The sequence below is a fragment of the Theropithecus gelada genome, chromosome 14 (assembly GCF_003255815.1).
Source record: "Theropithecus gelada isolate Dixy chromosome 14, Tgel_1.0, whole genome shotgun sequence".
Taxonomy (NCBI): Eukaryota; Metazoa; Chordata; class Mammalia; order Primates; family Cercopithecidae; genus Theropithecus; species Theropithecus gelada.
The window spans coordinates 85439663-85511751 of NC_037682.1; the positions used below are offsets into that span (position 1 = coordinate 85439663).

General features: G+C 45.5%; 1 long non-coding RNA gene across 1 annotated transcript; it reads right to left on the bottom strand.

Moving 5' to 3' along the window:
* Positions 1 to 380: 380 nt before the first annotated feature.
* On the bottom strand, positions 381 to 22233 carry LOC112606539. Its single transcript, XR_003115649.1, has 2 exons — positions 22162 to 22233; positions 381 to 1158 (listed from the first exon to the last, which is right to left on the bottom strand). It is a non-coding gene; the product is annotated as an uncharacterized LOC112606539 (long non-coding RNA).
* Between the last annotated feature and the right edge of the window lie 49856 nt (positions 22234 to 72089).

Below are 72089 nucleotides of genomic sequence, written 5' to 3' on the forward strand. Positions count from 1 at the left end.
GAATGCCAACAATTTGCATCCTTTCAGCTAAGAACAAAACCAAGCCTGACCTTTACTTCCAGGACCACTCCGCATTGCTGTTTGCACAAACATACCAAGTTAAAGTAGGAAAACCTAACTGGTGTAAAAAGCATCTGTGGTCACAGTCTAATTAGAACTCTCACTTTCTAAAGCAAGCCAATTAATGCACCCTTTCTGTCCCTCTCCATCTTAAAATTGTCAGTCAAAAAGCATAATTTTACTCAGAAATGATGAGCAGAGGGAGTGCTGGGGAAGGTGGAGAGAGCCACAGGAGAAAGGGAAGGGGAGGGAAGAGGGGCAGACCCCTGGGCAGGGGGAGACTCACAGACAGCAACTGGCAAAACATGATAAGCATCCAGTTTAAGGCTATTATCTCCTTTATTCAAAAAATAAATATTTCACTTTGATTCAACATATTTCAAATCACATTAAGCACAGAGAAGAAATACAGTCCCTTTGGAGATTGTGACACATGTTGGAAAGAGGCATGATCCAAACAATGGGAATGAGGTGAGTGCGGATTCCAGCTGCTTCCCGACCCGGAGGTTCCGCACCTCTTCAGGTGGAGCTACTTATTGATTTTTAGGAGAGAAAAAGAAACACACACGCGCGCGCGCGCTTTGAAGTCTGAAAGGCACATGAAGTGGACCATAAGGTGTATGGCACATTCACTGATAAAACATCCCCTATTCCCTCCCAAGAAAAGCGGAGATACTTTAATCAAGTCAAAGACCAGAGAAGACAGGGTGCTCCAGCTTACAGCTCAGCAACATGAACATCTCTGAATATGAAAGCCATTTTTTGTTTGCGTCCCCCTCCCGCGCCTCCTCTCCCTGCCGATGGGGTCCGCGGCTGGCTGCGGGGCTCACTCGGTGATGGTGGGGCGCGTGGCCACGTACACAAACACCACGATCAAGAGCACGACCACGGCCAGCGTGGGCAGCACCACTGTGGTGATCTGCTGCCGGGCCTCCTGCATGGCTTGCTTCCGCTCCTTCTTGTCCTTGGAGGTCTCCTTCTTGGGCTTCCCTTTGAGCTGCCGCATCTTTCCTAGAGGAAGCTAGGAGGGTGTGTCCAGAGGGATTCCAGGAAGGGCCACACTCTTCCTGTCAAGGCTGGAACCTCCTGTAGAAAGAACTGTGATGGTCAAGAATAAACCAAGTGGAAGAAAAAATAAATCATAAAGGCAAATACACAACTAGGAAAAACACCTGCAACTTACATGACAAAGGGCTAAGAGGCCACACCGGTCTCTAAGTTCCCTTGGGATCAGCGCTCTAAGCAGTGGGCACTGGGTCACCGGTGTGCTGTGAGAGGGGCCTTTGCTCCAGCACCAGCTGGACAAACCCCTGGGTACCAGACAAATAATACTGTGTTCTGTACGTGCCATGAGGTGAAAGGATTGGGAAGTACCAACTACGCTGCCTCCACTCAGAGGAGTGGCTGTCCCTTTCATGGCTCTAGCTACTTGCTCTCCTGCTCTAAGTTCCATGATCTCCCCAGCCCATCTCCAGCATGGAACTGCAGGCAGTCTGCAGTCTCCAGGCACGTGGCCCCCTTCCTGCCCAAGCCAGGCCAGCCTCATTAAGGCTGCAGAGAGCCCACAGGCACCAACTTCTCTCATCTCTTTGTTGGTTCCTTGGCCCATTCATTCAAACCTTCCTGAGCACCTACCGTGTGCCAAGCATTGCTCAAGGAGCTGAGGATAGAGATGAAGGACTCAGTTGTGTCCCCACAGAGGTTACAGTCTGGGAGGCATGATGGAAACCTGGGTCACAATAATAATGAAGGGAGATGGCTGAGCCCACAGTCCTGCCACCCACTAAAGCTGGGATTCTCCTGTGAATTCTGTGGCCCGTGGAGGGTCCTAACAGGTGAAGTAGAACTTTCAGGGGCCTGAGGAATGAATACAAATGTTTGGCTAACTACAGAGGAACATCTCTATAATAGTCAGCTTCTTAGCTTTAAGCAGATGAAAAAGACTTTGGCTGATTTAAATTGAGGAGTTTACTTAAAGGCCTTTGGCATCTCATTGATTCCCAGAAAAGCCAGAGAACCAGGCTCAGAAAATGGGCAGGACATTATGCTGTGCTGCTATAAGTGGATCCCAACTCACACTCCCAATGTGAGGATGCCAGAGCCTGCATCACCACCTGTCAGCACTCGACACGGGCACTGGAGCAGGAGGTGCCCAGCCACCATGACCACCCCCAAAAACTAGACGTGGCTGCTGGCACGGTCTCCAGATGAACTCCCCACCCCCCAGCTTTCTGCATCACCAGCTCTCATGCATGTGTGACTAGACAAGCCCAGGTCCATACGCCCACAGCCTAGCCTTCCAATTTGTACAGTGGGAAGAGTACTTTCCAAACACAGTGAAGGAGTGGGGTTAGGAATCAGGCAGGGATATATCAAAGGCAGATGTCCATTACAATATCCTGGGCGAGTAGCACGGAGTGAGGGGTTCTTGGAAGCAGAAGAGCGCTGTACACCAATGTTCCTCTAGCAGAGGGACCTATGCTCTATACTGTCTGCCCTGTTTTGTCCCAGGGTAGTGGGTGGCCTGTCATCATCTTGAGGAGGAAGATGACATCTCCATCTAAGTGACCGAGGTGGCAGAATGTGGACTCAGAGTTGGGAAAGGTCTTATTGATACCATCCTGTTTTTTTTTTTTATGAGGGATCCTTAATCTCTTACCATTCCTCTCATTCCATTTAGATCCCAAAATCTTTGTTGTATCATTCAAAATCAGGCAGAGTTTCCTAAGGTATGAGATGACAAATATTATTGTGCTAGGATGGCATAATGCCAATCAAGAGCAAACATTAAGGTTCAGGAAATATTAAGGGAAGTGCCATTTGGGCAAATGTATAATTTCCTTCATGAAATTAGGAACAGAGAGAGGGAAAAAAACAAAAACAAAAAACAAAAACAAAAACAAAAAACCTACTATTACTTTCTTAAGGCCTGAAAGGTACAGGAACCCCTGGCTTTACCAATTCTCCTTTTCAGGTCTTCCAAAGGACTTCCAGACTGACTTGCCTTCAAATCCAGGACGTATCACTTACAGGCTAAATGGCTTTGAGCAAGTCACTTAACTCCACTAGGCCTCCATGCCATCATCTGAACAATGAGAACAGCTTGTTTTAAAGGATGACTGTGAGAATCTGGAAAGCAAATGCATCTGTACGCAGAGCTCTGCCCACCCACAGGGACGCGGTACAGGTGGGCTGAGACATCTCCACCCATACCCGTGGGCGGCCCAGGGACGGGTGCACTGAGCTCCTCTAAGCCAGACTGCAGCCTTGAGTGGTGCCCACCTTCGCGGGACCGTGGTGAGGATGGAATAGGAAGCTGTATAACTCAGGGCTCGGCACAGAGCGGGCACTGAATTCATGCTAGCCGACATACCGACACCTGGAACGCACCCCAACGGCCCTGTGTCAGACAGACAGCATTTATTATCCCCACCACGGAAGGCAGGAAACCAAGGAGCAAAGAGGAAAAACGCCAACAGTCACCCAGTTTGTAAATATCCCATGGCTTCTAACAGCAATGGACAGCATTCCTGTTCAAAGCTGCAAACGGCAGCCCATTCCCTCTGATACGGCCTCAAAAAAATTATTTAAAATGAAACAAGCCATCAGCAGCACTCTGATTCATGGCCATTTCCTTGTGAAGATAATGGCCTGTCAGAGCCCGCTGCTGTCTCTCCCAAATTCCTCACAGGACTGGCAGGTGGCACCCCGGGCCTGGGGCTAGCCGAGCCCTGGCTGTCTGGCTAGCAGTGCTGGGCCTGACTTCCCTCCTGCACTTCAGGCTGCTGTCTGCATCCGCCCCCATAAGTGCAGCTGACATTCAAAGGCCCCAGCCTCCACGATGACCAGTCCTCAACATTTGTAAGATGCATTCAGAAGTTCTTGGAGGCATGGAAAAAAGCCTCAAGCTACTGGGGCCGGGGCGGTCTGGTCAGGATTTAAAAGGCAAACATGCCCATCTGAATCCTGCGTACTTCATCAGGCTTCAGGAGAAGCAGCGTCTCTGCTCTCACTCACCTGTGACCTGGGGCAGCAAGGGAAAGCATCTCTGAGATAACAACTGGGGAGGGGACCCTTTGGTGAAAAGGGACCAGCCAGGAAAAAAGCTGGGAAGAGCACCAGGCAGAGGGCAGAGTGGCCTGAGCCAGGCAGGGCATGGCTTACCGAGGAGTGAGAGGAACAAGGTGGCAAGGTGGCGAGGGCAGGACGGGACTCCAGGGAGGGGAGGGGAGGGGAGGGAGAAGCAGAGGTACTGCAGGCCATGGCAAGATTATTCCAAGAACAGCAGCAGGCGCTGAAGGGCTTTCCAGCAGGGAGGCGCAGGTGCTGAAAAGCTCCCTCTGGCTGGTCAGTGGGGAGTGGATTGTGAGGGAACGCAAAGGGAGGCTCTGAAGCAGTCTAGGGGCTGGGGGGCTGGTGGTGGCTTGGACACGGGGTGGGTCAGCGGTGACAAAGAGGAGGATGGAGTTATGTTCTGAAGGTATAAGGGACAGGCCCCAGTGACTGACTGGACATGGCAAATAAGGGAAAGGGGGACACAAGAATAAATCCAAGGTCTGGAGCCTGAACCACCGCATGGGTGGCATGGGTGGTGATTCTGTCTCCTGAGAAGCAAGAAGGGGCATGGGGAGGAGTGGGCACTGGGGAAGGGTGGGCTCAAGAAGCGCATTGAGTGCTTTGTGGGTACCTCTCTGCGTGTGAGGATGCTTCTTAGAGATCGTCGTGGAATATCAAGGAGACAATAGGATAAATGAGTCAGGAGCTGGGTCTGGGCTGAGGATCTGTATTTGGAAGTCATCAACTATTGGATTAAGAGAGATCATGTCCAAGGCAGGCAGAGAAAGGGCCCAGGACTGAGCCCCAAGGCACCCTGACAGCTATAGGGTAGGAAGTGGAAGAGCGGGCAGGAAGGGGAAGAGCAAGGGGGTACTCAGAGAACAGGAGTGAGGAAAAAGAGAACGTGCCATTGTGGGAACCAAGACAGTCAAGAAGGTCAACTGTCAGAAGACAGAGGCACTTGTGCCAGAACATAAGCAAACACACTGCTTCCTTGCTCGGGAACATTTGGCCAAGGAAAAACTGTCAGTGGCACGTGCTCAGTGCAGAGCTGGCTGACACTCTGCTGCAAGCCCCCCTGTCTTCCGGTAGCTTGTGATGACGGGTCTGCATGCCAGCGCGCCAAACAGCACCAGGGCCGCCAACTGCTTCAAAGTTCTGTGGGAAGAGTGTGTGTGGCCAAAAGGGTTTTTCTTTAAATAATAAGAGAAACCAGAGAATGATGTTTGAGGGATCTAATAGAATGGGAGAAAACCCTGACACTGAAAAAAGAAGAGGTCTCTGTAGGAGCAAGACGGGAAGCCGAATGGACAGACCTGCCTTTGAGAGGCAAAGGACCCTTCGAACTCAACAAGAGGAGGGTAGGGAGATGGCACCGGGGGTGGGGTGGCTCCGTACTGTGAGGTTGGGGGACTAAAGGCTTCTGTTTATTTTCAATGAAATCGGAGGTTTCAGCTTAAAGTCTGGGAAGTTGGGAGGCAGGCTCGGGGAAAGAGAAATCAAGAAGTAATCACCTTTGGAGGGTGAAAAGGCCACCACAGAACACTGTCCATGCCTGCCTGCCTCCCTCTGGGCTGAGGACTGCCTCACCATGGCTCTGGGCCCAGGGGCTACACTGGGCAGCCTCCTGGGCCAGGGCTGGCTCAATCACATCTGCTAGGACCTCTGAAATGTAGGCTTGCCTAGAGGAGAAGCTGGGACAATTGGCCTCTACTTCAAGAATCTAAGAGACATGAAGGGACACTGAAGTTAGACAATCACATAGATGTAGTCACCAGGGAAGGCAGGCAGGAGAGAGGCCTGGGGGTGGAGGGAGCACTCCTGAGAGGCCACAAGAGAAGTCCAGTCCCCTGGGAGGCCAGCTCTACACAGGCTTCTGTCCTCAGGGTACTCCGATGTGTCTCTGTATGTGATGAAGACCTCTTTCAACTTTGACTGGCTCCAAGGGTCTCTGTCCATTACACTGGAAAGAGCTCTGCCTAAAATGACTGCTCCAGTTTCACAATGAGGAATCCAAGGCCCTGCCACTGACACAAAAGAAAGGACTGGCAGAGTCAAAGGTCAAACCCACATCTGTGACTCTGAAGCCTGGACAGTCCCCACCTTCCTGGGTGCACCGCACTTGTCTTCCCGCCCTTCACCCACTTTGTGCCCCCATCATGGTTCAGCAGCCCCTTGCAGAGAGAAATAAATGAAGCTCACATCTCAGCCTGCTCAGCCTGGCTTCTGCCCAGCAAGCAGCTCAGGCAGGATGGAAGCTGCAACCTCCAGCTTCTCAAATGCCAGTGCCCCACGGCCTCTAGCTTCCCTAACCAGGGAAACGGAAACTTCACAAACGCCTGAGTTCTACTGATTCTAATGAAACTCCACCTGCTACACCCCTACCCCCCCCACCAGCACACACCCACGGCAACCGGTCGGTATGGGGACATTCCAAATGGTCCCCAGGATGTGTGGGCAGGAGACCAGAGGCAGAGAGGAGGAAAGCGGGGACGCATTCTTCAGCACAGAACTGTTTGTGATTTTTTTTCTGTGATTGTAACTTTCCCATCTTTTCCTACTTCTGTGTATGTAGATATGCATGTATGCACACATGCTAACTTCTTATATGCACTTTTCTCCGATTTGGAGATTATAATGTACACAGAGTGTTAGATCCTATTAGGGAAAGGTAGGAACACAGGTTCGAAATCAGGTTTGTGCCTTAGCTCTGCCTCATCGGGTTAAACGATCTTGGACAAGGGACTAAATCTCTCATGTCCCGACTCTCCTCCTCTGTAAAATGGGTGAGAAACCTGTTTTGTAGACATCGAAAAATTAGAAATAATGTATTATCTGAAGTATGTAGTGGATGAACAGGCCATACCAGAGGCTCAATAAATGGTACACAGTAACTTGCTGTCCAGTGAGGTCTGTCCCTTGGAGATGTACATGAATCTGGGAAACACCAGGGAATTCTACTTTTTTTTTTTTTTTTTTTTGCACCATAAAACCCATGGATGACAAAATTCCCCAGGTTTTCTCTTTTCCCTGAGTTGCCAAGTAGCTGTTGGGCAGGTCTGTTTAAAGGTTTGATGGGAGAAGGCTGGTTCAGGCTCTCAGGGGAAGGTCTAGGACAAGGAAGATCACTTTCAACTCTCATCACCCCAGACCCGCTAACCCTGTGCGGCCAATACAGCAGCCACCGGCAATGTGTTGAACATCAGCCATATGGCTGTGGTCCAAATTCAGCTGTGCTGTGGTATAAAATACACACAAGATTTTGAAGGCTTAGTACCAAAAGAAAGAATGCCAAATAGCTCATTAAAAGTTATTTATGCTGATTACATGTTGAAATAATGTTTTGAATATACTGGGTTAAATGAAATCTATTATTAAAATCGATTCCACCTGTTTTCTTTTTTCTGTTTTAATGTGGCTACTAGAAAAGTTTTAAATTCCATGAATAGCTAGCATTATACTTTTATCGGACAGCTTGCCCCATGCAGTCAGGGGCTCACCCTGCCCTCCTGTAAGCCTTCCACATCATAGGCTCAGCCCACAAGGCTGAGAACTCCCTAAGCCTTCACAGCCCAGCCCCATTCACTCTTTCCAGCCTCTCTACACCCAAATGACCCACTATTACCACCACACCTGAGCCTCCCTGTGGGCTCTCAGCTCCACGCCTTTGCTGATGGAACATCTCTGCTGGAATGCCCTTTTCCCTCGCACTGTCACCTGCCTGTGCAGTCTCTCATCTTTAGACAACCATCACACATGGCCTTCGCCAGCTCCCCCACGCAGAAACAACAGCTTCCTCCTCGGTGCTATCTATCTCAGGACTTGGTTTATACCTTTACTGCAGCACTGACTGGCAGCTACTGCCTAGCTGGCTGGGCCTCTGACGTCTCCACTTCTTGGGGGACTGCAAATGTGCCTTGCTGGTAAGAATATTCTCCTGGGCTGGCATGATGCCTTTTATATAACAGGTGCTCAACAAACATCTGCTGGACTGAATATCAAAGCTGGAATATTTTAAGACAAGCAGTTCATCTTAGGCAACTAACCATTGAGTTAGAATAGAAAATTCTGTAATAATAAACTAGCTAGCTGCCATTTATAAATACTTATTTCATTCCCACCACAATCATACAAGATTGGTATTTTTACCCCCATTTAAATGATGAAACTGAGATTCAGTAAAGTATGCTGTTACCCAACATCAAAGACTGCTGGGAACAAGCACAATCTCAACTCCACTATAAAACCTGCAATAAGTACTCGTTAAGTATTTAATGAATGACCTGCTGAATGAGGATTTGAACTCAGACCTGATTCCAAAGTCCACCCATTTGTGTGACCCCACAGTGCCTTCCAACGCCCCCACAAATAAGAACAGCAGTTACTGCTTCCTGATTGCTCAATACCTATCAAGCGACTGCACTAAAGTCCTCCACAAACACGCAAGCCTCACAGCAGACTTCATCCCCATTTTGCAGACAAGGGAACTGAGGCTTAGAGCAGGCCCCAGGGAGTTAGAAAGTCAATAGTGCAGCTGGGATTCCAATCAAGCTTTTTCTGGCTCAGAAACTATGTTCCTCCCACTCCACGCAGCTGCTTCTGCAGGGGACGCCAGGCTATCCCCTACAAGGCATGTGGACCAATGGGACACAGATCAAGAGTCTATGCCTGGTTCCTGCTTGTCAGCTCTGGAAGCTGAGGACACAGGGAGGGTTGTGAGAGGAACACAGGCCCTCCGGGTGTGTCTCATTTGGCAGCAGGTAAAGTCTGTTGCTTACAATCAGGCTAACCCTGATGCCTGGAAGGTGCCGCTACATGCCGGCTGGGCAGTCGTTCTGGGTTAAAAGATGCACCACATCCTGCTTGAGTTTTCAGTGTGGGCCAGGCTGCTCTAAAGGCCCCCAGGAAAAGTGCAACTCTCTCCACCCACCCCCACACTGCCCAGGGTCAACAGCATGGAGGGAGCCAAGGATGTCACAGGCTGTTGAAGGGGTGCCTGCCGAGAATAGCTTGACCAGATCTGGAGTCCATGCTAAGTCCTTGTACAATTACATCCCACTGTACAACCCACGTGAGAACAGTAACCAGGCCCAGACATCCAACCACTAGACATTCTCAATGCTGTTCTCCTTTTCTAAAGTGTCAAAGCTCTCCTGTCTTCAGAAAAAACAGTTTACGGTGCTCCCTAAGAAGTGGCTGCATGTTTCTCCCACTTCAAAATCAGGAACACAAATGAATAAACAACACAAGAAGGGGATAGATGGGGAAAGCTTCACATCTCTTCCTGTAGCTGTGTCATTATTACAACATGAGGCATTAGAAGGGCCAAACTGCTCTATGCTTTATGCTATAAGCCCAGGGAAGCTGCCCTGGGTTCAGGGAGACATAAATTCTGCACTTGAGAGCAGCAGCTCTGCAGTTCATCAAGTGCGCTTGCTTCATTTTATGTCCCTGGTATTTAGCCATAATGGGCCTGTGATCACTTCACTCCAGGCAGCTGCAGAGTGGGGGTAGGGGACAGACAGGCTGCCAGGAGAATTGTGCAAGATGGGACTCCTGACACCCGCAAAGCACCTGCTGATAACATAAGTGTCTGCCCCAGGAACATATACATGAACCAATAATGACAGCCACACAGGTGCCAGCTCCACTGCTCCCTGCTGCCGACAGGCCACAGGGGTCAGGAAAGCTCTTGACCTGAAGGCCAGTGGGTGTATGAGGGGAGGAGGGACCACAATAGTTACAGACAGATAAAAGATACACAAACACACACACACACACACACACACACACACACACACACACACACTTCTCACACCAACGGCAGAAAAAAGAAGAAAATGTTATTTGGCAGCAGTGGCAGCAGCAGTGGCTACTCCCAAATAAAAATCCAGAAACACAAAAGAATCTCTGAGTGGGCTGCCGAATGACAGAGACATGAAAGCTAGCGTTCTCAATAAATTAGATAAGTTACATTTTTTTGGCACAGTTGGATTAATAAAGTGCTTTTCTGTGCATTATTCATTTCATCCTCGAAGTAACTATGTTATGTATTATTGTCCTTAGTTAATAAGAAAAAGCAGCACATGGTAAGTTAAGTGCATGTCAGGGTTTCAGTCCCATCCTGGCAATTCTAGGGTCTGTGATCCTGGGCAAGTAACTTAACTTCTTAAGACCCTCAATTACTATATTGTCAAAGATAAAAGTACCTAGCATTCAAATATTTTTAAAGCATACCCTGTATGTCAGGGGACAATGTTGAGGATGCAGCTATGAACAAAACAAGCAAAAATGTTGCCTTCAGGTAATGAAGCTGTCTTCATTCACAGGGAATGTGGAGAGACAGACAACTAACAAATGGATAGAGCATGTGTCAGATGATGCTGTGTGCTGCTGGAGGCGCAGAGGCTGCAAATTTAGAGTAACTGAGCAGGGAAGGCTTCATGAGAAAGTGACACTGGGCCAGAGACTTGAAGGGATCTGTGCAGATTCCTGGGAAGATCTTCCAGGCAGGGCAGGATCCATGCACAGACCCTCAGGCGGGGCATCACTTGCACATCTGAGAAGCACACAGGGGCCACAAGTCCGGAGAAAGCAAAGGGAGAGCTGAGGGGTCAGAGAGGGAGCAGCAGAGGGCGAGATGGGGCCACAGGAGGGTGCTGCTTACATTTTAAAAGAACTCTGTGGCCGGGCGCGGTGGCTCAAGCCTGTAATCCCAGCACTTTGGGAGGCCGAGACGGGCGGATCACGAGGTCAGGAGATCGAGACCATCCTGGCTAACACGGTGAAACCCCGTCTCTACTAAGAAATACAAAAAACTAGCCGGGCGAGGTGGCGGGCGCCTGTAGTCCCAGCTACTCGGGAGGCTGAGGCCGGAGAATGGCTTGAACCCGGGAGGCGGAGCTTGCAGTGAGCTGAGATCCGGCCACTGCACTCTAGCCTGGGCTACAGAGCGAGACTCCGTCTCAAAAAAAAAAAGAACTCTGTGGACAACTGACTGCAGTCAATGAAAGGGCTAAGGCAAGGAAATCAGTGAAGATGCTAATGAATTATTCAGGTAAAACCTGATGGTACAGGATAAGGGTAGATGGTACAGGATAGGGGTAGATGGTACAGGATAGGGGTAGATGGTACAGGATAGGATGGTACAGGATAGAGGTAGATGTGGTGCAAAGTGGTCTGCACTTCGAAGGCAGAGCCACACAATTTACCGAGACTGGAAATGGAGTGTGAAAAAAAGCAAACAGACTGAAGGTTCTCGGGCCTGCGCAACTGGAAGAATGGAATTGCCATTGAGGGAGGTGGGAAGTTGCAAGGCGGGTGTGAGGTGGGTGGGGAGAGCTGGAGTTTGACAATCTATCAGCCATCCCTAGTAGAGGCACGAAAAGGCAGCTGGAGGCATGGGCCTGCAGTGCAGGGAGAACGGGCTGGCCACAGGACCCTGGGAGCCGTGGGCCCTTAAAGCCGGAAGCAGAGTGTGCGCAGAGCAGGGAACTAAGCCCTGGAGCAATCCAAAGTCTAGACCTTGGGGGAGTTGAAGAGGAAGCAGGAAAAGACTGAAAAGGGAGTGAAGAAGAAAACCAGGAAGAAGATGGTGGCTTGGAAGGCAAATGAAGAAGGTGTCCTGAGGAAGGGGGAGCTGGTCATCTGGTCTGGCCACATGCAGGTCCTCCATGGCTTGCAGAGCAGTTTTGGTGAAGAGGTCAGGGGCAAGATCGGAGTAAGTCTGAGGGAGGGTGGCAGCAGGCAGACGGAAGGCGGAGAGGGCAACTCTTCTCCAGACTGCAGTAAACAAGAGCACCGGGAAGACTCGGAGGCAGTGCCGGCCTGAAATCCTAGTTCTGCCGTTTATTGGCCCTGCAACCTCAGCCAGGTTACTTAATCTTTCTGTGCCTCAGATTTCTCACCTGAAAAATGGGGCTAATCATTGGACATAGAAAACTGATATACAAGAATAGTGACTGGTACATAGTAGGTATAATATAAGCATTAGCTGTCATCATCATCATCATAAGGAATAATGACAAAATAATTATGCAGGAAAAATAATTCCTGGAAGAAGAGCATCCGCTTAGGAGGCAGGGAAAGGAGGGAGATGTTGGCAGTCTGAAGAGAAAGAAGCCACAAACAGCTGTCGCAGGAGGCAATGACTGAATGGGAGTGGCGTGCACCCGCCACCGCCTCGGGGCCCACTGCAGTCGCGGGCCACACAGCTTGAAGCAGGCAAGTCAGGATGGCACCAACCGCGCAGGTGTAGGCACAGAAAAAGTAGGAGGTTCAATTTAACCAGGATGGTGTTTCATCAGGCCAGTACGACAAAGTAAGAGAAAGACAACGTGAAGATGACATGAGATTACAAAAGAAAAATCCCTGGCATAGGCCCTGAGCCTGAAATCCGACCATTGTTCAAAGAGCTTAAGTCTTGTGTCCAAGGAGCCCCCTCTCTCCACAGCTGTCCCTCACCTGTCCCCCCACACCCGTCTCCCCCTCCATCCCCTATGCAGAGAGTTCAGGACCAGAAAACAATGCTGGACTCACAAATTTGTTCTTTCAACTAAGCCACATCCCTCCCTTTCCAGTTAGAGGTATTGTCACATCCTTCACACCAAGTTGTGATAAGGTGCCTCTCTTGTTTGTGAGAATACTTTCAGGCTCGGGGCAGTCTAGAGACCAAAGCAGCCCATGTAAGTGCAGGTTTGTCCTCAAAAGCTCCTTCCCAGAGCCAGCAGCAAAGTAGGCTCCTCCTGCCTTGAGGAAAGGCTGCCTTTTAAGGACAGGCCCTAAGATTGCATGAAATCCTCTAGGTGCTCACAACCAGCTCCTCTCACTGAAGGTGGAGTAAGGAAAAATGAGGAAGCAGAGCTTTTGAACAGATCTTGTTATTTAACCCTGGCCAGCCAGGACATGCCCTTCTTTACAGAGGAATCAGAGTTAAATTAATAGCCACCAGCGACCTGAAACACAGCAACTATGTCTTTAACTAGTTGACATGAAGCCAAGTCAACCATTAAAAGGACAAAGATGATAACTAAATAAAAATGAAGTAACTTGAAATTCCTGTAAGACGGTCCAAAACAATGGCTTTTGAAATGCTTATCATGTGCAGAAAGAATGTAACAGCAGCACATGCAACACGAACTGAAATCAGATTTTGAGAAAATATGTATGTTTATATAGTCTGATACTTCATTTCATTAAAAAAAAAATGCTGGTTGCAATCCACAAAAGAGATTTCGCCATCAATCAATGAGTTGAGACCTGCAGCTGAAGTCCACTGGACTAAGTCGACCTGCCAGTCAAGGCTGCCTCTTGCAGACTTCATATATTTAATGGTTAAATCACAATGGTTAAGTGGCCAGGTGAGGTTGTGGAAACACTAGCTCCAGAGGTCTGTACATTAAAAGGGGATAAATTACAGGTTGAAGAAGGGCTAGATTTAGCTGCGGCTCTAAAAGAACCTAAACCAATGTGTAGACGTTACGGGGACCCAGATTGAACTGCCTTTGGGGCAGAAAATGCTCTATCTCCTGGAGAAACCAAGCAGAGTCTGAAAGATGAATAGGATGCTGAAGAAGGGACTTCAGAAATCAGATCAAAGAGATGGACCCAAGAATTACTGAAATCTCTTTCCATTCTGACAGTCTTCTCTACCTTAATGAATAGGTGGTTATAAGAATGAAATGCAAGCAATCTGTGTGAAAATGCTCAGACAAGTTACAAGCTCCTCTATATACCGTCATTCCTTGGCAGTTCTTTATCCAAATCTGTAGGTTCCCTCAACTTCATTTGCTATTCAATTAGGTACTTTAAAACAGCAGGTACTAAAAGTAAGCATGGCTAATTCATCACTTCCTTAATGGCAGCTCAACTCCAAGGCAAGGCTGGGGAAGAATTCTTGAGAAAGCATGCAAGCCATCCAGTGGTGTGCACTAGGTTTTGTTAAGGCAGTGCTTCTCCTAACTTGACCATCTGAAATATGCAGAAGGAAATGAATGCCCATCCCTGGAGGCCATGTCTAAGGCATGGCCAGGGTAAGAATAAAATTTCATTTGGCTCTTCTGTTATCTTAAAACGTCAAGTGATCACATGTAACATCCCCCTTGTTTACTTACGATGTGCACACACTGTGATAAAGCCTTCCGTGGCTCTCACTGATTCCTGACATCCCCATGCTGTTGGCTCTACTGCATCACAGGCTCCCACCTTAGAAGTGAGAAATGAGTTTTGAGACTATGTAACTTGCTCAGGACCACCAGGCAAGTAAGTGGTGAGACAGAGCCAAACCTAGGCAGTCTGGTTCCACAGCCTGCTCTTAACTACTAAGCGATATTGAATTCTCCTCTAACAAATATCAGCATTTGTTGTAAAATTTTAAAATGTTATTTCTCCCAAATCTTTGGGTTAAATGTGACCCGTGAGGAAGATGACCACATTGACCCTGATCCTTGGCCCCCATGCTGGCACGTCGGTGCACTGGAACTAGAGAAAAACAACTTTGCCAGAACTTGCCAGACTGTCCCCATGTTTTTGTGGCCAGGTGTGGGCTAACAGTCTCCTCTCTCCTGGACACGTAACACAGCCCTCATGTTCTTTTAGGCATGAACTTCATCAACAACCAAGATGCCACAAGCACCAGCTGTTTATAACATCTTTAAAATGAAAAATTCACCTCTCAGCTAAATTACAGTAAGTTAATTACAGAGCCTGGCTGATGGCAGACAAATGGAAAGAGTGAGGGGACTAACTGAATTTATCAAACAGGAACAACAACAGCACACACCAAAGGTTGTGCATCCAGGCCTTCCCCCAGTAAAGAAGCTGGGGACTAGCCCCAGAGACAGGCGAGTAAGCTCCAGCATCCATTCACTTATCCAGCTAATAGTTGCTGAGCACCAGTGTTGGCGACTAACCATGCACAGATTCATTCACTCACTCACCAATTCATTCTTTCAAATACTTCCTGAGCACCTACCACATGCCACATGCTGATTAACTGTTGTGAATACACAAACTGATTGACTGACCGGTCCATATGATCATTCACTGATTCACCAAATACAAGGCAGACTCGATGTGCTAGGTAATGTCCTGGTAGCAGGACAGAATAATGAAAACAAAGTTCCTGGTCTCATGGAACTCACATTCCAACTGATGGAGATAAAAAATAAACAAAAAAAAAGTGTAATATGTCAAGGAACAAAGTGCTATGAAGCAAGACAAAAGAGTGTAAGGTGACCAGGTGGGGGATGTGATTTAACAGGGAGAGCATCACGAGGGACTGCCTCTGACTGGAGAGCAGAGGCCTGCAGGAAAGGCTGGAGCAAGCCCCAAGGAGACCTCAAAGAAGAGCGTGCCAGGGAAGGGCATGGAGGGCAAAGGCCACAAGGCAGGAGCAGCATGAAGGTTTTAAGGGGTAGTAAGAGGCCAGGGTGACCAGAGCAGAGAGGGTTGATGTATGGTGAGCAAGGGGACTAGCCGAGCAGCTGAGACGGCCAGTCCAAAAGGGATTCTGCAAACACACTGTGCACATCTCAATGCTTACCGTGTGTGCTTCACTGCAGACCTTTGATTCCTGACAAAATTCAAATATTTTGCAAAAGAAAGGCAGTAAGCTAAGCTGCTATCAAATACTTACATAGCGGTGTGTCAAAGTTCTCCAGGGTCTCCTAAGAGTCTATTTCAGGGTAGGAGAAAGGGAATCACCCCATTAGAAAATGAACTTGAGCTGCTGAAGTTGCATTTGTCACTAACAAAGTGATAAATATTTGATCTTTAACTTAAATGTCCTCCTTTTTGCTGAACCTTAAGCTGATTTACCAGTCAATGAGAATGGTTTTGGCAAATGGCACAGAAAAAGAAGGCTTCTGAGCACTGAAGACAAGGTTTATTGATCTTGCCATTGGCCCAACTGCAGAATGCACAGAAGCCTCCAGGTCAGCAAGGGTCAGACCAGCTCCAGCCTTAGGTCCACTCAGGCCACCGTGGGGCCACTGTTAACTAAGGCAAGCCTGGGCACCAGAACAGAGGAGAGCACTCCTGGTCACCTTCTACTCCATCTTCCCCTTGCTGCCCCCACCTGCTCCTGGTTAATAGCTTACTAAGGGCTGCTCATTCCCTTCTGTGTTGACTCTAGAATCCGTATCCCAACCCATCCCCAAATAAAATAGAGGCTGCAGACACTGCATGCATACCCATGCCTGTATGTTCTCCCTGCCATCACTGAGTCCTCAGCAACTCTACCCAGATGCCTCCCTGCCTCTAGCCTCCCGGTAACTCAATTTCCAGGGAATGATTTCACAGAAACCCATGTCTGATCTTAGTCCTCTAACTAGAATGTGTTCATGGGTTCCCCACTGACAACAAAACAGGGTACAGATAGGACCTGGCTTTCAACGCCTCTGTGCCGAGCCCAACCCTGACCTCTGACGACACGTCATGCATGGCTGTTCTGTCTGCACACAGTGGGAGAACAAGCTGTACTCTTGCCCACTCCCAAGCCTCCTCATCGTGGCCTGCTTTATATACTTGCTGGGTGATACAAGACTGTCCCTCTCATCAATGCTGCCCAAGCCAGAAGTTTGGGGATCTCCTAGACACCACTCCTCTCTGTCATTCCCTACATCAGACTGTTCTCCCTTATCCTAAACATCTCTCAAACATGCCCCTCTCTCCTTCCCCACAGCCCTCATCTTTGTTGTTGAGGAAATTGTGATAGCCTCCTCCACCATTTCTCTGCCTTCGCCTTACTGCTTTCTCAAGCCTTAAGTAATGCAAACACCCCTGAGTCCTTTCAGAACCACTGCCCATGGAGGCAGGGCAAGGGATGCCACCCTTGCTCATCCCACATATTTTCCCCTTAGCAGCAAAAAATAACATGGTAATAACACTGAAGAATCATCAGAGAAGCAAATGTGGGAGACAGAGATATCTTTTGCAAAGGGATACAGATGATGCATCTAAACTTCATACCTGTTTTAAAGTCTAGTTATCATAAACTTTGAAGCCAAAACATGTTCCTAGCATAAATATGCATCGCTTCATAGTGCAGGGTTAACAACCGACCAAATCATGTTAACCAAATAATGAGAAAGCCAAGTTAACAGTAGAATTAGACCTCTAGATTCCCAGCAACTTTTCAGTTGCTCTCACAAATTCAAGACTTCACTGACGCTGCACTGTCAGAGTGCCATTTCCAAACCAGCAGGAATCCAACTGCCTGTGTCCATACCCAGCAGGCAGCTGGAATGCCCCACTGCTGAGCATGGCAACTCAGGGCAGTACAATCATCCAGAAACTCCAGCAGGGCACTAAACACCAATCACACGTCAGTCACTTAGCAACATCCAGCCTACAGTCACACCTAAAACGTGCAAGTCTGTGGAATTTTAAGTTTCACACCCATTAGAACTAATAAAAGGAGTTGCATATCTGAATCAGATCACTGACTTTCAGGAGAAGTCTTAGTACAGACCATGCCTACAGAATCCCTATTGCAAAAAACAAACCCGATCCAGTAACTCCCTAGTATTTAATTCTACAGTGGCATTCCACTGCCTTTAGAACAAAATCCAAATCCCTTGCTTAACCTGGTCCCCAAGGAAGGACCTGCATGATCTGGCTCCTGCCCACCTTTTGCGCTCAACTCCCACCCCACCATGCCCTCCACTGCAGCAGCAACCCTCCTCGGGGTTCTCTGGCATGCCACGCTCTAGCTGACCTCCCAGGCCTTTCTCCATGCAGCTGTCTGAAATGCCCTTTGCACCCCTGTTCTCCCAAGCCTTCCTTCTGCTTGGCAAAAAAGTAATAAGCACTTGGTACTTGGCATCTCTTTCAAGACCCATCTCAAGGGTCACATGACTTTCCACTCCCCAGGGTGAGTGAGGGGCCATCTCTGTGTTCCCATGACTCTGGGTAATAAACTCTATCACAACGCTCATGACACTATTAAAATCACCTTTGCTAGTATTCCCATTACAATCTTTGCTGTAACTCATCAGGGGGACCCACCAAACTCGTATCTTAAAACATTTCAATTTCGAGATCATAGAAAAGTTGTCTTGAGGCCACAGTGTACCAAACATCCAGCTGGAATGTCAGTATTACCATTAATTACCTTGGGGAAGGCCTGAGAATGGAGAGTATCATGCCTAAGATGAAATTCAGGTACGTGCTTTACAGGTGTGTGCATGGCTGCACACGCACACACACACACAGGAGTAAAGCTCAAGACTAAGGAAAACAAATCGGCTTCAAGATAGGAGAAACATATTTAAAAAGGAAAGCTGTATGCTAATATTTAGCTTTCTTTTTCCCTTGTATACTAGAATGCCAGTCTTTTCTTGTACCAACCTAGAACCAAGTTTCATTCAAGATTTCCTGAGCTAAAATGCTGCTGCACATTTTTCTGTCAAAATATGTGCGTGGAGGGTGGGGAGGTTGCTTGGGGAGTAGCAAGGAGTATTGCAATTTCAGTTGATTACTTATTGGCTATTAACTTATTAAGGTTCCAAATGAAATAGTGGTCCACCTCTGTGTTCTAGGAATTGTTATTCTGGTGTCTGGAGGAACAAATCACCCCTTGTTCCATTTCCCAGAACACAATATTCATTCTAAGTACACCTTTGAGAGCTTGAGATATTTTATTGCATCTGGAAAACTGAAGTCACTGCAATCTTCCAAGGAAGCCAAGAGTGAAGCGGAGAGTGTCTCACAAGCTATAACAACGTGGTGCCAACAATGCTGTGCCTCTGAAGCCAGGCCTGGGGCCCAGACAGAGCAGTCCTCTCCACGAGCTGCACTGGGCTTATGTGTTTCATCAAGTGCAGGATGAGGTCACCAACAGGTTTCAAGCAAGGTAGTGAAATGATTTGACAAGAATTTTTAAAGATTGCATTGGGTCCAAAGTGATGACAGGAACAGAAGAAAAAGAGAAGCAGGCAGGGCAGCCAGTTAAAAGGCTTTGGCAGTCACCTGGCAAAGGATGATGTTGGCTTGGACTTGGGGGTGGATACAGGAAGGCCATGGATGAACTCAATATCCACTTTAGGAGAGGCAGCATTAGGACTTGGTGATTTGGAGGAAGAAAAAGACGAGTATTAACAGATGAACTCCCAGTTTCTGGCTTGACAAAGTGAGTTAACAACTATGCACCTTAATAAGATGAGGGAAGGGAGGAGGCCTAGAAAGGGACTATGGTAGAAGCAGACCAAGAGTTAAAATCTGGACACAGTAAGCTTGAGGTGCCCATGAGATATCAAGTTTGCTAAGTGTGAAAAGGGTGTAAGAATGCTACAGAACACAGAGGAGTCCTCGGACCAGCCTCAGAGGTGACCCCTGTCCATCCTCTCATGGTGCTCGGAGGTCCTGCCACTGTGCCAATTCAAGGTGGGCACAACCACTAAGGAGCACCTGGGACCCCATAGAGGCTACCCCATGTGGGTAGTTCTATGAGGATCTTCACTAATGAAGATCCAGCTTTGGGGTTAAGAAAACAATAACCTTAACAGTAAAATGGTGCTTGCATCATGCCACAACTGTAAGTAAAATGTGAAGCCTGATGTTTCCTTTGATTACAAGCATCACAATAGGCTTGCAGATTTCTCGATATTGATGTTTCGGATTCCCAGTAAAAGGGTACTGGTATCTGGTCTTGGGCCCCAATGCTCACACTATGGGGAGTACCAACCTGTTTGGGGGATTCCAGGTTACAGTTTCCCATAGGAAAATGTTAATCTAAAAGAGTATCAGAGGAAGGTCTCAAAATAAAAAGACGAGAGACAGTGGCCTGTTTTAGGAAAACAACAATTCACTGAAATCATATCCTGCTCTTAAGGTAATAGCCTCTCTTCTAGAATAGAAGCTGGTTTTTTATTATGATGGTTCTATTTTCCCATTTCCCCATCAAAGAACAAATCAAAAAGTCACTTGACAATCCGCTCTTTCATTAAAAGTTGAGCCATTTTTAAAAAATCACAGTTAACTAAACAATTCCACATGGCAATAAAGCACTGTGCTCTGCTGCCTTGATTGATAGAAACCATTTGCAATTATTTAAAAGAGAAGAAAGGGAAAGAACATCATCAGATACAGCTGAATTAAGCTGATCAAACCTGTTAGTGTCTTCCAGTTTACTCAGAGTAAGACGATACAGCATTCATGTAAACTAATTAAATTTCTTGTATTTAAATTAGCCTTAACAAAAACAAAACTTTCAAGACTGACTGGAAGGTCTCAGGAGGAACATACCTGCTTTTTCAAGAGAGCTGCCTGGCTGAGGGTGGAGGGAGCACCAGGGTCAGACTCTCAACAGAAGGTCAAGACTCCCCTCCCTCAAAGGAACATTGAGGGTGGGGAAGAGACGGTTTTGTGACACTACTAGTTTGCCATGGCTTCCAAAGGAGAGGGACCAAGATGAGATGGGGTGGGAAAAACTGAACCCCATTCACATCAGCTCATGACGTTATGCCAGACATCAAACTTCTGAGCTTACTTCCTGACTTTGAAAATGAGAGGTTACCACTCGCCTCTGCCTGCTTCCCAGGACTGGCGGGAAAAGCAAATCTGTCGATGTGTGTCAAAGCACCTTGCAAAAGAGAAAGCACTCTACCAATGTGAGAGATAATTGCTGGTTACTGTTACAGGCAGAAAGGGCTGAGTCAAGTCTTCCAAGATGATGGTGACCAACTACACTGATTTTTTTTTTTTGAGAACTGTCAATTGATTATTTATTTTGTATAAAAGTTACATTGAAAGAAGAGGTTGAAAAGTCAAGTATACTTGATTTGCACACACTCGCGAAGTCTCACAGGATTCAACCGCTTAGATAACTTTTTTATTGATAACAGGATATACATATTAAAAGCCTCACACTGAAGCCCAATACACATGTCCAATCCAGACAACAATGTGCAAATGAATATGGAAAACAATCTCTGGAAATTTGTGTCTCTGGGAACACCCACAATCTATGCTTTGTCCCTCTGGCTATGATGCATAAACTCATAAAATTAACAAGAAACTTTTCTGGGATCTTTAGCTGTTACAGTAAACAGTTTGAGAAGAGGAACCTGCTGACTTGTTCATTTAAAAGACAAAGGCTGGGGGCAGGGAGGTGGATTAAGACACAAAGTCATTGAGTGAAGCAGTCGAGAGCATGGCACAGATGGAGAAGGTGGTCCACTGGTGCAGCAGACAGGAGGGGCCACAACCACAGCGAGACCTAAACCCCACCACACGCAACCCCCATTCACACCCGCCACAAGGGGTGGAAGCGAGCTGGGGAGCTGCGCTCCAGGGACCACTGGCATCCAGCTCTGCCTGTCACCTTCCTCTCCACTTCTGGATTCCTGCTCTTAACGTGGGCCCAAAATCGAATGTGAAAAAAAAGAATCAGATACCAAAGCTTTGCTATTAGCTTCATTTCATCAATAGCCAAAGGACACCTGGAGAAGATCAGGCATTTCGGATGAATGCTCAAAGATCATAATGTGTTTAAGAATGATTTCTAGTACAGGCCCAGTAAGGGAGGTGTGGTGGGGGTATGATGTGGGTCCACACAGGAGCAGGCCTCTTGTGGGGAGGCTCCTACATTAGTCATTCGAGAAACATTTATGGAGTACCGACTGTGTCCCAGGCACAATTCAGATGCGCCCTCGAGGAGCTTACTGGGGAAAACACAAAAACAGGCAACGAGAATAAAGTGTGAAGGTAAGTACTATGATGGGGGGTGTGTCACGGACCTCTACCCGATCGGCCAGGAGAGGAAGGGTGAGACCATCAGGGGAAGGGCAAACGAGAACACAAACGTCACAGGAAGGTGAAAGTGTCGTGGGGGTTCAACAGCAGGAGAAATCACCCGCAGCCTGGAGGAGATCTTCCCCAAAGGACAAAGGTGGCATTTGATAAACATCTTGAGGGATGAAGAGGAACTTGGCCAGGCAGAGAGAAGGGGTAAAATATTACACACAAAACTGGGCATATGGGAGGAATGACAGGGACAGTAACCTCTCCCCAGACAACGAGTTTCCCTTACAAGAGAATGTTTACCTTTTCTTCAACTTCAAGAATCGTTGATTGAATAATTTCAGCAAACTGATTTTCCGTACAGGTGACTTGAGTTATTCCTGTTGAGAAATTAGAAGAAAAGATATCATAGGTGCTGGGAAGGTATCCCTCCACAGACTCCTTTTTTGGGACTCCCCAGCCCCTCAGCCCATGCTGAGAGGGCAGTCACACGGTCCCCCTCTCCCAACTGGCTTAGGGATAGACACTTATCACCGTCCTGCTCCAGAAGGGGACAGAGACAGATACACTGGCACATGCGTGCATGTGTGTGACGGGCAGGAGCACGCAGCCCCTGTGTGGAGTTAGAGGGGCCTTCCCACTCCAGCAGGCAGTCAAGCTTTGCTCCTTGTATTCCTGGGATTACTACAACAAACTCACTGCTAACTTAAGCTGCCATGAAAGCATGGCTATTCCCTGCAATCAAAAACCACTGATTTAAAAATGAGGGATACAGGTTTGGGACTAGAAAAAGAAACGAAAGTGGAAGGTGAAGGAACAGAGGCTTTTAAACCAAAGCCTTGGGAAAAATAAAAGATGATGAGAAAGTGACCCAGGCATCTGAACTACTGTCCCATAACATCAGAGAGGAAAGGAAGAGATGTGTGAGAGCCACAAAGGACAGCCAACAAATTAACTCAAAACCTCAGTGGCATTTAATATTAAGTTGGAAGCCCAGATACTGGGGGAAAGGGGCTTTTAATATGGGTATTACTCATAAAGCAAAATAAATAAGAGTTTCATTGAAAATAAAAAGGTGGGAGGCTCCAAAAAGTGTCCATAACAAGCAAAATATAATTGAGTAATGGTACAATGCCTATCATTACTAATATATGTAAAGATAAATCTTGGTTTCCCGTGATTTTGTTTTGTTTCAAAAAAGAAAAAACATTTCATTTCAAGGTGTGGTGGGTCAGCAATCAGTGCTGAGTTCAGCTTGGGCTTTTTCTTCCGGTCTTGCCTGGCTTATGTATGTGGCTATGGGCATCTGGTTGCTCCACTGGGCCAGGTGGTCTCACATGACTTTGTTCATGTTAGTGGTTGGTACTGGCTGCTGTGCTGCCTTTATATTCTCTTGCAGTAAATGTAAACAGTTGTTTTTTTTTTATCCCCCCAAGAGCTTCACAGATGGATGCCCAACCTCTATCCTCGCCATATTTTTCCATTAGTTCCTGAGTTGGGCAATCACGAACTTACCTACTGTGGGAATTTAAGAACCTAACATCTTGTACTCTCTTCTACTAGGGAGCACTGATTTTGGTGAAGTCCAGAGATTAAGGTAGGTAAAAGGGAGGGATGGGACGCAGAACTGGAAAGGGGAAGGGAGTTGGTTATTCAGGAGTCATGAATGCCAAGTAAAGGAGTTTGGACTTTATCAAAGCAGCATGTAGTCTAGTCCCCATTCCCTAAGAGATAATTACCATTCTGAAAATATGGAAAGTTCAAATTGGGCTCCAGAGGAAAAATATGACCTGAGCCAGAGGGTCTATAAAGACTGAAGCAGTCATCAGGAAATTAAGTCATTAGCAGGCCATGACCTCTACCCTTGATGGGGTTCTTTGCCTGCTGCTGTTGGCTCAGTAGCTGCAGCAAAGGCTCTACTAGTTTGCCCCAGTTTCTAGGCCTTCTGAGCAGCTTGTTGCTCCAGAGGCTCACTGAAGCATCAGCTTTCACCGAACAGGGTACAGAACAGCGACAGGGACACCAGCTGGCCTCCAAAGGGCAACTCTGCTATCTGCTCTCCCCAGATCTGGCCCTGTCTAAATATTCCAAGAAGCAGAGGCACCTGCTGCACGTCCCAGACCTACAGTACTTCCTCTCACTGGGCCTCAGTTTCTTCATTCATAAAATGATGGAGACTAGATCAGTGGTACTCAACAGGGGTTCTGCAAACCAGTGCCAACTCTGCTGCTGGGTCAGGACCAGATAAATACAAAAATTGGGAGTAAGTGCTCAGAAGCTTTTCTAGCAATATGATATTGCTACAGAGCCAAGCACATAAACAGTGGAACTGTCCTGGACAGGGCACAGACTAGTATACGAGTTTCCTGAGGCTGCCATAATTATCACTGGATGGCTTAAAACAAGAAATGTATTAGTTCTGAAGCTCAGAAGTCTGAAATGAAGGAATAGGCAATGCCATGCTCCCTCTGGAAGCTGTAGGGGAGAACTCGTTCTTCACTGCTTCCAGCTTTTGGTGGCTTCGCATTCCCTGGCTTGTGGCCACATCATTCCGACCTCTGCCTCCATCTTGACAGACGCCTTCTCCTCTTGGCACACTGCCTTCTCTTCTGTGTCAAATCTCCCTCTGCTTCTCTCTTATAAGAATATCTGTGATGGCACTTAGGGCCTACAAAATAATCCAGGATGATCTCATCTCAAGATCCTTACTTAGTCATATCTGCAAAGCCCCCTTTTCCAATTAACATTTATAGGTTCCAGGGATGTTCTAATCTAAGCACATCTTTGGGGCCACCATTTAGCCAACTACAGCTGGTTTGGGTATTGTTGAATTTGTGCATGACCTGCTGCACATGGTGCATACTGTACATTTCCACTGGGGAAACACAGCCCACCCTGTGTTTCTAAATAGCCTGAACAGCAGTGGACCAGATGACCTCAACTGTAGCAGGTTCCCTTGAGCACACACACTCGGAACCCCTGCTATGCCTCTCTACAGCCCAGAGGCCTAGGCTGCACAGGACCAGACTGCAATGGGCAGCATCAAGAAAGGAGAGCAGGCTAGCAGGTGACCTATGGGGTAAAGTGCAGATGCAGACTGTTCCCTTAGCCTTTCCCAGGGCTGATCTCCCAGATAATCTGGCAGACAATGCAGGAGCTTCCCCTTCCCCACCCCATACTCCTGTCCCTCACATGGCCTTAGTTGCAAAGCGATTACATTAATCTGTTTTCTGTTCAAATGTACCTTCCTCATCCCATCAAATGCTCAGTTTTAAATGTCCACATTTGAGAATAGAACCAAAACTATGCTACTGAAGTCCCTGTAAACCTAGCATTACCCTGCTAGTAACAACCTTTCCCCCAACAGCCCTCCCACTAACTTCAAAAACACCCAGCAAGTTTCCAGGCTTCATAACAGAATGGAGAAGGCACTTGGGTGACTTCACAAAGCAAGGATGTCATTTTGTGTTAGAGGTTTTCTTGCATGGTCAGAATACTCCTCACTGAATGAACCACGACATGTAGGGGCCCTATGCTGTTACACTTCAGCCTTAAAAGGCAGACTATGTCAAAGGACCTCAGAGTATTGAAAATGGTAACATGCGATAACAGGTATGGCTATGATAAAACAGGTACTCTCATCATTCAACTTTCTGGAAAGCAATTTAACAAATTCTCATTAAGCGGCTTAAAACTGTACACATCCTTTGACATTGTAATTCCATTTTCAGAACTCTACACTAAGGAATAAAGTGGAACAAAACTTAATGCTACATGGCAACATCATACCTGAGATAAAAAATGAAAAAGAAACTTTTCCAACAAAAGGATATAATTAGACAAATTATGGTAGATTCATTTAAAAACTCTTATGCAGCCATTAAAAATGGCATCTGACAAAGAATTGTTAATAAAAATAACAACTACAATAATAACAGCTACTCCTTACACAGGCCAGTCACTAATCTGAGCTTTTTAGGTGTTCTGTACATATTAATCTTTGTATTTTGTATACCAACTCAAGGAGGTAAGTATTATTATTCCCATTTTACAGATCAGAAACAGAGGTATCGAGAGTTAAGGCACTTGCTCAAGGTTATTCTGCTAGTAAGGCACTAGGATTAGATCCCATACAGTCTGGCTCCAGAGTCCATTGTCTAGAACCCCGTAGAAGGCTGAATAATGGCCCCAGAGAGGTCAGATCCTGTATCAGTCCATTTTCACACTGCTGATAAAGACACACCCGAGACTGGGTAATTTATAAAGAAAAAGAGGTTTAATGGACTCACAGTTCCATTGTGAGGCCTCACCAACCACAATGGCGTGGAAGGCGAAAGGCACGTCTTACGTGGTGGCAGACAAGAGATGATGAGAACCAAGCAAAAGCGGTTTCCCCTTATAAAACTATCAGATCTTGTGAGACTTATTCATTACCACAAGAACAGTATGGGGAAAACTGCCCCCATGATTCAATTATCTCCCACCAGTTCCCTCCCACAACACGTGGGAATTATGGGAGCTACAATTCAAGATGAGATTTGGGTGGGGACACAGCCAAACCACATCAAGTTCCAACCCTGAAACCTGGAAATGTTATCTTATGTGGAAAAATGGTCTTTGTAGACGTGATTAAGTCAAGAATTGTGAGATAAAGCTGTATTGCTGATTATCTAGACTGGACCTAAATTCACATGTCCTTTAAGGCAGATTACACACACACAAACACACAGACGCACACTGTGAAAACTGACGAAGATATACAAATGACAAGACCACGTGCCAAGGAATGCTGGCAGCACCAGCGGCTGGGAGAGCAAGGAGTGGAACGGATTCTCCCCTAGAGTCTGTGCACATGGAGCACGGTCCTGCCCATACCTTGATTTCAGACTTCTGGCCTCCAAAACTATGAGAATAAATTTGTTATTTTAAGCCACCCCGTTTGTGGAAATGTATTACAGCAGCAACAGGAAACTAATACAAGTCCATGTTGCTCTCAACACAAGAAAAAGTATTCATATATTAAATGGAATAAGAAGAAACAAAATTTATACACAATGATCCTAATTATGCATATAAAAATACATGCAAATACAACAAAATGTTTACAGTGATTATCTCTGAAGAAGGATTATGGGTAATTTTCAGCATTATGCCTTCTGCTATTTACCCAAATTTCTACAATTAGTCTGAATTATTTTTACAAAGAAAAGAAAGTTATTTTTAAAGTAGGAATCCATGATATTTCTGCAACTCTAACTTAAAGAAGATTACAAATCAAGAGGTCCAGAACTCAGTGGGAATTTTCCTAATTCAATCTCAGAGCAACACTGACAAATTTAGTAACCTGGATACATGCCATTCTCTAAATGACTCCACTCAACCCTTGGTCTCTTGAAAGCCTGTTGGTTTTCAGACTCTGGCAGGAACATGATGTGGCTGAAGAAGTTTCAGGCTTCTTTGAAGAGGATAACCTGAGAAGGTAAATATTTTCCTGCTTATCTACCCATACAAGAGACGGAATGAGAGATTTTTATGCATTCCCAGAGCTCATCCAGCCCAAAGCCTGTGGCCACATGCCAAAACCAAAATCACCAGTTAATCAACATGTAAATGTTTGATTTCTCTGTAGGTGACTTCACAGAATGAAACATCAAATCAAACACTGACCTAATCTTCTTACAAAAGTCCTGATTCCAAGGCTATTCTGTCGCAAAACCCTCCTGCTATCATCTCCCCAGGCAGCCACCAGACCACAGGCCAATTTTACTGTATCAACATCATGTCCTTTGATTAAATATATTCATACGAATAGTACATTAACATTTCCCCCAATGTGTGGGCAGTACTGGATCAAAACACAAAGATGTGCTTTTCTGTTCTGCATGGTGGGGAAGAGAAGAGTCACTGGATCCCTCCAAAATGGGGCCAGGTCAGAGCAGGGGCACAGGAAATGAATGTTAAATGATTTTATTCAGTCCCCCTGTACAGCACAGTGAGTTAGGGCAGTGGGTGAGGAAACCACAGTGTAGGGTTTGTCCTTCAGTCCAGGTTTTTCTAAGTATGTTAATGCATTCTTCATGCAGTCTATCAATATGTACAAGTACCTACTAAACATGAAGCACTAAGAGAAAGTTGTCTCACGCTGTAACAGATCATGTCTTCAACATGCTACACTCTCAGATGATGCAGCTGGGCAAATGGACATCTTTACTGATCTTCAGCAGTCTGGATCACAGAGCTGCCAGCACTGGCAAAATGTTGAGAGGAAGACCTAAACAGGCCTGGCAGAGCTTTGAAAGTGAGCAAAACAAAAAACAAATGATTTAGCACTGTGTACCTTCCTACACACCATTCACATAACAGTTCTAATTTCAGTAACTACTTCATTAATGTCTGTACCTCCCACTTAATCATCTACTCCATATAAACAGTATAATTAACACTTTCCCCAACTCTGGTTTTTTTTTTTCACTTGCTATTGTATTACCCAACCTAGCAGTGTCTAACTTTAAGAAGTACTCACTACATATCTGAGGTATAAATTAATGCAAGAATGAATATAGGTCATCAGTTTCCTCATCTGTAAAAATGAAAAGGCCAGACTACGTGATCATTTCCCAAAGAAAATTCCAAGAAACCTAATTTTATGAGTTATGCAAAAAAAAAAGAAGGTTCACAAGTTATTCAGCTTTGGAAATGCAACATTCTATAGCCTCCCATTCCCCTTAAAGATTCAAAATATACACCTTATACAATAAAAGATCTTGAAAATCCTTCAGTCAAAAACGTATTTGAGCATTCCCAAATCTAGCTGACCACAGGTGCCCGTTCATCAACACTTAAACTGATACCACAGAGAACAAACGTTCTAAGGAAACCATGGGAAAAACTAACCCAAACTCTTTATTTGTTAAAAAAGAAAAATGTATTAAGCCCTTGCAATGATGATGATGTTGATGATGATGAAAATAGCTAACATTTAACGAGTGATTAGCTGTGCCACACACGGTACTTGGTGCTCCTGCCCACCAAGATAAATATGAAACCTGGCCCACAGTCTACAGTCTACTGGATGAGATCATTGCACACGATTATAACCAGTACTAGCTGAATATACACACATGTGCATTTATACACACATACACACTTATACATGTGTAGATGTATACAAATGTGTGAATATGCACACACACGGGGGAGGGAGAGGTGGTAGTGAAGACGAATGTTCCGGGTAGAGGGCGCATGGAGCCAAGATATGGAAAGCAAGAGAATCTAGAGCATGCAGATGAATGATGGGCAGTTTAGTCTTACCCACTGGTTTTCGAAGTGTGGCCCAAGACCCTTTCTGGGAGTCCCGTAAGGTCAAAACTATCTTCAGCAGTGTTGACACTTACATTGCTGGTGCAAAAGCAATGGCAGGTAAAACAACTGGTGGCTTAGCATAAATCAAGGCAGTGGCATCTCATTGTATCAGCGGTCATTATATTCTCTACTGCCACACACACAACTATTTTTTAATTCAATTTTACCTGAGTGTCCTTGATGAAGCAGTAAAATTATTAATTTTATTAAATACTGATTCTTGAGTACACATCTTTTTAATATCCCATGTAACAAAATGTTAACCACTCATTCAGCACTTCCGCTGCAGGCCAGACCACGGTGGTTATCTTCAGGAAGAAAAAGTACCTGCGTGACTGAGCTGCAAGCTTAGCCACTGTTTTTCACAGAACATCATCTTTCCTTGAAAGAATGACTGAGAAAAACTATGATTACTCAGATTTGTGTATTTATAGACACTTTGTCAAAAGTAAATACAGTGAGCCTGCTATTTCAAGGAAAACTGACGGTATTTGTTGCTAAACACAAATTTTGGGCTTTCAAGCAGAAATTAAAACTTTGGGGCCGGGTGCGGTGGCTCACACAGTGTAATCCCAGCACTTTGGGAGGCTGAGACGGGCAGATCACCTGAGATCAGGAGTTCAAGGCCAGCCTGGCGAACATGGTGAAACCCTGTCTCTACTAAAAGTACAAAAATAAGCGTGGTGGTGGGTGTCAGTAATCCCAGCTACTCGGGAGGCTGAGGCATGAGAATTGCTTGAACCCGGGAAGTGGAGGTTGCAGTGAGCTGCGATCGTGGCACTGCACTCCAGCCTGGGGGACAGAGACTCTGTCTCAAAACAAATGAAACTTTGGCCGGGTGCGGTGGCTTACGCCTGTAATCCCAGCAGTTTGGGAGGCGGAGGCGAGCGGATCACGAGGTCAGGAGATCGAGACCATCCTGGCTAACACGGTGAAACTCCATGTCTACCAAAAATTCAAAAAAAATTAGCCAGGCGTAGTGGCGGGCGCCTGTAATCCCAGCTACTCGGGGGGGCTGAGGCAGGGGAACAGTGTGAACCCAGGGGGCGGAGCTTGCAGTGAGCCGAGACCCGCGCTACTGCACTCCAGCCTGGGCGACAGAGCAAGACTCATCTAAAAAAAAAAAAAAGAAAGAAACTTTGTAAAACTTATATCCAGTATTTGGAGCTTTAGAGCATCTCAATACTTAAAGACTTTTCAGATGAGAATGGCAATGACATTAACAAATGTGACATGTTGATATTTTTCTAAACGGTGGTATTAAATGTGATATTTTGATATTTTCCAAATGACTAATGATGCATGATGTTACAAAATGATGCGTAAAAGATCCTTTCAAGGTATGTGATAGGACAACGGACTTTAATGTAACAGCATTATGAAAAGTTCATTGATTGGTTTAAGATTCTATGTTGCAACAAACCTTTACAGCTGGTCAAAAGTTCTGATATAGTTTCAAAGACTCTCCACAATTAACTGAAAGGGCTATTAAAACACTCCTCCCTTTTCTAACTACACGTCTGTGTAAGGCTGGATTTTCTCCATATAGTTCAACCAACACAACATACTGCAACAGAATGAATGCAAAAGCATTTATGAGACTCCAGCTGTCTTCCATTAAGACAGACATTAAGGAGATTTGGGAAAAAGTAAAACAATGTCACTCTTCTCACTAAATGTTTGTGCTTTGGAAATATTTATTTTTCATTAAAAATGTTCATGTTATCATATATCATATAATGGGTTTATTGTTATATTTAAACAAGTTTAATAAATATTTTTAAATTTCTTTAATTTCAATTTCTAACACAGTAAATATTGCTAGATACAATCTACATAAACAAAAGCTCTTTGGGGAATCTCACTAATTTTTAAGAGTTATGTAAAGGGGTCCTGAAACCAATTCTGCAGAACTGCTGATCTCGTGTCATAGGGGGCAGGTGAAGGGAGGGGGACACCATTGGTCTCCAACACTGGGATGGGGCATTCAGAGCTGATCTTCACGAACCTATGAAGGGTGCTGAGTACCAAAATGGTATGGACAGATACGCCTTTTAGAAAAAGCAAGGACAGCATAAAAGTGCCTCTGCTCTATGAACATATGATTCTGAAAACAAGTAAGTATAGAAGTCAAACTGTAGGGCGTTGAAGGTCCCTTATTACAACCTAAAAAATGAAATACAAATTTCTATAAAAGAGCAGGAAGAGAAGAATATTAAAATGTAATGATTTAAGAAAGAAGAAAAGCAGGGTCTTGCCAAATAGAACTACAACCAAATGGAATTCTGCAAAATGAGGGAAATCATTAGTGACAAAGTGCAGGGCTTTAAACTTCTAAAGATGCCAGAATCAAGATGCATTTCAGGCAAGTCTGGAAAATAAAAATAAAGGAGTCAGCAAAGAGCAATAAACTACAGCAGTAAAGAAGGAAAATGAATGCAGCCCAGAAAAGACGAACAAAAGCAGTTAGAAATAAAAAGAAGTAGTGACGAGAGAAAATTGGTTCCTATTTCCAGAGCATGGACTCTATCCAATGAGCATGCACTCCACCACTGGAGGTGGGAAGAGAAGGAGCAGGAAACACTTTCAGAGCAAAGTAGACCTCTGCAGAGCCTGGACGAGCAGACCCACTGAGCAATGACCTCACCTAGGTAAAACTGGGTTATGCCAATCGAGAACAGAGGCCATATAGAAGAGACAAAAGACAACTTATTAAAAATGGCTCAAAGCCAGGTGCAGTGGCCCATGCCTGTAATCCCAACACTTTGGGAGGCCGAGGCAGGCAATTTACTACAGCCCAGGAGTTTGAGACCAGCCTGGGCAACATGGTGAAACCCTGTCTCTACCAAAAAAAAAAAAAAAAAAGTTAGCTGGGCATAGTGGCACATGCCTATAGTCTCAGCTACTCAGGAGGCCAAGGCAGGAGGATCGTTTGAGCCCAGAAGCTCAAGGCTGCAGTGAGCTATGATTGCACTGCTGTACTTTAGCCTAGGCAACAGAATGAGACCCTGACTCAAAAATGGGGGAAAAAAAAAAGTTGCTCACAAGGAGCTTACAAACAGCCATCATTTTCTAAGTCAAAAAAGCAATTATGGGAATGTAAACTAGTACAACCACTATGGAAAACAGTGTGGAGATTCCTTAAAGAACTAAAAGTAGGGCCACCATTTTATCCAGCAGCCCCACAACCCCAGTATCTACCCAGAGGAAACGAAGTCATTATATGAAAAAGATACTTGCACATGCATGTTTACAGCAGCACAATTCGCATTTGTAAAAATATGAAACCAGCCCAAATGCCCATCAATCAATGAGTGGATAAAGAAACTGTGCTCTCTCTCTATATATATATATCATGAAAGACTAGTCAGTCATAAAAAAGAATGAAATAATGGCATTTACAGCAACCTGGCTGGAACTGGAGACTATTATTCTAAGTGAAGTAACTCAGGAATGGACAACCAAACATCCTAACTTCTCACTCGTAATTGGGAGCTAAGCTATGAGGATGCAAAGGCATAGGAACGATGCATAAGAGTGGACTTTGGGGACTTGGTGGGAAAAGGATGGGAGCGGAGTGAGGGATAAAAGACTACACAGAGTACAGTGTACACTGCTCAGGTGATCAGTGCACCAAAATGTCAGAAATCACCACTATATAACTTATTCATGTAACCAAACACTACCTCTTCCCCAAAAACCTATTGGAATAAAACAAAAAAAAAGCAATTAAAAGAGTAGTTACAACTAAATGAGAAGGAGGTCCTATAGAGAACTCCAAACGGGAGAACTTGGCGAGTTTCTCAAACTCTCTGGACTACAGTTTCCTCTTCCATAAAATGGGGAGTCCACCACCTACTTGACAGGGTTGGTGCAAGCATCATGGACTCTGGCAAAGGGCAGATGCTCAACAAATGAAAGCTGCAATTATTATCACTGTAGTTATGACCGCAGGGCCAAAGCAGGACCTACAGTTGTCACTGCACTAGTCTAGGCCTGAAAGCTCTCCAAGGTCAAATATTAAGGTTTCAACAATCACCAATGTGTGAACATAGGAAGGAATTTGAATAGCTTTGGCCTTATGACTGTAGTCACTCTGCTCATGAAAAAACTGCCCTTGACCAACCAAGGCCCGGATCTAAGTGGAAAGGCACACTGCCAAGCACAAGGAGATCCAAGAAATAAGAGATTTTAAAAAAACAAAGTAACTTTTCCTGAACAGCCAACACTGCCATGCCCGGACCTTTTACACACTATTATCTCCCAATTGTCAAAAGCAGACCAGATGTAGGCTTGTATGCTGTTACCACCCACCTCCAACCCCACTGCACCCCACCACCGTCTTACGGACCAGGAAGCTGTCTCAGGGCTGAATTGCAAAGAAGTGGTGTAGTCAGGGCCTCTACCTCTTGATCTGGGGCTCAGGACTCCTTCACTACCACACTGCCCAGCCCACAAGGACTAAGAGCCTGCCCAACAGATGTAAGCCAGCAGCTCTTCATCTAGTAGAGCAGCACACTGGGAATTCACAGATTAAAAAACAAAAACAGGCCACTGCAGTGGCTCACGCCTGCAATCCCAGCACTTTGGGAGGCCGAGTTGGACAGATCACTTGAGGTCAGGAATTTAAGACTAGCCTGGCCAACATGGTGAAACCCCATCTCTACTAAAAATACAAAAAATTAACCAGGTATCGTGGCAGACACCGGTATTCCCAGCTACTAGGGAGACTGAGGCAGGAGAATCGCTTAACTCCAGGAGGCAGAGGATGCAGTGAACCAAGATTACACCACTGCACTCCAGCCTGGGCGACATAGCAAGACTCCATCTCAAAAAAGGACAAAAACAAAAAGCCCACTCAAAAGACTTTGACACACCCACAGAAATAAACATGTCCAATTAAAAAAAAAAAAACATGCTTTCTAGAAAGGTAAGACAGGAGGAAGAAAGGATTATTTTGACAGGGACAGACAATTAAGCCAAAAATGAGACCGCTCCCTTCCTTCACCTCCCATAGCTAATCAAACACCCAGTTAGGTTTTCCCTGATTGGCATGCCAGACGCTGCCCCAGGGACTGAGGATGCAAGCCAGCCTTTGTGCCCCTGAAGTCAGCAAGGAACTACAGCAGATCCTCAAATAGCATCATTGCATTATAACGTTGATAAAAAGAAAAAAAAAATCAATTCCCCGCTGGAGCCACTGTCTGTGTGGAGTTTGCACATTCTCTCCATGTCTGTGTGGGTTTTCTCTGGGTACTCTGGTTTCCTCTTACAAACTTCACAAATACCTAACTCCAACATCCCGAAGATGTTGGAGTTAGGCATTTGTGTGTCTAATGGTCCCCATCGGAGTGGGTGTGAGCGCACCTTGGGATGAAACTGTGTCCTACCCAGGGTGCACTTACCACCTTGTGCCCTGAGCTGCTGGGAGAGGCTTCAGCCACATGCTATTCTGCACTGGAATAAGCAGGTTAGAAAATGGATAAATGAATGGATAAAAATGATTATCAAACAAAAATTCATAAAGTATAATCATACAAATGCAGGGCATTAACAATGTGGTCTGAAAGTGCTCAATGAGCTGCCATATTCGTAATTGTTTTTAAACTGCGTGGTGGGAGGAGATGTCCCTGGTAATTTTCACTGTGCAAACATGTATTCCTTGATTTAACCTGCCACCACGACCACCCTCACTCACTGATCCACCAAAAACTGGATCAATAATGATCTCACCTGTTATTAATTTTTCTTAAATGTATGTATAGCTCCCATTTACTTCAATGTTTAGTATTGGAAGTGTTCGGGGTCTTTATTTTGAAGTTTGGTAATATTTTTGTGCCAGAAATATGCAATAGGAATTTAACTCGTTTATATCAATTAGCCTTCATAAAATTGGTTTCATTATACATGGTTTCACTTCAAGTCAGTTTCTGAGAACCCATGTATGACGTTAAATGAGGACTTAGTGTACAGTCACTCACCATATAATGATGTTCTGGTCAACAAAGGACTGCATATATGACAGTAGTCCTCTAAGATTATAATGGAGCTGAAAAATTCCTATTGTCTAATGATGTCATGGCCACCATAAAACCATAGCACAAAGCATTACTCTGCGTTTGTGGTGATGCTGGCATAAGCACATCTACTGCACTGCCACACGAAGAGTGTACAATGGTGTCCCAGGCCTTCACATTCACTTACCACTCAGTCACTGAATTACTGAAAGCAGTTTCCAGTCCTGAAAGCTCCATTCATGGCAAGTACCCTATACAGGTATACATTTTTCAAAAGTTTTATACGGTATTTTTATTGCACCTTTTACATGTTTAGATACACAAATGCTTACCATTGTGTTATAACTGCCTATAGTATCCAGTATAGCAACATGCTATACAGGTTTGCAGCCTAGGAGCAAAAGGCTATAACCGCATTGTCTAGGTTTGTAGCAGGCCATACCATCTAGGTTTCTGTAAGCACACTCTACGATATTCACACAACAAAACTGCCTAATGATGCATTTCTCAGGGCATATCCCTGTCATTAAGTGAGGCACTGACCGTATATCTTGGTAGCTCCAGTAAGTACTGTGAAAGGGTAGTACAATACAATACAGAGCAATACAGGGTACTATGGGGGCAGGTCATGAAGGGGCCTAACTAAGTCTGAAAGGCCAAATGCAAGGCCCTGAGGTGTTTCAAAGCCTGGCACATCTAGAAGCTGAAAGGCAGTGGAGCAGGAGGACGGTCAGCAGGCGCCTGAGAGGTGTGGGGAAACCAGATTACACAGGGCCTTATGACCAGACTTTATACTCAACTAAGAGCATGGGACTCATCAACAGAGAAGAATCGTCCGACTTGCATTTTATAAGCCTATTGTGGCTGCACTGTGGGGGCTGGAACACTAGCATTCTCTGTGACCCTGGGCCAGCTTCTAAAATTCTCTGAGCTTCAGTTCTCTCTTTTGTAAAATAAGGATAAGCATAATGGTACCTACTATATAGGTTGTTGTGGGAGATAAATAAGTCAATATATGTGAAGACCTTAGCAATGTTAGCCTTTTTTTGTGTATGAAACTATTATACACAAACACAAGTTTCACAAAATAAAACTCAAACTTACTACATGTAATTTACTCGAATGTCTTCCATTCTACCATTTTTTTATTTTGTTAAATGATGGGGGGAAAACCCTAAATTAATTTCAGAATGAGGTAACATGGGTCATGACCTGCAGCTAGAGATGGCTTAGACTTGGGTGACAGCAATGGAAGAGAGGGCAATAGAGTTGCCAGGACTTGGTGGATGATCAGATAGAGGTGATAAGGGAGAGAGAGATATCAAAGATGCTCTCAAGCCTCTGGATTGATGACAGTGCCAATTTTGAGATGGGGGGGCAGGAGGAAGAGCAGGTTTGTCTATGAGAGGAAGGAAGACTGGGCTCCTCAGTGGAAGAGGATTTGGGTGGAGGTGACAAAAGGAACCTTCGCTTATATACTTTCCCAACCAAGACACTATGCAGAGAGATTTCACATCAGAATCGTAGTTATTAAAAAAGAATGCATTTTCCCAGACTGCTCCATGAGGGGGACAGCCTTTCTGAACCAAGCACAGCAGCAAGTGACTGAGAGAGGACTCTGGGATTTGGGGCTCCCGCCAAATGTCTTTCGTTATCTGACCAATATAAAGCACTAATCACATTTAATTAGAGTCCATTTGCCCATCTGTTTCCTCTACTAACCAAGCTGCTTCAGGGCAGGGACCGCCTGGTTTCATCAATCTCTTTATTCCCCAGACCTCCTTTGCATACTGCCCCACATGCTGCCTGTAGTAGGTGCTCAACAAGCATCTGCTGAATGAATGGTCATGACTCCACATGATGGAACTCCTGAGAAGGCCATTTCCAGTGCACAAAATCGAAGTGGAGAAAATGGGAGGAGGGATGCAGAATCTGTTAGGAGAATTCTGATCACTGAGGGCTGTAGGCCAGTGGTTCATGGCAAAAATGAGTCTGCAAAGAAAATGCTAAACTCTGGAATGGGCAATGGGCGTGGGTCATCAATATAATGATCAGAAACATTAAGCAGATCTGTGAAGGAATCAGGAAGACAAAGGAAAATAAAACAGGATGAGGCTATATAATATAAAAATAAATAAAATTTGGTCTCTTCCAAAGACCACCCTAAGTGTTTAACTCCTGACATCAATTCCCTTGCTATATTTTTCCATCAGCTCTACACCTCCAAGAAGCCTCCCCATTTTCAATCCTCTGCCACCCTCCAAACCCCAGCTGCCTCACATATTACTTTTTTCCATACGTACATGATTTATTTCCCTAATAAACAAACAGGAATGGTGTTACATAACTTCTTATCCACTCCACTGCCACCCCTTGCACAGAGGAGGCACTCAACAGTATATTCAATAGCTGATTAACTGATTTTGGCATTCACATTTTCTAGTCTCATTCCCTTTAGTTGCGAATGGTTTACTGAAGGTATCGTTTTTAATAGCAACAGCTGCATTTGTTCAGCATCTACCACACACCAGACATAGCTGAAGACTTTAAACACATCATCTCCTATAATCCTTCATCTGCAGGGTTGGGGTAATTATCCCATTTTACAGACTTCAAGATTGAGGCTCAAAGAGATAACACAGTTAAATAAGTGGCAACACTGGCATTCAAACCCAAGGCTACTTAACTCCAAGGCCAAACAAATGAATCATTACTCTAAAATTTTGGCACCATTATCCCTGGCACAGAAACACGAAGAAAAGCTCACCTGACCTGGAGGCAGTACTCTCTGCTCCCCAAAATATAATTAAGACTCAACTCAGAGAAAGCTTTTTTTAGGTTTGGAAAGGCCACAATTTATCAAGAGCCATTCATTCATTTCCTACAAATACACCGGTCAGGTCAAGCAACTCTGTGATTTTAAAAAGTGGAGCGTGTAATTGGCATCATTTGTTTCTGAAAGAATGTTTAACTTATGGTAAGAAAACCAATGATGTTCAGAACAATCAGATCATTAGTGACAGGTAGTTAGTAAAATAATCACAAAATGCTAAAGCCTCCACATCTCCTATGCTACAGTCCCCCCAAGCTTCCATGTTCATTGTTTTATTGGATCATCTCTGACTGTGAGGTAATTACTTGTATACCTCTGTATACATGAGGAAAAAATTAGAGTAAGGGAAGTTCAATGAGTTAATGAAGGTCATGTCTGTTACTCAGGACCCTTGGTTGTAAGTAACAAAACAAAATACCTTGGCAAAAGAAAATTTGCAATAAGGAAGAGCGGCCAGACAGGAGGGAATTTCCAGGCGAACACACTCCCTTCTCTGCTTCTCTCTGCCTACAAGTTCCTCCTACTCCAAGCCAGCTGCAGCAAGCCAGTTTTCTCCTCCAGACTCAAGTTCAAAATTCCAGGAAGATGGACTTGAACAAATGTGCACTACGCCACTATACCTCTCCCCAGCCCTATCTATGCTGGGTGGATTGGCAGCAACACAACAGCAGCTCTGTCCAAAGACACCTATCCATCAAATCCTCTCCCATCCCCAGTCTGACCCCCTTTTAATAGCTTTGACCTGGCAAGGGTTCCAAATGCGGTAAAACTGGTTCTGTTTTTCCTTTGTAATTTCTACACAGGAGGCTGCTTCACATTCATTTGGGGCAGGGAAAGGCCCCATCTTAACATCCTATTACATGACTGCAATTACTGTCTTGGATTTTCTTGAGGCATTCTGGTTCTCATAATAAATTCTTCCTTTTACCAAAAAAGATTTTTAATTAAAAAAAATTAATTATAATGAAAATTATACCAAGACCAAGAACACAGGGGACCAAGAACCATGCTTAGCAGGTCGCAATAATGGATAAGGGAGAAGTAACACCCCCGAAGAAGGGAGAATGCCAGTCCCAAAAGGAGGAAGGGGAATCAGGCAGAGAAAGTAAGCAGAAATCCTGTACACACAACTGCTAAGCTCTGCTCTTCAGATCCCAAGTCCAATAATCTTGCTTCTTTCTATACCACAGTTTACATTATTTGGGCACTAAATTGTGAAGTACCAACAGTAAAGAACCACCAGTATATAAAAGGTGCTAATTGTGCATAACGACATTTAGTGCAAACGGAATTAGAAAAGAAAGATCAGCTGGGCGCGGTGGCTCATGCCTGTAATCCCAGCACTTCCTGGGAGGCCAAGGCAGTGAATCACTTGAGGTAAGGAGTTCAAGACCAGCCTAGCCAACATGGTGAAACCCTGTCTCTACTAAAAATACAAAAATTAGCCAGGTGTGGTGGTGCGCACCTGTAGTCCCAGCTACTCAGGAGGCTGAGGCAGGAGAATCACTTGAACCCGGGAGGCGAAAGTTGCCGTGAGCCAAGATTGTGCCATTGCACTCTAGCCTGGGTGACAGAGCAAGACTCTGTCAAAAAAAAAAAAAAGAAAGAAAAAGAAAAAGGAGAGAGATCTACATACCCATTTACATTCGAGTAGTGTCCTAATATTAGAAATCTCTACAATTGTGTGCTAAGAAGAAACAAAAACTATTTCTTTACCAGTGAAAGTCAGACTAGCCTTCCCTGCTTCACAGCCCTCTGCCTTCCACCTTCCCTTAAAGCTGGACAATGGGAGCCTCTCCTTAGGTCCAGGGTTTCTTTGTCCTCTACTCAGCTGGAAGGTTCACCTGGGCCCAGGTGATGATAAAGACCTTTCTTCCAAGGAAGAAAGCAGGAATCAGAAACACAAAACACATTTACAAAGGTGACCCCAGTAGCTCAGCTTCCTACAAATGCCGGAGGGCTAACAAAAGATGCCAGTGCATCTCCATCGATGTGTGCTCAACACTCTCACAAAACCAGCTCGAGAATAAGACCACCCAAGCATGAAGCAGAGAGCTCAGGAAGGGAAGTGGGCAGGGGCTGTCACCCTACTGCTGCCTTACGACTGCCATAATCCAATTGGTTTTTTCTTCTTTAATTTAATCAAGCACTTAATTGAGCCCTTGTTATCTGGCAGGCACTATTCTAAGTGCTTTATAAATATTCTTTGCTTCAGTTGGTAGAAATCAGCTCCCAATAGCATCACTGACTGCACATGGTTATGGCAACTTCTAAAAAGAAATCTAGAGAACAAGATTTTTAAAATTCTTCTCAAAGGCCTAACCTAAACCTAGATGGCTGAAATCAACTCCAGTTTCTCTAGTTCCAGCACTTTGCTTCTCTTCTTGAGTCCACTTTATTCTTCTCTTTCCACAGAACAGATAAAGGTTAATATTTATTAAGCACTTACAGTGTACCAAGCACTTTATATCCATTATCTCAGCTGATTCTCATAGCAACCCTAGAAAGTAATGCTTTTATGCTCTTTACAGAAGAAAAAACAGGCTGCAAGGGGAGGCGACTCACCAGGCTAACTTGCCCCAGGCCAAGTGACAAGCCAAGATCCCAGCCCCAGCAGGCTGACTCCACACTCCTTCTCCTACCAGCATCGAAGTACCATGCTAGACAGCAACTCTTGTATGGTGTCACTGGAAAAGCCATCTTTCACAAGAACGCATGTACTGCCCCTCCAAATTGTTTCTAATTGAAGTGAAATGCATATATCAGACATTTTAAAGTACGTAATTCATACCATGTAGACATTCACAATGTTGTGCAACTGCCACCTCTATCTAGTTTCAAAACATTTTCATCACACCAAAAGAAAATCAGTATACACTTGGCAGTCAATCCACACAACCTCTTCCCTCCAGCCCTTGGCAACCACTACTTTGCTTTTTCTGTATCTATGGATTTACCTATTCTGGATAATTCGTATAAATGGAATCATACAATATGTGGCCTTTGGTGTTTGGTTTCTCTTACCAATAACATGTTCTTTCCGTTTATGCAAGCTGTGGCATACATCTGTACATCATTCCTTTTTATTGCTGAACAATATTCCATTGTATAGATATAGAAACACCACATTTTGTTTATCCATGTATCCACTGATGGAGACCTGGATGAATTACTTCTACTTATTGACTGTCGCTAATAGTGCTGCCATGAAGATTTGGGTTCAAGGATTTAAGTCCCTGATTCAATTCTTTTGAGTACTGGGTCTTATGATAATTCTATGTTTAACTTTTTGAGGAGCCATGCCCTTTAAAATATTTTTTAAATATTTTTAAAATTGGAAATTCTGCAAAGAAAAGCCAAAAGGAAACTGAAAACAAAATGCAAACCTCAATGAAATCAAAGGAGATAACCAGTCTCATCTCATTTGAATAAGTTCAAATCTGGGCAGAAGAAAGCCAAACAGTACACTTCTACATTTTTGAAAGGCTAAGAGAAAAGATACGTAATTCTACCAAATAACTAAGAAACGGGTTGCTGTATCTCCAGGATATTTTTAACAACAAAATCACACCTAAGCCAGGGCTCCACTAGGAGCCATGTGACTGGCTATAAGACTTTTCAACCAAAGAAAACAGTCAAGAGGACAACCACAGGCCATTAACAGGGGTGGCTTTCTGTGATCAGAGAAGGCTGAATTCCCACCCTGGTTCTCATTTTTAATAAGACCACTCTTCTCTTTGGAAAGATACAAGTCTCTAATGTCAAAAAATGCCAGCACTCTTTTAAAAACCATCTTGTGTCCCATCCCTTAAAAGACTACTTTTAATTCGTTCTAAACCGTCAGCACTACTTTAAGAGTGGCTTGCTGGAAATTCAGCCTGGGACCAAGGAAAAGATACACAAGCATCAGAACCAACCCAGGGTCACATACGCCCTTGTCCTGCATCGGGTCTTTCAGGGTTTTTATGAGGCCTAGTCAGCAATGATCTTAACTGGGAGGACAGTGGCAAGATGGGAATGCAGAGGGACTGTAACAAAAGAGGATGCACGAGTGCCTTTAAATTACATGAAAAAAAAAGTTATCTGAAGAACACAGAAAGCAAACTACAAATGACAAGACTGAGTCTTCGGATACAAGCAAGACGCTGACATGACAGGAATGGCTGGCAAATCAGGTAACAGGCAGGTGACTTGGCAGCATTCACTGGGCAGGTGTTCAATTAGGCAGGAAGTGGGCTGAAAACAACTCAATTAATTCATTGTGCAGCATGCCTGTCCAAGAGAACAAGATAAACCCGAAACAGCAATGGCAGACCAGAGATTAACTCCACAGCTCCACCTTTTGCAAAAATAGGGGCTAACAAAGATGCATATGCAAAATATAAAATTACACCAAGATGAGCTCTGGTAAGCTCTTTAAAGGTTCGAACTAAAACCAAGGCAAGGAAGGAAACAAAGCAAGAAGGTAGCTTATTATGGATCCAGAAAAGCCATTTCTTTCTCATGAGTGGCTCTCAATGGCCAGCCTCAGATATAGGCAGCCCTCAGAACTTGGGTTGGTAAGTGTGACAGGTACAAACACAAACATATTTAAAAAGTCAATGGCAAAGTGATGGGCTCACCCTTACTTTTAATATCCCCTATGTGTGAGGCTCTCCCAAGCTGAGACTTAACTCCAATGCCAGACCTACCGTCTGAATACACTAGAAAAAAATATATAAAACCATGAGGAGTCATTTGGCAGAGCCAGAAAAAGAAAGTTACCCTATGAACATAAAATCAAGGAAAGAAAAGCAAAGGTTAGCAGGGCCAACATCTGGCAGAGCCACTATAGGTCCTTACTGGAAAAGGGGACTCACAACCCTCGCAGCCCGGATGGCATCACTCAGGCCTGATGAGAAACAAAGCATGCTGCAGGTGGGGCAGAACGTTTGTACTAGAGGCAACTGGGCAACTCCCTTATTTCAGAGAAAAGAATCCTGAAGTTTAGGAATTCAGCAACGTATCCAGGGCAATTGTTAGCAACAGCAAAGCCAGGTCTATAATTCTGGGCTCCTGGAAAGACCTTCCACTAATAATACTGACAATGATGATGACAGTAACAGCTCTTATTTACTGAAGAGTTTAGGAGCAGACATTGTACTGAGGGTTTTACACATTACCCCGTTTAATCCTCTCAACAACTTACAAGGTAGCAGTTCTCTTATTAACCCACTTTACGCACTGGGTGCAGAGAGGTTAAGGCACCAAAGTCAAACACCTTGCTGGAAGCACAGGCAGGACAGGAACCTAAATCCAGCTGAAAGTTTCTGCTGTTGACCATTATAGTTAACTGTCCCTAAACTATATTGCTTCCAAACAAGGCAGAAAGGCTATTTTCAACTAAAGTATAAACCAGCAAGTTTCAACTATTAGACAATTTTTCACATACACCACCTTTTCATATCAAGATACAAAGACAATCTGCACTTTGGGATATAAAGAACAAAATTACTTTAACTTTGAGGAGAAAGAAGGCTCAAGACTCTCCAGCCTGGAAAAGAGAACTGAACAGAGACCCAGACTTGCAAATTAGGGGCTAAAGCCAAAACCAAGTCTCTTTGGGATTTCTGTCCAGTGCCTTGCACCTTCGGCATGTCACGTATTTTCAAGGAGTTCGTTCTAAGTGCACAGTGGTGCTGCTAGGCTCAGTGAATGGTTTCAGAAATCAGTATTTACCAATTCTTGGAGTTTCCACTAAAATTATCACTGTGCCAGACACAAAACCACCAGTTTAAGCATATACATTGCTATATTCAGTTTTAGGAAACTTATTTTTGATGAAAATACAAAGCACCTGGCTTTCCTAAGAAATGTCATTTATATTCTCAGATTCCACATGCAGCCACACCTCTGGAAGATGCTGTTTTCTCTAACTGGCAAAACCAGGACATCTCTTTGTATGCACACACCTGCTCTGTTGCAACATTCACTTCCTTTCACTGCCACAGCTAAACCACAGATTAGAGCTACAAGTTTTGCTCAAGATCAACAGCCATCACAGATCTGTAACTCTAGAAGGGGCCTCCTGCAGTGGGCCTGGCTCCAGCTGGTGCTCTCGGACCCAACATGAGTCACTTAATCTCTCTTAATCATGAAACGACAGGCAGCAGATAATGCTTACTAACTGCTTATCAGATGCCAGGCACTGTGCTAAAGCTACTAAACTTGAGTTAACTCATTTTATTGTCACAATACCTGAGGGAGGTGCCTTCATCATACCCTACCTAAAGATGGACAAAGTGAGGCTTAACAAAGTTACCCAAAGTCACACAACCACGATACTGCACAAACAGAATTCAAACCCAGGTTTCTCAGACTTCAGAGCCCAAGCACTTCACTATCACACTCGTTGTCGTTCTGCTTTCCTCATTCATAAAGCAAGGGCAAGAATACCTGTCATTTCCTTGTAGAGACAGTATTCTGCAAATTGTCCTTAACATCATTCTGACTATTCTTCCAGTCTGAAGGGTGAACTGTTACAAATTTTCCCAGACAGACCAACCAATCAGCTAAGTACTCAGCACTGGACTAAGGATAAAGGGAACATAAAAGAGAGAGCATCCCTGCCGTCAAGGACTTCGCAATCTAGCCAATACCAATCGAAGCTATCATCTCTCTCTCAGATATTTTGACCACTGATCCACAGTCAGAAGCGTATTTCCATTGTGACTTGGGAGGGACGCACCTACACACAGCCTTACTGTGTGTGATACATTGATATTTTCCACTGTTCTATTTCATTTAAAAATGTATCAACCCACTAAATCAATTCTGTGACTGTGGATTGTGATTAACAGTTTGAAAAGCCCCAACTCTAGCCCCATTTTAGCACAAACTTTAAAACAAAAACAAAATGTCAGGAAGTTCTTCCTCAGACCTAGTTTGTTTCTTGGGCTATCAAGTTAATTAGATTTGTATCACTGGATAAGTCCTCAGGGGCAGATGCACCAGCATATCCGATCTGTTGTGAAGGGTGTAAAAAGTGGACTCCTGAAGGCCCGCATTCAAATGCTGACTCTCTGGCATGTTAGCTATGTGACTTCTCCAGATCTTGGTCTATAAAACAGAAGATAATACCACTCACCTCTCTGGCTTGTTACAAGGGACCTACCTGGTACTGGTTCTGTCTTTCTCAGCAGAGGGGCTGTGGGCGTGGGGGGAAGACACAACCAGTTTACGCAGAGGACCTGTGGCAGCCAATTCCGTCCCTTGGCCTGCTACTGTGTTAAGTGATTCAAAATCTTTCAAATCTTTTATGTAGGCATCCGTTGTATTCCACATGGAAGTACAATACATAAGATGCCTAAGATATAACAGGGCATAGGCCAAGTCTCTGCCATTGCAGAGCTTGCTGTCAAGCTGGGCAGGGGGCCAGGTAAACAGGTAACTGTAACTTACTGCACCAGGTGGTATAACAGAAGTCTGGGAGTCTGAGGAGAGAGTGTCTCATGCAGGGAAGTCTAGTCCTTGATCCCATTTGCAATTCTTTTAGTGTGAAAAACCGCACCTTGCAAACTTCTAGTTTATAACGCATTAAGACTTAAAAACCACTACCACCACACTGAGGACAAGAATCCTTGTCTGTAGCCATAGCAATAAGAGGGCTACCAACTCCAGGTCTATCTCTCCTATGAGACACTAAGTTCCTTGAGACCTGAAGATACAGAATTGCTCAAGATCACACAGCAAATACACAAAATTGGAAACCCCAAAGATCAAAAATTGCAGGTCACTTTGCTGGTTCCTCTGGAACTTCCCCTATACTTGCCTAGGTTCAAACATAAAAACTAATGTGGAAAGGAGAGAGAGGGGAAGGGAAAAAAGGTCTGTCATTAGGTGACCAAAAAGGGAAAAAAGGTCTGTCAGTAGGCCAAGCACGGTGGCTCATGCCTGTAAACCCAGCACTTTGGGAGGCCGAGGTAGGAGGATTGCCTGTCCCAGCTACTCAGGAGACTCGCCTGAGCCCAGGAGATGAGCTGTGATCACACCACTGCACTCCAGCCTGGGTTACAGAGTGAGACCCTGTCTCAAAAAAAAAAAAAAAAAAGACAACCACTAGATGCTGAGTAGGTCTTTTAAGAGGTGAGACCACACCGGGCATAGTGGCTCACGCCTACAATCCCAGCACTCTGGGAGGCCAAGGTAGGTGGAATGCTTGAGCTCAGGAGTTCAAGACCAGTCTGGGCAACATGGCAAAACCCCATCTCTACCAAGAATATAAAAAATTAGCTGGACATGGTGGCACATGCCTGTAGTCCCAGCTATTCGGGAGGCAGAGACAGGAGAATCGCTTGAGCCTGGGAGGCAGAGGTTGCAGTGAGCTGAGGTCATGGCAGTGCACTCCAGCCTGGGTGACAGAGCAAGACCCCGCAAGAGATGAGACCAGAAAACCTCAAATTTAGATTTTTTTAAAGTCTTTTCAAGATAATTATATAATCAGTGAAAGTGTGTGTGCTACAAGTGCTGACATGTCCAATATGTACATTTAAAATACCCCACTTTCTAAAATCATGTTTTGGCATTTTTTCATTTTTAAAAATACTGGGCATTTCTCAAAGGCTGTGTGGTTAACATGGACTTCCTTAGTTTTGGTTTCCAGTAAATGAAGCAAATATCAGCACCCTGTTCCAAAACCAAAAAGAATGGGAAAATCTTGGAAAGATTCTAGCTGAAATAGGGTTTTTAAGCTTCATCCTCTCCCTCTTGTTCTGGGGGAGGAAGTGTGCAGGGAAGATCAGTTACTAATACCCTTCAGGGGAGGGGAGTTTCTCAGGCCTCAGCCTCTGTAGCGAGATCCTGTGCTTTCTTCAAGCCATCCTAGTTGAAAAATAAAGACAAGCAATTACAACACATTGAGCCCTGGGTGATCTCGCATACACTGTCTCATATATATCTTACCACAGTCTCTTTTAGATTGTACTATCATCACCAAATTATAGGACACAGACTCAGAAAGGTTCAGTAACCAGCTCAGGCTCACAAAGCCAGGAAATGGCCGCCGGGAGGGAAGCTAGGATGGGCCCACACATTCCTGACGGAGAAGAGAACCCCACTGTGTAGGCGAGCCCCAGGGCATTTGAAGAGGGCATTCTTTCACTCTCGGAATACAAGCTGATTTTAAACAGACACCTCCTCGGCTGTGTTTTATGAAACTTACAGGGGAAGCTATGCTACAGAAGTACGCTACCTAAGACTGACTTCCCTTAAGAATCCCCATCTGTAAAATGGAGATGATGATGACTCCCTGGGAGCACTGGACAAGACTTTCTGGGCAAAGTCCTGAAACCTCTTGACACTCAAACACAAATGACCTGGAGCAGCAGCATTACTGCCAGGCCCCTGGAAGTAGCTTATGGGGACAAACTGAAGAGAAAGGCAACACACACACTCCCCACTACAAAAGTGTGTTTAGTCCTCCAAAATGCAGGGAAGGCGCCGAGTACTGAAGATGAGGAATGGTGGATAAACAGCTGGTGCACACAGAGGAGGTGGTACATCCGATGCGGTCACCACCTATGTTAACTCACTGATCTCGCCCGCTCACTGCACTTATCCAAGGTCTTGGGCAAGGACCCACAAAAAAATAGAAAAATAATGAAACAGGAAAAAAATCCAACAAAGGGTAAAAACTCAGAATTCTGCAATCCAGTCACATCAGAATGACATCATAAAACATAACTCCAGTTCCACAAAGACACATGCTTCCCTGGGCGGGGTGGCCCACGTCCCCAACACCCACAGCCGGCCTCCACTCAGAGGAAGGTTGCACTCAACTCACAATGGGCCAAGGAGCCACTACTGCGCTGCCACTCCCAGCTGGCCAGAACACCTTCTCCCAGGGCTCCTGAGACCACTGTGCTATGGAGCAAAAGGACCACACTCTGATCAGAAGATCTTACGTTTGAATCTCAAGCCCTGCTACTTACACAACTGGGTCTGTCCGCAAATTACTGCACCACTGATTCTCAGGTTTTTTCCTCTGTAAAATGGAGAAAATAATAACCACTTTCTGAGCTTGTTGTGAGGATTCAATGAGATAATCTGCATAAAAGGCAAGGCACACAGCAACTGAAGCTCTTATCCAACTTGAAGCAGAGGCCAGCTAATATTGGGTAAAAATTAAATTTGATTCCTTGAAAGAAAAAAGTTCCATAAAGTTAGTGAGGATCAGCAATTTTCAGAAAATTTAAGGAAGTGAGGTGGAAAAACTCCATTTCCCCCATTCCTAAAGGGTTTTGAAGCCCACCCACTCCTGGCTCTGCTGCAGGAATAGAGAACTGCAGTATCTCGTTACCTCGAGACTCTTCCCACTTTATAAATACACCCTACGACCAACCAGAGAGTGCTTGCTGCCAACCTCCTGGGCAAATGCATCCAACAGGATTGGATCCGGAAATTAAATGTCCATGCAGCCCAGCCATACTCAGTTCAAAATAGATATCTGTGACCTACTTAGTCTTCGAGTACCATTCTCAAAGCCAAAAAACAAGACAGGGCCGCTGACTTCAGCAGAGCCCTGCATGGGCCCCCGCTTTCCTGTCAGATGAAACGTGCACTGCAACAGTGATGACTCAAGAAATTATCTCAGGATAGCTGGACAGAAACCCCAGCCTGGAAAGAGCTGATTCAAACAGTTGTAAAAAAGCAAAAAGTCACAGAAGTCCCGCCGACAGTTTATCCTCTCTGACTATCCCCAATAGTCCATCATCTTCATCCACTTGGAGTGAGGGCTGCACCTCTCACGACAGGGGCTTCTCAAGCTGTCTATCACTAACACTCACATTGGTCTGAGTATACATACCTTCCCATAAAACAAGGCCTACTGCACCTTCATGTTCTACAAAGCATCAAGCACAGAAATGGTCCAATAAGGAGCAAGCACCACCCAAGGGGGACCCCTCCTGTCCCCAGGGGCAGACCACTGGGTTCCAGCCCACTCACATGCTTGGCTGCTCAAGATTAGAGAACAGAAACAGACAAACATTTGCAAAAAAAAAAAAAAAAAAAAAAAACTAGGAAGACAGACAAGACCAGGGAAAGTTGCTGTGTACTTTCAACCACCGCAGAGTTACAGAATGATCTCCTAAATTACAACTCATTTCACCAAGGAGATGAGAGTTTTGGGGAGAGTGAATCCAAGGAATTTAGCAGGGACAAATTCCAGTGAAATCCTAGAGCATTCAGCACCAGACAGAAAAATACTAGGTAGACAGTGGAACATTATACTTCACCAGCAAAGCGATGGTGGAGGAAACAAGCTGGTGCCAAAACAAAAAACAAACCAAAAAAACACACGAAATAAAGCAAACCTGCCGCTCTTCACATCCGCATCCAACCTCCTCACATCTCCGAGGTCAGCCCCACTCTTCTCACGTACCATTGTACACTGGAAATTCTCATCAGAGAAACTTCCTTGAGAGCCCTGTAGTTTCCTCAGCACGTTTTCCCCACATCATGACATTTAATCCTCACCATCCTGGGAGGCAGGTAGAACAGGCATTTTTATCCCTCACTGAGAAATGAGGAAATTGAAGCCAAAGTATGTCTACCCCATGGCACAATCAGGACTAAAGTACAGACTAATTCCCAAGTTCAATGTGCGTTCTCCAAAATAACCCAGACCTGACAAGGCCACATATCTGAGCTCTAGGCCACTGCCCTTTCCACTGCACTGCTGAGAACCTTCTAGAGTCAGAATTCCGACACACAACCCTCTCAGCACAGCAGCCCACTCTTCAACCTTCTCAAGAGACACCAGAGCTCACAAAACAACCTTGGCATCCGCCAACAGGCAGCACCTGCATCAGCCACACACCCTAAGTGCGGCTGACCACCACCTCACTGGCAAACACACACAATCCAACCCCTAGAGTTTCAAAAAAGGGCCATATACTAGCAAATGGCTTTCTACAGTCAAATGGTGGGCAGAGGCAGGAAAGTGATCATGGACTCCAACTATTATATACCACAGATCCCAGGAACCTGGGACCTTTCTGAGTATGCCAGTTCTGGGTTCAAATCCCGTCTCTGAAGCTGACTAGCTCTATGACTTTGGGCAAGTAGCTTTGTTTCTGTAAGTCTCAGCGTCCTCATTTATCACATAAGGGGTTCCAAAGAAAAGATCTCTCAGGAGATGTGGTTAAGACCACAAAACTGTACACTTAAAAATGGTTAATAAGGCAATTTTTTTTCTTGAGACATGGTCTCACTGTCTCCCAGGCTGGAGTGCAGTGACATGATCACAGCTCACTGCAACCTCAGCCTCTTGGGCTCAAGCAGTCTTCCCAACTCAACCTCTAAGCAGCTGGGACTACAGGCACACACCACCACGGATAGCTAATTTTTTAAAAAAATTTTTGTAGAGAAGGGGTCTCAGTATGTTGTCCAGGCTGGTCTCCAAATCCTAGGCTCAAGTGATCCTCCTGCCTCAGTCTTCCAAAGGGCTGGGATTATAGGCATAAAACACCACAATCAGCCTAAAAAAGCAAGTTTTATGTATATTTTACAATAACAAAAATTAGGTTAATATTTGTTTGCTTTTAAGAAACAGGGTGGGTTTTGCTATACAGCCCAGACTGGTCTCAAACTCCTGGGTTCAGGTGATCTTCCCAACTCAGCCTCCTGAGTAGCTGGGCCTATAGGTACAAGTCACCACACCCAGTATATTTTGTTTTTTTAAAATAGGAATGTCATAAGTTCACAGTGAGAATTAAGTAAGATACTGTAATGGCAAGTTCTTACATTGTCTGGCACATACTAAATCCTAACAAATAGCTGTTTATTAATCATAATTTTAATAGTTATAAAGACAGTACATGCTCAATGTAAACAAAATGCTTAAAAACTCTCCTATAATATGAAAATCCAGAGATGACCACTAAAATAAAGTACTTTATGGTCTTTTTCCTACACATAGATATTTCTTAACAAATTTGGAATGTAACTGATGTAAAATTTTGTAGTTATGATCCATTCTTTTCTGCCTTACTTATAAATACAAAGACTTCTCACAACATCATCCAGAAATAAAAAGCCTTTGTTCAAGGAAAGGATAAAAAGTTGTGTGAAACTTGAGAAAAGAACAAGGAGATCAGGTTGAGCAACTGGAGACACCCGCCTCCAGAGCCAGAACGGAGATTTAGCCAAATCCTCCACCACCTGCTCCTTGTCTCTGCCTCCAAGTTGACCCAGAAAGCAAGAACTCTGGGGGTCTGGCCAGACGGGCCATCAGGGAGCACCAGGGCTGAAGCATGTTGAGTTCTGGGGAAGCCCTGTATTTATCAGGCTGGCTGAGACAAAAAGTTCACATTCCCTGTGCCTAGACCGGCTCTACCCTCCAGGAGCTCCCACTGTGACCAGAGAGACAGGTGCAAGGGGCTGCCCGGAGTGGGTGGAGAGGTGAAGGGAGACCCTCATGCCAATCATTTCATCCAACCCTCCAGGTTAAAGATGAGACAACTGAGGCCCAGGGAAGCAAGTAATTTATCCAAGACAGCAGTGATGAAGTCAGAACTTAATGTTCCAGTCCCAATCTGGATACCAGAAGACCAACTTCTCAAGGTTCTAAGTGAAATCACAGCATGCTGCCTACTCAGAACACAGCAAAGATGTCAGAGCCCACATCCAACACATTCTGTCCATCAACAAGTACGTATTTACTAGATGCTGGGGGCATGTCAGCGGAGACAAAAGCCACCCCCGGGCATAGGACAAGGAGGTTGTCTTATGGGAAGGGAACACCGGGAGCCCTATCTGGCTCCCACTCTTGGGCAAGGCCTCTCTGTTCCAACGATAACAAGGAAGCAAAGCCTGCCTCCACAGATTCTGAAGGAACGCTACCTGAGTCAAAACTTCCTGTAGCACTTTGGCAGAGAAAGCTGTGCAATTTAAAAGGCAGTTCCTCTAAGGAAGCTCTTTTGATGTGCTAAGGGAAGCACCCTAAAAATAACTCTGGAATTACACACTCACAAAATACATTTGTAACACTCACTTTTCTAGCTAGGAATCGGCTTCACAACTTTCATTTTGGATGGGTGTGTTTTGTTTGAGAGGAAGGAGGGGCCCCAAAGGCAACTCCTGAAATACTACAGAAGAGCAGCTGCTCCTGGCACTGGAGAATTCTATTTCCATCTCCACTTACACATAATTATCTTCGAAAGCGATGCTCCCCAGAGGGGTCACAGTGACATCGGCCTCCCAGATAACCTCCCCTAGCAGGCTGTTTCTGGCACTATCTTGGTAAGTGGAGGCAAGAGAGAGAGGCTGAAATCAGGCCCTCGCATAGCCCACTACCCCAGAGCCCTCATTAAACAAGGGCCAGGACCCTTCCTTTGGAGGCAAAGAGGAAATTAAATGTCAACCAGATAAGGATATTTCCCTTCAACTCCAAGGCCAAGGAATCTGAAGTAGTGATTCCCCCAGTAACTGGGCAAACTGAACCGGCACAGGCCACAGACCAGCAGGCCAGGCCCACTGAGGGTCAGCCTCTGCTTGGAGTTCCTTCTTTTTAATGACCAGTACTCAGATTGCAGGCTGAAGTGTTTTTATGACAAGAACAACAATGTGTGAACACTATGTAGGCCAGTAACAAGGCTGGCAGCAGAGGGCCCTGAGCCCATGTACCAAGACCACACAGCCATCTACTCACTGTCTCCAAAGGTCCTCTTGGATGTTCCTCCCTGTCCTACATTTTCAAGGCCAAATGTGGCCTGCTGACCCGGGGAGCTGACTCAACTCTTTTCACAGCATAGTGATTTTATACACAGAAGCATCCTGGAAGCACAGAAGAATCCACATAGCTTGCACACTGACCTCAGCATTTTCTAAATCTACCCAGGTTAAAGACCACCTGAATGGCAGGCACGGCGTTCACCAGGCAGGCCCAGAGCTTAAGAGGTCGTTGGGGGAAGAGCCCACCAGTTCACATGTGTGAGGCCCTGCAGCTCACAGCAGGGCAGCTATGCACACAGTTTCCTAGCAATTCCTGCCACCACAGTCTTGTCTGTTTGCTCTCTCTTCTGCGTGTTTGTGGTTTATGTGTGGGTGGGTAGGTGAAAAGCATACAGAAAGGGAATGGTGGTGGATCAAGGGTCAGTACAGCACTAACATTTTTTAAAAACCTGCCTAGAAACAGTTGCTGCAAAATATCTAGGCACACACACAGCTCAGCTACATCCATCTGAACTCGAAAAAGTCCTCAATGAGCAGCCCACACTACCTGCTTTCATTCATGCTCACAGGCACAAGAGTGGCTCCCATCTTATTAGAGCAAAGGCCACAGTCCATGCAAAGAAGGACCTCTTGATCCTCATCCTTTTATTTACTCCCAACCTCTCCCTTTCCTCCCCTGACACAATGGACTCAAATTGCACTGTCCCTACACTTCAGGGCCTCTGCCTGTGCTGTCCCTTTCATACAGGATCCTCTTCCTCCACAAAGCAGCTCCTCCCTCTCTCCCCCTTCTCCAACCCCAAGTGCACACATTCCTTCTCAGCAAGGCCCTCCTTGACCAACTCAACTTCCCCTCTGCTGCAGGACTCTTCCAGCTTTTCAGCAGTCACCAATAACTCACATACCACCTGGGCAGAATGGAGTCCCAAAAAACTCTTGTCCACCTGGAACCTCAGAATATGAGCTTATTTAGAAATAGGGTCTTTGCAGATACAATCTTTTAAGATAAGTGTGATGGTTAATTTCATGTGTCATCTTGACTGGGCCACGGGTGCCCAGACTTTTGGCCAAAAATTATTCCTGGTATGTCTGTGAGGGTGTTTTTTGGATACGATTAACATTTGAATGGGCAGACTGAATAAAGCAGAATGCCTTCCCTCATCTGGGTGGACTTCATCCAATCAAATGAAGACCTGAACAGAACAAACAGCCTGAGTAAGAGGGAACTCTGCTTGCAGTGTATGTACGCTTGAGCTGGGACATCGGTCTTTTCTGCCTTTGGACTGACCTGAACTGAGAAACTGGCTCTTCTTGGGTCTCAAGCCTGTGGGCTTTTGGACTAGAACTTACACCATTGGCTCTTCTGGGACTCAAGGTCTCAGTACCTGGATTGGAACTGACACCACTGGCTCTCCTGGGTCTCAAGGCCTCAGTACTTGGATTGGAACTTACACCACTGGCTCTCCCCAGTCTCAAGCTTGCAGACTGCAGCTCTTAGGACTTCTTAACCTTCATAACCACGTGAGCCAACACCTTACAATGAATCTCTTTATATACATACACATGACCCTATTGATTCTGTTTCTCTGGAGAACTCTAACACAATGAGGTCATACTGATGAACAGTAATGTGCAGACAGGTAACACTAATATATTGTACACTTAAAAATGGTTAAGATGGTAAATTTTATGGGTTTTTTGCCACAGTTAAAAAAAAAAGGCAGTTGTGAAAGGAAAATAAATCTTGGGGCCCCCAAATCACTAAGCTAAAGGGAAAAGTCAAGCTGGGAACTGCTTAAGGCAAACCTGCCTCCCTTTCTATTCAAAGTCATCCCTCTGCTCACTGAGATAAATGCGTATCTGCTTGCTTCCTTTGGAGAGGCTAATCAGAAACTCAAAAGAATGCAACCATTTGTCTCTTACCTACCTATAAGCTGGAAGCCCCCTCCCCATTTCGAGTTGTACCACCTTTCCGGACCAAACCAATGTTCATCTTACATACACTGATTGTCTCACGTCTGCCTAAAATGTGTAAAACCAAGCTATGCTCAAACCCCCTTGGGCACATGTCATCAGGACATTCTGAGGCTGTGACACAAGCGCATGTCCTTAACTTTGTCAAAATAAACTTCCTAAACTGACTGAGACCTGTCTCCAGATAGTCAGAGTTCACACAGTCATACTAGAATAGAGTGCGCCCTAATCCAATGACTAGCGTCCTTATAAGAAAACAGAGACACAAACCGTAATGGTTAATTTTAGATGTCAACTTGACTGGACTAAAAGATATCCAGATAGCTAGTAAAGTACTATATCATCTGGGTGTTTCCAGAAGAGACTGGCATTTGAATCAGTCAACTAAGAAAGACTTGCACCAGCACATCCTGCCCCCAAACCCCCAGGTTCTCAGGTCTTCAGCCTCAAACTGAGACTTACACCATCAGCTTTCCTAGTTCTGAGGCTTTTGGACTTGGATGGAGTCCCACTGCCAGCCTTCCTCATTCTCCAGCCTGCAGACGGCCTGTCACAGGACTTCTCAGCCTCCAAAATCATGTGAGCCAATTGCTCTAATCCCCTCTCACCTACCTATCTATGTCCTATTGGTTCTGTCTCTCTGGAACACCCTGACTCATACACAGACACAGGGGAACGCCATGGGGCAGCAGAGGCAGAGACTGAAGCTATGCTTCCAAAAGCCAAGAACACCAAGGAAGGCCAGCAACCAATCACCAGAAGCTGGAAGGCAGGCATGGAACAGACTCCCCTCAGAGCCCCCAGAACCATGGGTAAACATACTCCTGCTGTTTAAGCCACTCAGTTTCTGGCACTTTGTTACAGCAGCCCTGGGAACCTAATAAACATATGTATTTTAATCACTACTGTCTGTCATCCTCACTAGAAAACAGGCCCCACAAGAACAGGATTTTGGCTCCTTCTGTTTGGTGCAAAACTCCCAACACCTAAAACAGTGTATTTTCTGAATGAATTCTGAGTGAAGGAGGATAAGCTTAAAGGCAGGCAGGGTTGCTATACTAATCCCAGAGGGCTAAACGGAGAGGCAAATGTTCTCACTTCAGAGACACGAGAGCCAGGGAAAGACTGAATTGGATCTTGCTCATTTATTTGATAAATAATACTGAGTGCCACACCAGTCCCCAAGAGAGCTGCTCCACGCAGGAAAAACTAACGACATACATGGTGTGGTGGGAAAGAGCAGGCAGGATCCAGTCTTGGTCCTCCCTTTGATTACAGGTGACCAGGGGAATGAAACCAGCAGACATCAATCTGTGGCTGGCACTGTTGGAATAGAAGAACATGCATATCTTGACCTCATCTCACAAGAACCTTGGGAGGAGTAAACGGCAGAAAGTACCTAACACCATGTCTCTCCTGTATCTGGCTATAAGCAACGCATGGCAGTGCAGGGAAGAAGGGAAAGAAATCTCAACTCCCCAGAGCACAGAGCGCTGGGCCTACTTGTGCTCCGTCCTGGCCAGCTGTGTAGCTTGAGGCAGACACTTTGGCTTTGAGGGCCTCACTCACCCACCTTGAAATAAAGGGCAGAGGTTGCACTAGCAATCCCCTAGCCATCTGTCTTTCTAAAAAAAAGAGATAAGGCCTCTGCGTGTGGGGCTCTGGTGTGCACAAAGGAGGAGTTTCTGCAGGAGCAACGGTGTTGGAAGAGAACTTCCCAACTCAACTCTCCTGCCCCACCTACGGCCTCCACCCAAGTCTCCCACCTTCATCCCTTTTAATTCCCATAGCCCCACTCTCATCTGCCCTAGACAGCTGCTAATCTCTGGACCTCTTCTCTTTAATGTTACCAGATTATGTCTACTTATGTAATATGCAAATGTAATATGTAGTCACTCATTTTAAAACAGTTATTAGCCAGGTGCCGTGGCTCATGCCTGTAATCCCAACACTTTCGGAGGCCAAGGTGGGCAGATCACTTGAGGTCAAGGGTTCAAGACCAGCCTGGCCAACAAACATAGTGAAACCCCATCTCTACTAAAAATACAAAAATTAGCCAGGAGTGGTGGTGCACACCTGTAATCCCAGCTACTAGGGAGGCTGAGGCAGAAGAACTGCTTGAACCTGGGAGGCAGCGATTACAGTGAGCTAAGATCGTGGCACTGCACTCCAGCCTGGGCGACAAAATGAGACTCAGTCTTAGAAAAAAAAAATGTGTATATAAATACACACACACACACATATATATGTTTATATATGTGTATGTGTGTGTATATATATGTATATATAGATACCCATAAGGTGCTGAATGGGAGCTGGGTCCAGTGTGGCTCAACTCTGCAGTCCCTTTGTCTCCCAAGGGCTCCCCCTCTAGCATTCCTGCTCTCTACCCCTTTGGGCAATAGGTAAAGGACTCTGTGGTCCAATCAGCCAGGGCTTCCTGAAGCCCACTGTGTCCACTGGGCAGCCCAGCCTGCAGGGAGGGCCCCGGGATCAGCCTATTCATGGAGGCCATCAGATGCCTTCTCTACCAGCCTATTGTGTCACACCCCTCAAACACCTTTCTAAGAAATCATCGCTTCTCCCCAAAGCATCCTGCTAAGGGTCAAAGCACTACAATATTCCCATAGCAAGCCAGGAGATGGGGAACAATCATAGGCAACTAGAAGAAAAGATCTGCTTTACCATATTCCTGGAGGCTTTTCCAGAAGCAACAGTGTCTGATTTTCAAGCACACAATCTTTAAGTATCTTCCCAGTGCTGCTCCCCAGTCTCCAATCCATGCCTCAGCAGCGCAGGACAGACTGATCTTAATACTTACGGACCCTTGGTTCCTCAGATGAAAGATTTGGAGAAATACTACAGCAAGTTATACCAAGATTAAAATGTCCTATTACCATACCTAGCATCTGGGAGAAACAGAGAAGTGTGAAACCAGGAGCTCTTGCTTCCAGGTCCCACGATGCCACCACTGGTGGCATGATGCTCACATCACCCTGAGCTCAGCCATGGTCCTTGAGGGTTTGGTTCCCTCGTCTTCTATAGTTATTACGGACCCACCACTCTGAATGTCTACGATCTCAGCACTAAGAATCAAGAAGCCAATAATAAAGGAAATGCCTACTAAACAACGATCCATCTCTTTCACCCAGGAGAATGGCAGCCCATACACCACTGGTAACAGGAACTAGCGCATCTCTTGAGAGCACAGTATGGGTACTGCTGTAACATTTTAAATGAATTTAACATTTGACATTTGACATGCCAATTCCACTCCTAGAGAAACATGTGCATACTAATATGTATCAATGAAGATGTAACAGCAAAACTAATGAGTTTACATGTTCATCAACAGGGGACCAATTCATAAATTATGGCATACCTATATTAGAAAATATTTTGTAGGCAAATAAAAGGCAAATGAAAAGAGCAGAGAAGAGCCACATGCATGAAAAGCTCTCGAAGATATACTATGTGAAAAAAGCAGTATGATGCAATCAGATTCATGCTTCTAAAAGAAGGAAAACCATAGGATATTTGTGTATACAGGGTGACAGTTTCAGGACACAGATCCAACTGCTAACACTGGTTATCTCTGAGGACCTAGAGAAGGTGGCACCTGGGGAGGGGTGCTGGGTGAAGGGGAATGTGACACGTCTGCTGTGTCCTTCTGCACTACTTAAATGGGAGGGCAGGCTGCAGGAGAATACATTTGCATATTACCTATATGATTTCAGAAAAAAAGCAACTAAACTGATTAAAAAACCACCACCACGAAAACAAGCTACTTATGCTGATGTGAAATTGCTGCACCAATCTGAACAGGTTTCCATGCTGCACTCCCAGGTCTTCCCAAGACTGACACAGTTCAAACCAATTTCTGTGGTACTGATGACAGATTGAATTGGGACTAACAGGGAAGAAGGAAAATGTGGGATGCAAGAAAACGTCTGTAAAAGCTCTGTGGAAGCTGCAAACCAGTCCTATCCTGAACCTGCCCATCACCAAAACTCACTAGTTCTGGGGCTTTCCTCCCTCTCATCCCCATAGGATGAGAAATAAGCCAAAACCAGAATCAGGAGAGAATTCCCTTTCCCACGGGAGAGGGAGGCCTCCACTGTCACCAACAGAGCTGCTCCCAGGCAAAGCCAAAGAAACGGCCTGGCCAAACTCCACCTTCCTAACAAAGGCACCATGTGCCAGGCTCCTGGGATTGCAGAGACAGCCAAGACTGGCAGCCCTGAAGCCCACTCATTCGAGTCCCTCCACTTCGGCAAACAGCCCAGGAATCTTTTCACACTCACTACTGAAATCCAAACTGAACCAGTATACAAATCAGATGGTTCTGCCAACAAAACAGCAACAAAATGGAAAAAAGAGTAATAAATCAATGATATCCTGGCTAAATATATACTTATTCTTTCTGCTTGCCTAAGCAGGGACACTGCTATAGATTTAAACATTTGATAAATATCTTTTTTGCTTCCCAGTAATAATTAAAGCAAACACACCCAAACACGCACCTAAACATGAAGCAAAAAGAACAACAAGATAAGGGCTTTGCTCAGGACATAATGTTAAAGAGGTAGGCATGCCAGCTCATATCCACAGGCAGAAATGCTCTTCTCCCATTAAAACATGCACCTGTCTGGCACGGGCTCTTACCCCACAAAAGAAACTAACTGGACACTTTAGGAGACTGCCGAGAAGTGCCCTCGGAACGAAGAGAAGAGGTTCCCTCTTTGAGGGAAAGGTGTAAACATCAAGCCGAAAGTGGGTGAGCAGACTCTTGCACGGGTGACTCACCGGCAGAGACAGCTTGTGGCTGGAGATGCTGGGAGCAGGCAGGTCCAACAGAGGTAACCTGGCTTCCTCCTCGCAGCGAGAACACAGCCCAAATAAAGCCAGAATCTGACCACCTGACCTCCGGCCGGACCAAAGCCAGCACAAACTCTCAGAAGGGCAGGGATATTGCACAATTTGGAAAAACAGAAGCCCAAAAGCAAGTTTATTACCATGTCTGGCACTGACTAGGGGAGAGGACAGAAAACCAGTATATTCCTGATGTGGCAACAGTGTTCCCTACTGATGACAGGACATGCAGACCCCAGGCAACCATCTCCCTGGGCTGTGATGCCCGCTCCCCTGAGCATGGCTTGGTGCCCCGCAGAGACTGCACCCGTCTGAGGAGGCTGACCTCCACTCCTCTCAGGGTTGGCCATTATGTTCACTGCCACTCCTGCTTCCCAGTCAAGCCCTGCAAGTTTGGTGACCACAAGTTAACCCCATCTAGGGCAGATCAACTTTTATGGAACAGCCAGAACTGAGGACCAAACCCCGGTGGGTCCCCTGTGCCACCAGGGAAGAGGGATGTGCAGACAATACCCAAGGAAGGTGTCTTCCCTTCCACACTTCTAACCTTGACTGCTCAAACTAGTACTTCCCAAAATGCAGTCTGAGGAATCCAACTTCCATCCTCTGCGACGCTCCTGGAAAGTTAGCAATGATAAGACTGGGATGGCACAGGGAAGGGAAGGCCCTTTCGGACTCTGCTCAGCCACCTTTCTCTAGCTGTTAGCAGAGACCAAAGGCGGCACTTCTGGTTTCTGCAGAGATTGCTTTTAGCCTGCACATAGTCAGCATCTCCAATAGCCATCCCTGGGGCATCAGACCTGAAACGGGAAGGGATGACGCAATTCTAATATCCAAAGGCACTAAGCTCTATGGATTCCAACAAGTCCCCTCTTCTCTGCCACCACTGCCACTATCTTAATGTCTTCCGTTCAAGCCCTCATCATCTCTCAAGACAATTACTTCAATGAACTAGTTTCTCTACTCCTAATTTCTACTTGCTTCACTTCGAAACTATAGACAGCCACCGAGCTACCTTTCTAGAATACAGACCTGACCTTCTCTGCCTATAGGACTAAGTTCCAACCCTGGCACAGCATGCAAGGCCCCTGCCTGCCTTTCCAGCTGGAAGCATGGGCTTTGGAGTCCTACAGATCATTGCAGTGACACTTAGATTAACCACTTGCTGGCTATGTGAACACACATGTGTTTCTGCACCCATTTCCACATCTGTGTGTTGGGGATAGCATGATCAGCCTCCCAGAACTACTGTGAGGACTGAATCCAAGTTCTAAAGAGCCTAGATCTCACCAACCTAGCTCCAGGGTCCTCTCTCTTTCCCACCTTGCTATACCAGCTCTTCATAATGAATGAGAATTGACTCAAGGGGAAAAAAAAAATACGTGCAAGATCTAAAAATGAAGGGTCATAAATTTAAAAATTAGGCCACCACAATGTGAAAGAAACCAAAATTAACTCATTATCAAAATAATGTGGGAGGAGGGAATGAACAGGAAGAGAAGGAAAATATTACATTTAGGAAGAAATGCTTTTAAAATATAAGCCTCTATGTTGTTTTGAGCCTCATTTGCTCCAAAGATTTAGGAAGATGACATTTCAAAAGCTCACAAAGACAACACTTCTACTTTTTAAAAACTATTTCCTAATTATTATCTTCAGAGAACTAAGAAGTACTTTCATAGACTGAATGTTAATAAAATTCTCAGAGAAATTCTGGCATCAGTCACAACAAACACCCTCTTGGAATTTAATTTCCTTTCAGCATACAATTTACTGTGGAAACTCATTTGTGATGCCACCACAACCAGTCAAAATCTGCCTGGAGCACAAAAACTTCAAAGTCCCAAAAGACGGTCTTAAAGGACTAGATGGAAATTGGTCCCATATTTAGCCAAATCCTGCATCTAACAGAAATTTCCCCCACACCAAACTCTAGCTTTGACAGTCAGCCAGCCCACTCCTCCCTCTAGCTGCCCTACACTATAGGCTCTTCCAGGGTCCCCCTCCAGCTAGAACCCCCCGAATTCTGTATCTTTTCTTTTCCCTGTCCAACAAAATTAATTAAAAAAAAAAAAAAAAAAGGAAGAAGGCCACAAAATGGGCAAAGGGAAACAAACCAGCTACATCCATTTCCAACTTTCTATCAAAGACCTGTCCTTTCTGGCTTATGATTTTTTCAATTCCCTTGGACAAGACAATCACAGGCCCTAGAATATTCATTGCACGTGCTGGGCCTTGAGGTGGGAAGGCAGAAAGGCTAGAAGAATTATTGATAAGTACAAAAAGTACTTTAAGCCTTTTCCCCCTGAGGACAACTGCTGACTTACTCAATCCCATTATTCCAAGTACTTGTGTGCAAGGGAAAGGAGTGGATGCCAACCTTTACTCAGCACCCACTGCAATTAGCGTGTACATTTCATTGAATATAAGACAGACAGTATTATCCTGATTTTACACATGTGGAAACCAGGCTCAGAGAGGAGAGGTGGTAGGTTCACTATTTACACGCAGGCCTGCCAGACTCCCAAGGCGCTTGAACTTACCACTTCACCACACTGCTTCCAGAGTCCACAAGTGCTTATGTTAAAATGTGCTGCGGTAGGGAGGCTGTTATAGTTTACTTATTCCTCTTCACATACAGTATCTCATTTAGCACAACCCCATAGGATAGCTGAGAATTCCTTTTCCACTGTTAAGAAAATGGTAGGCGGATTGAAAGATCACAACTTATGCACAACAGCTGTACCAGAGTCGTGCCGTCTCTTGGCTTTGTTTTCCCTCCTGTAAATGATGCTCACTCCTACCTCACAATGCCTGCTCAATGGCAGGGGCTCAAATGGTGACGATTACAATTTTGATTAATACTTCTCAAATAAAGTAAAATGTATACACACACAAACAGTAGATATTTTAAAGACTCAACCTAATTAATCAAGCCGTTACTTGTTGGAGAAGATACCATTTTTAGCACTACCTCATCTGGTCTGAAAACGAAAGTAGTTTAAAAAATTTTTTTGAAAAAATTGTTTAATAATAAAATATCACTACCCCAAACTCAAAGATAACCACCAACTGGAGCTTCCAAAAAGCTGACAAAAAAAGGATTACTGAAAATGATGTGGTCAAACCCAATATGGATTTTGAAAGCTACTAATGGACAAGAACAGGAACATTCAGTTATGATTAAAAAAAAAAAAATTCCTCTTCTTCCAGCACCATGGCTTGATCATTAATGTGTGGTGTGATCCAGGTCAAGTCATTTCATCGCTGTGATGGCCCTCAGCATTCAAAATGTCAAGGCTAGCTTATGACCAGGAAGTTCTAGTGAGAAGTTGCCCAGGGGGTCTAGGGGACAGGAGCAGGGTGGAGGGGGCACACATGATTGCCTGGAGCAATTTTTAATGTGCTGCATCTAAGGTACTGCTTGCCTTTTACTACACTCATTTGAAAAGAAATGAGAAGTCTGGACATGCCAGAGACGAGAGCAACCAGCTCACCACTTCTCAAGCCAGAATGGAAAAGATGGCAGACACATAGCTGTACAAGGACCCCAGCATCAGACAGAAGGAACCTGTAATATTATGCAATGAGAGACCCTGAGGATGTTCTTCAGACAAACCCCAGCAAGACCAATCCAACTCCAAGCTTGAGTGTCCACTCCAAGCTTGAAGGTCAAAAAACAAGAAAAAATTCGGGTCCACAGGTGAAATACATATTTTCTAAGCACAATAAGCAACTTTACAGTAAAGACAGCTGGACAACCAAATACACTAATTGCAAGCATAAAAACAGTATTCATGTTGTAAATCTAGTACCAACTACTATTAGTTTTTTGTTGTTTTGCTTTTTGCAGTATTTCTTGCTTCTCATGTTTTCTTTTAAATCTATCCTAATTTCTTTATAAGAACAGGCTGAGGCTTATTTTGTGTGGCTGATCCAGCCTTACAGGAAAAAAGATTTCACTGTGTCCCCCAGAAACCTACTCCTGTCTCCATCACACTGTCGAGCTCTCTCTTTATACTCCATGTGACAGATAAGAAAACAGAAGTCCAGAGAGGGCAAGTGACTCATCCAAGGTCGAACTTCTTGCTAACACATCTAGGACGAGAACAAGGGCTCAAGAACCCCACTATGGGTCTCTCGCTGTATCACTGCTGCAAATGACCAGGCATACTGGTGTCTTGAATACAAAGTTTATTTGTAAGCTGGCGGGGAGGGGGGCGGGGGGGAGACCAACATGAGTCATCTGCATTGTCAAGGGGCACTACACAGATTGTTCTAATAAAACATCCAGCACCTCCAGAACCACTTGTTTCTGAAAGCACCAACCTACGCAGACACTAGCAGGCCATGTCTTCCACCCTTGCCACCCTCGAAGCTGTGAGCAGATGCGCTGTTGGGCTCTGAGGACCTAGAGGTGTCACTTAAAGAGTCAGGGAGCCTGGAGCTTGGCAGTACTGACTGGATGAGTGGATGGGTGGGTGTATGAGGACATGGGAGTGTTTTCTGACAGCTCCCGGAGACAGTTATGATATCATGCAGCCTAATCCCACTCATCTTGGAACACCCCAAACATCTCATCCGCTCAGCTGTCCCTCCTCAACTTCCTCATGGCAAAAGCACTGCAGTCAGAGGTGAATCTGGCCGCTGGAGAGGGGCGGTAGTCGGCCCCGGCGGCAGAGGAAGCAACGCTCAGCTCCCTCCTCCACCCACCCCATACAGGAACTCCCCACCGGGTCTTCAGATGACATAGGCGTCCCCGGTTCAGAGCCTAACCCGGGTCTCAGGGTCGGCCCCGACAGGGCGGGGGAGGAGGAAGGCTCTATCCCGCCCCCGCCTCACCTTTACTCCCCGACCCCCAGGCTCCGACCCTTCTCACCAGCAAGGCCCCCTGCCTTACTCTTGTCCACTCCCAGAGACCCTGAGCGCACCCCTTTCTCGGCATCCTCAGAGGACCCGCGTCTCCCGCCTTCCGTACGGGGCCCTCCCGGCCGCCCCGGCCCGAGCCCTTTGCACCGCGTCCCCCGGCCCCAGAGTCCGCCCCGCATCCGCACTTCCCGCCCGGCCCCGCGGGCTCGCGGTCCGCCCCAACTTTTCCCAGCGCCGGCCCCGCAGCAACCGGGATGCAGCGTCTCGAGCCACGACGGGCAGGCGAGCTCGCGTCCCTGGGGCCCTCAACCCCGCCCGCGCGAGTTGCGCTCGGGACTCGCTGGGCGCCCGGGCCTGGGTCAGCAGCACTGCGCGGAGGCGGAGCCGGCGTGGCGGGAACCGCGCTGTCCCGGCGCCGCACCCCCGCCCGGCGCCCGGTGCCCCGCGCCCGCCCGCCGGCTCGCCCGCCCCGCCACCGCCGCGCCGCTCCCAACCCACCTGCCCGCGGGCGCCGCCGCCGCCGCCGCCGCCACCACTGCCGGGAATACGTGGCAGTGGCCGCCGCCGCTTGCGCTCCACTCCTCGCCTCTCCTCTCGGCGCCCGCGCGGGCGGCTCTGGCGTGCCGGACCGCAGCGCCAGGCGCCCTCTGCCGCCGGGAAGCCGAATCCTCCTGCCCTAACCCTAATTCGCTGGCTGCCCCCGCCCGGGCGTTGGCCCCCGCCCCCTCTTCCCCGTCGCCGGCTCCGACTGTAGCTTCCGAGCGACCTGGGTTCCCGCCCCGCCTGCAGCTGCTGCTGCCTCCAGGAAGTTCGCCCTGACCACCTATGCAGCCTCAGCGCGCTTCCTCCGGCTCCCGCGCAGCGGGTGCTTAAGTCACCCCCTTGTTGATATATTTCCTGCTTCTTTGAATGCCTCGCCCGTGAGATAGCAGAATCGAGAAGGGGATAGTTGGGGGCAAACGCCATGTCTGTTGTGTTCACCGTTCTCTCCTCCAGGGCAGGGTTAGCGCCCTGTCTGGAATACTGAAGTGTGCAATAAATACTTGTGAAGAGAGCAAACGAGTAAATGAATGAGTTGAGATTTTTACCGCTGTCTACCCAAGTAGGCTTTGAAACCTCAAGCGAACAGATATCCTGACCTGGATTAGTTTTTTGTAAATTACACGTGCATACACGTGCGCAGCTCAGCATAAATAAATGAGATTCACAATTCCCACCTCGGACCAGCGCCACATCCGCACGAGGCCCACAGCTAAATGTTATTCAGGGCTTTTGGTCAAACACATTTAGGTTTTAGATCTACCACTTAAAAGCTGGGCAATCGTGAGAAAGTTCATCTCCCTGGGCCACAGTTAACACGTCTATAAATTCAGAATAATAAAACCTACTTCATAGAGTTGTGAGAATTAATTGAGATGGTGCAGTGTAAAGCTCTTTACACAGCTCCGATATGTGCGGTGGTGTGTAAATGGTAGTTATTGTTGTATTACTACTGATGGAGTAGGTGATTTTGAAAACTATCTTCAAAATGTAAAATATTGACTACCTTTTCACCTGAGGACAAACCTTAAAACCTTTATATGTGTGGTATTGTCACCTGCTCAGCAAGGCCAACCCTGGGAGCAAGGCCACTCCTGTAACCTCTTCCCCTCCACCGGTAAAAATTAACAAGTCTTGGGGTTTTTTTGTTCTGTTTGGAAGAATTGTGGAACCCACTCTTCTGCAGGTTTTCCACTTGGATTTCTGTGGCCAATCTCTTAATTAACAAGTTTTTATTTTAGGGATGTCAAAGACAGGGAGCCCTTTGGAAGCACCTGCAGTCTACGGGCTCTTCCCGTTTTCTTCCTGACCCTCTCTCAAACAACTTGAGGCTTTTTTTTCTTTCTTTCTTTTTTTTTTTTTCATTTTTACAGTAAGTCTCCTTCCTGCTGCATACAAAAGGCAGCAATGCAGCGGAGTGGGATCAGAGGGGACTGGGCTGCATACACCTTAGTCTTTCTGCACCTCAGTCCCCTCAGCGGTAAACTGTGGAGAGTAAGACCTTGTCACATTGGGAGATAATTCATGATCCGATCTGTGAAGGAAATACCTGAAACACAAAGATATTTAATAAAATGCAACTATTGATCAGTTTATTTAGCAAGTATTTAAGGAGTATCTTTTTAGTGTTCTATGTGCTGAAAGAGTGAGGGGAACATGCATGTGTGAGGTAAGTTTCCTGCCTTCAACGGGAGTTTAAGCTGTAGCTCCACACTAGGGCAGAGGGATTGGAAGCATATGGGATGTGGCTAAATATGAAATTAGCAAGCCTCAAGGTTTAAATTGGGGCAGTGGTACTGCCATGTGAATTGCTTTCATTATCATTGTAAATGCCATTTTCCTCTAAATATTATGTACATAACTTCCTAAGGCCACTGCTAAAAATTAATGAATAATTTTATGAGGCAAGTAGAGCCACTGATGTAGGACTTGGTCCCTTAATAAGGTGACTCCACATGCTCCCTTATAGTAGTAATAACATAGATATTGTGTCTTTGTGAAAGTGCCATCTTTGGCTGGGTGCAGTGGCTCACCCCTGTAATCCCTGCACTTTGGGAGGCCTAGGCAGATGGATCACCTGAGGTCAGGAGTTCGGGACCAACCTGGCCAACAGGATGAACCCCGTCTGTACTAAAAATACAAAAAATTAGCTGGGCGTGGTGGCAGGCGCCTGTAATCCCAATTACTCCGGAGGCCTGAGGCAGGAGAATCACCTGAAACTGGGAGGCGGAGGTTGCAGTGAGCTGAGATCGTGCCACTGCACTCCAGCCTGGGCAACAAGAGGGAAACTATCTCAAAAAAAAAAAAAAAAAGAGAGAAAAGAAAAAGAAAGTGCCATCCTTTTTAGGTTAGAGTTGCATATCTTGCAATGCAAGTCTCAGAGGAAAAGTTTACACATTGTTTCACTAATGGCTTCTAATGAATCACCCCTACTGAGTTGTCCTTCTGTAGCTCCCTCCTACATTGACCCTGGAGTTGGCCTTGTGACTTGCTTTAGCCACTGGGACACAAACAAATATGACATAAGCAGGGGCTTTCAATGTGCACTTGTGCCTTGCTCCTTGCTTTCTTGAAATGCTACCCTGAGACTGCCATGAAGAAACCTGGTTCAACCTCCTTGAAGAGGAAAGACCCCGGTAAAAGGAAGCCTTGCCGTCCCAGCTTTGCAGCCCACCAACTCTCAGCCACATGAGTGAGCTCCAGGGAAAGCCACCCAAAAATAATCCAGCCAACCCAGGAATTGTGAGAAATAAAATGGTGGTTGTTTCAAATCACTAAGTGTTGGGGTGGTTTGTTATACAGTAATAGATAACTGACAGACAGATCACTCATAGGCACTCCGACAGTTACAAATTCTCGATGAAATCCACCCAAGAATCAGTCCTCCCGCTAGTGTTTTCTGTTATGAAGCATTCAGTCGAAGTCACTAAATCTAAGCTTAGCAGACGTCACATTTCATGCAAATACCCTCTTTCCAAGTTCTTCATTGAATTGGTTACTGAGCCTAGTACTGTTTAAAATCCTTTTGCAGTCAACATAACAATGGGCTGGCAAAATCAGCTTGTAAGCTACCAAAAGCTTTAAACATTAGAACTTCCTGGAACATCAACAGCACGTATCATAGAGGTTGGGTGTGTTTCTCTCTCCCACTTTCTTGTAAGCTCCTTAATGACAATTACATTTATTGGCATGGTTTTATCATAGATCACGAAACAGAGAGGAGTTAGAGATCATCTAACCCACCACCTCATTTTTCAGATGAGGAAACTGCGGCTAAGAGAAATCAGAGTCTTACAAATATCCAAGGTCCTGGAGCTGGCTCAGAGCAGAACTGGGATGACCAGTTCACAGTTCTTTCCGCTGTTAGTTGAACTCTTCTGTTTTTCCTTTGTGACATTGGTTGCTATTTAAAATATTCTTCCCGTGCTCAAAATAGGTCTGTAACTTTCCTATGTGCTGGTGATAAAATCTAAACTACTATATATGGCCCTATGAGGTCTGGTGCAGCTTGCCCCTCCAGAGATATTGGTACTGTTCTGCCCCTCACTCAGCACATTTTGCCCAACTGGCTTTCTTTCTGTTCCCCAGACCAGCAAGCTGTTCTCCACTTCACAGAAAGAAAGCCCTTTCCACATGCTGTTCCTTCTTGATGTGCTGTTTCCCAAACTCTTTGCTTTGCTAAATCCCGCTTTCCAGAACCCATTAGAGTTCTGTGGGACATTATTTGGGAAATAATGTAAGCAAACAAAATTGGTGGACATAGAGGTAGCTCTCAGTCTCTTCAGCCAAGTTTTGGAAAGCTCAAAGACCAAACAGCTCAGGAATCTTACGGAGATTTGATTCCTAACAGACGCCTTGTTGAGGCTCAACCAGCGGAACAAGCCACTCCAGTTTTCCTGTTTTTGCATCATACCACTCAAGATTCCAAGCCCTAGAAGAAAGTCAGCCTTAGCTAGCTTGGCCACATGCCTACCCTCAGCCAGAGAAGAACAGGACACCTTGAATGAAAGCCCGCAAACATAATCATCAGGGCGTTGTTACCAAAGAAGGGAAAGTTGATCCAGGATAACAGAACCAGTGAATGTCCACTACATAATGTCTCGGGCCTTGCCTTAAATGTCATCTTCTCAGAGAAGCTTTTCTTAACCACTCCATCTGCTGCACGCTTTCATGACACTCCTAATTTTTTTCACTGTTCTCATCACATTTTTATAGTTACATATTCTCATGTGTTTGTGTCTCTTGAATTCTCCCTCCATGAGAAAAGGGACTGCGCTTGTTTGCCCACTACTATACCTTCAATACCTAGCATGAGCCTGGTGCATACAGGTACTCAATAAATACTAAGTCAATCAATAAATGAGCAAACAAATGAATGAATAATACAAGTCTTGTGAGTCTTCTGACTTAATCCATGTGATATGAACTTTGTAGGAAGAATGAGAAAAGACAAAGAGAATATAAGGAGTGTAGGCTGTGGAAGATTCTCTCTGCTGGGTCCCTCTGTGATGCTGTGGAGAGGACAAAGACTCATGTGTAGGATAAATGAAGAAACACAACCTTGTGCATCAGAGATAAGCCATGTGCTGTGCTATGCTGTACTGTCCTTGAGGGATACATTATATAAGTAATGAAGTAGGAGGGGGAAGCCTAGAAAGGTGGTCTGCATGTCTCAGAATGTTTGCAGAAGTAGGAGCCCTCAAAACTGCTGCCTGACTGCAGCTGCCAGGAGCTGAGGTCAGCAATGTATGTTCATAAACCTACTCCCTTGGCCCCTGTTCATGCCTGGCTGTGCATTCTCTGGAGGAGAGGTCCCAGCATCATCTGCCGATGGCTGCAAATCCACAGACAGGTTTTTCACAACTCAGAGGAAAAATGAGAGTAATCAGAGCAATGTAAAGCTAAATGTATGCAATTCTTATATCAATGATTATTACATTTGTAATCATTTGGATTTGGGTTTTTTTTTTTTATCATTTTTTGGCAAAATAAAAAGTTGACAACCTCAGTTTTCATTCCCACTCCCAAAATGTTTTTGTGATGGTTTTGTTCTATGAAATCTGAAAACCTCAGAAATTCCCACTTTATAATCTCAGAGACCTGGACGATCCCTGCAATGGCTTTAGACCCAACAGAAAATCAACTATTGCTGTTTTGTTGTTTCTTGTGTTTTAATCATGTAGCCTGTTTCCTTTTCTGCCTCATACCTACTTGGCAGTCTTTTTTTTTTGTTGTTTGTTTGTTTTTTTTGAGACGAAGTCTTGCTCTGTTGACCAGGCTGCAGTGCAGTGGCGCGATCTTGGCTTGCTGCAAGCTCCGCCTCCTGGGTTCACGCTATTCCGCTGCCTCAGCCTCCCAAGTAGCTGGGACTACAGGCGCCAACCACCATGCCCAGCTAATTTTTTTTTGTATTTTTAGTAGAGATGGGGTTTCACCGTGTTAGCCAGAATGGTCTCAGTCTTCTGACTCGTGATCTGCCCACCTCAGCCTCCCAAAGTGTTGGGATTACAGGCGTGAGCCACCACGCCTGGCCTACTTAGCAGTCATTTAACTCCAGTGGTTAAAACATGGGGGTTAAGGGGCTTCACTGCCAGAATCACATCTGTGGCTGCGGGTCAGGAGGGAGCTGGCCCTTGGTTCTGTCCTGTCCACAAGGAAGATCTGGACTTGAGGTCTGGTTGTTACCAGTGGAGGGTCCAGGTTCTTGGCATTTTGAACAAAGAACGGGACAAAACACACAAACAAAGCAAGGAAAGAATGAAGCAACGAAAGCAGAGACTTACTCAAAATGAAAACACACTCTAGAGGGTGGGAACAGCCCCAAGCAGGCGGCTCAAGGGCCCTGGTTACAGAATTTTCTGGGGCTTATTAAATACCCTCTAGAGGTTTCCCACTGGTTACTTGGTGTATACCCTATATAAATAAAGAGGCTGAAGGGAAGTTGTAAAGTTATTTACTTGGTGTACACTCTATGCATATGAAGAGGCTATTTCCTGTCATAGCTGAAGTAGAGTTACAGAGTTACTTGGTCGTAGAAAGTTGGGTTTTTTCCATTTGATTCACTTCTAGGAAGTCCTTAGTTTTCCTGACCTGAGACTCTATTCCCCTGCCTTATGGTCAGTGGCCATGAGTGTGTGTGTGTACACTCACATTCATGTGTGTGTACTTATGGCAGGGAGAGTCCCTGGGTGTCCCCAACACTGTTCCACCATAGGGGAGCTACTTAACCCTAAGAGGAGATATTGTTCTTAATCCCTGTTTTACAAAGAAGGAAAATAAGACTTAGAACATTTAAGCAATTCACCCCAAGCCTGGTTAAATACAAAGTTCAAATACTTAATTAACCTTAACCTCTTTGGTCATAGTTCAGGTGCTTGATGGGTGTTACCTGAAGTTAAATCTGATACGAATTCCCAGAAGCCAACATTATGGAAAGACTTTTCTAAAACTAGGAAAGAGGTAAAAAAAAATTTTTTTGAGTCAGGGTCTCACTCTGTTGCCCAGGCTGGAGTGCAGTGGCACAATCATAGCTTACTGCAGCTTCAACCTCCTGGGCTCAAACGATGCTCCTGCCTCAGCCTCCCAAGTAGCTCGGACCACAGGCATGCACCACCATGCTTAACTAACTTGTTTGTGTATTTACTTTTTTATGTTGAGACAAAGTCTCACTATGTTGCCCAGGCTGGTCTTGAACTCCTGGGCTCAAGTGATCCTCCCACCTCAGCCTCCCAAAATGCCGGGATTACAGACACAAACCATCGAGTTTGGCCAAGAGGTAAAACTTACCCTCCCTGGCGCGGTGGCTCAAGCCTGTAATCGCAGCACTTTGGGAGGCCGAGACGGGCGGATCACGAGGTCAGGAGATTGAGACCATCCTGGCTAACACGGTGAAACTCCGTCTCTACTAAAAAATACAAAAAACTAGCCGGGCGAGGTGGCGGGCGCCTGTAGTCCCAGCTACTCTGGAGGCTGAGGCAGGAGAATGGCGTGAACCCGGGAGGCGGAGCTTGCAGTGAGCTGAGATCCGGCCACTGCACTCCAGCCTGGGCGAC